Source organism: Pleurodeles waltl, chromosome 6 (genome assembly GCF_031143425.1).
Source record: "Pleurodeles waltl isolate 20211129_DDA chromosome 6, aPleWal1.hap1.20221129, whole genome shotgun sequence".
NCBI lineage: Eukaryota > Metazoa > Chordata > Amphibia > Caudata > Salamandridae > Pleurodeles > Pleurodeles waltl.
In genome coordinates this window covers 568,338,499-568,410,587 of record NC_090445.1, presented here as the reverse complement: position 1 = coordinate 568,410,587, position 72,089 = coordinate 568,338,499, and positions in this window count along the sequence as shown.

Here is a 72,089-nt window from a genome sequence, read left to right as displayed (position 1 = left end):
GGCTTGGCTGTGCACGAAGGATTTCCGCCGGAAGTGCACAGGGGCCGGAGTAGCTTGCAAAGTCGCGGTTCCCAGCAATGCAGCCCAGCGAGGTGAGGCAAGGACTTACCTCCACCAAACTTGGGCTGAAGAGTCACTGGACTGTGGGGGTCACTTGGACGGTGTCACTGGATTCGAGGGACCTCGCTCGTCGTGCTGAGAGGAGACCCAAGGGACCGGAAATGCAGCTTTTTGGTGCCTGTGGTTGCAGGGGGAAGATTCCGTCGACCCACGGGAGATTTCTTCGGAGCTTCTGGTGCAGAGAGGAGGCAGACTACCCCCACAGCATGCACAAGCAGGAAAACAGTCGAGAAGGCGGCAGGATCAGCGTTACAGAGTTGCAGTAGTCGTCTTTGCTACTATGTTGCAGGTTTGCAGGCTTCCAGCGCGGTCAGCGGTCGATTCCTTATCAGAAGGTGAAGAGGGAGATGCAGAGGAACTCGGCTGAGCTCATGCATTCGTTATCTAAAGTTTCCCCAGAGACAGAGACCCTAAATAGCCAGAAAAGAGGGTTTGGCTACCTAGGAGAGAGGAAAGGCTACTAACACCTGAAGGAGCCTATCACAAGGAGTCTCTGACGTCACCTGGTGGCACTGGCCACTCAGAGCAGTCCAGTGTGCCAGCAGCACCTCTGTTTCCAAGATGGCAGAGGTCTGGAGCACACTGGAGGAGCTCTGGACACCTCCCAGGGGAGGTGCAGGTCAGGGGAGTGGTCACTCCCCTTTCCTTTGTCCAGTTTCGCGCCAGAGCAGGGGCTAAGGGGTCCCTGAACCGGTGTAGACTGGCTTATGCAGAATTGGGCACATCTGTGCCCAACAAAGCATTTCCAGAGGCTGGGGGAGGCTACTCCTCCCCTGCCTTCACACCATTTTCCAAAGGGAGAGGGTGTCACACCCTCTCTCAGAGGAAGTTCTTTGTTCTGCCATCCTGGGCCAGGCCTGGCTGGACCCCAGGAGGGCAGCTGCCTGTCTGAGGGGTTGGCAGCAGCAGCAGCTGCAGAGAAACCCCAGGAAGGGCAGTCTGGCAGTACCAGGGTCTGTGCTACAGACCACTGGGATCATGGAATTGTACCAACAATGCCAGAATGGCATAGAGGGGGCAATTCCATGATCATAGACATGTTACATGGCCATATTCGGAGTTACCATGGTGAAGCTACATATAGGTAGTGACCTATATGTAGTGCACGCGTTTAATGGTGTCCCCGCACTCACAAAGTTCAGTGAATTGGCTCTGAACAATGTGGGGGCACCTTGGCTAGTGCCAGGGTGCCCTCACACTAAGTAACTTTGCACCTAACCTTTACCAGGTAAAGGTTAGACATATAGGTGACTTATAAGTTACTTAAGTGCAGTGTAAAATGGCTGTGAAATAACGTGGACGTTATTTCACTCAGGCTGCAGTGGCAGGCCTGTGTAAGATTTGTCAGAGCTCCCTATGGGTGGCAAAAGAAATGCTGCAGCCCATAGGGATCTCCTGGAACCCCAATACCCTGGGTACCTCAGTACCATATACTAGGGAATTATAAGGGTGTTCCAGTAAGCCCATGTAAATTGGTAAAAATGGTCACTAGCCTGTCAGTGACAATTTGAAAGTAATGAGAGAGCATAACCACTGAGGTTCTGGTTAGCAGAGCCTCAGTGAGACAGTTAGGCACCACACAGGGAACATACACATGCACACCTATGAGCACTGGGGCCCTGTGTGACAGGGTCCCAGTGACACATACATATAGGCCACAAACCTATGAGCACTGGGGTCCTGACCAGCAGGATCCCAGTGACACATAACAACCATACTGAAAACATGGTGTTTTCACTATGAGCACTGAGGCCTGGCTATCAGGATCCCAGTGAGACAGTGAAAACAGTGACAAACACCCTGACATACACTCACAAACAGGCCAAAAGTGGGGGTAACAAGGCTAGAAAGAGGCTACCTTCTCACACAACCCCCCCCCCAAACGAAGGACAATAAGGCTAACCTTGGCCAGTTGAGACTTTATTGTCTAAGTGGTGATAAGTAGAGAGTAGCTCTGCAATAGACTGGTTACTCCCTTTATCATCCACTATATGGTTACTTCCCTGTGGGGATGTAAACCACCCTGTTTGAAGTTTTTTAGCTAAGCAACAATGTGAAGATGTATTTTCAGAGTTTCTATCAGTAAGTTTTAGGTTAGAGCAGTGGGAATTGTCCACTGAACCTATTTGTAGTGATGGAAATGCCAGAAAGGGATGCTGTCTCAGAAAAGCCATAGGTGGGCAAAAACTTTGTCCATCTGGCTGGAAGAGAGAACAGGGATGCTGTTTCTCTTGAGTTGGAGCAGGGCAGGGATTCTGTACTATGAGCTCCACACTAGGGCAGGGATGCTGTCCTAAGTGTTGTGAGGTAGTGCAGGGTTTCTGCACTAAAGTTTCTCTGGGAGGGTTGGAGGGATGCTCCATGTTAACTAAAATGGTGCTGTTTTTCTCACCAATGTTAGTTATCCCACAGAGAGGTACTTCCACCTCAGGGAGTCCAGCTTTGCCAGCTGATGATTCCCTTGGAACAGGTGCCACCCCAGGAGAGGTTTCTCCCACCACAGGAATAGTATCCTGAATGGTAGGGTGGTTAGGGGATACTGTGATACCCTTTTTACCTGTTGATGGAGAGGGATCCTGAGTTTTCAGGCCTTCTCTCCTTTGCTTTTTCATTTCAGTAGAAATGAGAGGGAACAATTCCTCAGGGATGCCCAGCATGGCTGCATGGGCATAAAACTCTACATCAGCCCAACCTGAGGCCTCTAGGTCATTACCTAAGAGACAGTCTACAGGTAAGCTAGGTGATACCACCACCTGCTTAGGGCCAGTAACTCCACCCCAACTAAACTGAATTATAGCTAAGGGAAGAAACTTAGTGGAGTTATGGACATCAATAATCTTATACTGTTGTCCAATGATGTGTTGTTCAGGAGGCACTAGGTTTTCAGTCACCAAAGTGAAACTGGCACCTGTGTCCCTGTAGGCCAAGGCCTCAACACCATTTATTGAAACTGTCTGCCTGTACTTATCCATTGTAAGGGGACAAGCAGCCAGTGTGGCAAGGCCAATGCCACTAGGTGTGACAGAAACTGTCTTGGGACTGATTACATCAGTTTCCACTATGGACCCATAAGTGAACCCAACTACACCCTTTGCTTGACTGTTGCCAGCAGTCCCACCACTAGTACCACTACTGCTAGGGGCACTAGAGCTTGATGTATTAGTGGTGGTAGGCTCAGGGGGTTTACCTGGACAGGACTTATCCCCTGGCCTATGGCCTCTGTTTTTACACACAAAGCACCAAGGCTTTTTAATGTGTGCAGGTTGGGAAGAAGAGGAAGAATTTGTTTTATCCCCACCCTCTGAAGAGTGTTTAAGATTTGAAGTGGGATCTTTGGTTTTACCCTTATCCCCATGCTTATCTTGAGATTTTTCACCATCTTTCTTCTTATTGCCATCTTTGTCACCCCCTGTATGAACTTTTCTGTTCACCCTTGTTCTGACCCATTTGTCTGCCTTCTTTCCCAATTCTTGGGGAGAGGTCAGATCAGAGTCTACCAGGTACTGGTGCAACAAATCAGACACACAATTATTAAGTATATGCTCTCTCAGGATTGTGTTATACAGGCTTTCATAATCAGTAACTTTACTGCCATGTAACCACCCCTCCAAGGCCTTCACTGAATGGTCAATGAAATCAACCCAGTCTTGTGAAGACTCCTTTTTGGTCTCTCTGAACTTTATCCTGTACTGTTCAGTGGTTAAGCCATAACCATCCAGGAGTGCATTCTTAAGAACTGTAAAATTATTGGCATCACTTTCTTTCACAGTAAGGAGTCTATCCCTACCCTTTCCACTAAATGATAGCCATAGGATAGCAGCCCACTGCTTTTGATTGACATCCTGTACAGCACAGGCCCTCTCAAGTGCAGCAAACCACTTGTTAATGTCATCCCCCTCCTTATAAGGGGGAACTATCATGTGCAGATTCCTGGAATCATGCTCTTTTGCAGGATGACTATGGGGAATACTGCTGCTGCCACCATGGGTATCTAAACCCAACTTCTGTCTTTCCCTCTCTATTTCTAAAGACTGTCTATCCAAATCCAGCTGTTGCTTCTTGAGCTTCAGTCTGGTTTGTTCCACTCTCAATCTATTGAGCTCCCTTTCTAACAATCCGTCATCAGGGTGTGTGGGAGGGACATTTCTAGATACAGAGGTATGATGGGAATGAACAGAAGGAGACCTGTCCCTTACCAAGGGCACCCTAACAGCTTGGCTACCAGCATAATGTGAGAGCACATCATCAGTATGATGTGATTCAACCTCTGTACCAACTATGCTAGACTGTCTAGTAATGGGCAGGCTGAGAAGTTTCTTTCCTGAACCTTTTCCTGGGGGAGTCCCTGGATCAGATTGAGAACCATTAGCTACTTTTTCTACAGATTGGGCACTTATGGCCTTATCCTGTACTCTAAGCATATTAATTAACAGTTCTAAGGAAGGATTCTTCCCTACACTCAAACCTCTCTCTATGCAGAGACTCCTTGCTCCTTTCCAGCTAAGGTGATCATATGCAAGTTTGGACAGTTCAACATTTTTTCCTGTGCCAGACATTTTTTAGAGAGAGTTAAAGTGATAGAAAAAGAGAAAAAAGTTTTCAGAACCTTTTGGAAAGACAGAAAAAAACTTTTTAAACTTTTAAGAACTTTTTTGAAAGTTTAGAAGTACTTTTCAGCACTTAGAAAAGAGTGAAAAGAGGAAATGCAAAACTTTTTTTTCTATGTGTATATACACTGACCTTGTTTTGTATATTTTTCTCTTATGAAAAGTACAATGACAAGAGTGGTAAGTAGTCTCAAGCACTTATCCCACCACTGCACAACCAAAGTAGGAGGCTGGACTGGCTTGTAGTGAGTACCAAGGGGTACTTGCACCTTGCACCAGGCCCAGTTATCCCTTATTAGTGTATAGGGTGTCTAGCAGCTTAGGCTGATAGATAATGGTAGCTTAGCAGAGCAGCTTAGGCTGAACTAGGAGACGTGTGAAGCTACTACAGTACCACTTAGTGTCATATGCACAATATCATAAGAAAACACAATACACAGTTATACTAAAAATAAAGGTACTTTATTTTTATGACAATATGCCAAAGTATCTTAGAGTGTACCCTCAGTGAGAGGATAGGAAATATACACAAGATATATATACACAATAGCAAAAATATGCAGTATAGTCTTAGAAAACAGTGCAAACAATGTATAGTTACAATAGGATGCAATGGGGAAACATAGGGATAGGGGCAACACAAACCATATACTCCAAAAGTGGAATGTGAACCACGAATGGACCCCAAACCTATGTGACCTTGTAGAGGGTCGCTGGGACTATCAGAAAATAGTGAGAGTTAGAAAAATAACCCTCCCCAAGACCCTGAAAAGTGAGTGCAAAGTGCACCAAAGTTCCCCTAAGGACAAAATAGTTGTGTTAGAGGGAAAATGCAAGGAAAACACAAATCAGCAATGCAACAACGATGGATTCCTGACTGAGGGTACCTGTGGAACAAGGGGACCAAGTCCAAAAGTCACAAGCAGCTCGGAGATGGGCAGATGCCCAAGAAATGCCAGCGGTTGGTGCAAAGAAGCTCTTACTAGGCTGAAGAACTGTGAATACTGCAGGAACGACAAGGGCTAGAGACTTCCCCTTTGGAGGATGGATCCCCCACGCCTTGGAGAGTCGAGCAAAAGTGTTTTCCCGCCGGATGGACACCAACAAGCCTTGCTACACGCAAATCCTGCGTTTGGCGTTTTTTGGACGCTGCTGGGGACCAGGAGGGACCAGGAGGTCGCAAATTAGACCTGCAGAGAGAGGGGACATCGAGCAAGACAAAGAGCCCTCACTGAAGCAGGTAGCACCCGGAGAAGTGCCAGAAACAGGCACTACGAGGATGCGTGAAACGGTGCTCGCCGAAGTTGCACAAAGGAGTCCCACGTCGCCGGAGACCAACTTAGAAAGTCGTGCAATGCAGGTTAGAGTGCCGTGGACCCAGGCTTGGCTGTGCACGAAGGATTTCCGCCGGAAGTGCACAGGGGCCGGAGTAGCTTGCAAAGTCGCGGTTCCCAGCAATGCAGCCCAGCGAGGTGAGGCAAGGACTTACCTCCACCAAACTTGGGCTGAAGAGTCACTGGACTGTGGGGGTCACTTGGACGGTGTCACTGGATTCGAGGGACCTCGCTCGTCGTGCTGAGAGGAGACCCAAGGGACCGGAAATGCAGCTTTTTGGTGCCTGCGGTTGCAGGGGGAAGATTCCGTCGGCCCACGGGAGATTTCTTCGGAGCTTCTGGTGCAGAGAGGAGGCAGACTACCCCCACAGCATGCACAAGCAGGAAAACAGTCGAGAAGGCGGCAGGATCAGCGTTACAGAGTTGCAGTAGTCGTCTTTGCTACTATGTTGCAGGTTTGCAGGCTTCCAGCGCGGTCAGCGGTCGATTCCTTATCAGAAGGTGAAGAGGGAGATGCAGAGGAACTCGGCTGAGCTCATGCATTCGTTATCTAAAGTTTCCCCAGAGACAGAGACCCTAAATAGCCAGAAAAGAGGGTTTGGCTACCTAGGAGAGAGGAAAGGCTACTAACACCTGAAGGAGCCTATCACAAGGAGTCTCTGACGTCACCTGGTGGCACTGGCCACTCAGAGCAGTCCAGTGTGCCAGCAGCACCTCTGTTTCCAAGATGGCAGAGGTCTGGAGCACACTGGAGGAGCTCTGGACACCTCCCAGGGGAGGTGCAGGTCAGGGGAGTGGTCACTCCCCTTTCCTTTGTCCAGTTTCGCGCCAGAGCAGGGGCTAAGGGGTCCCTGAACCGGTGTAGACTGGCTTATGCAGAATTGGGCACATCTGTGCCCAACAAAGCATTTCCAGAGGCTGGGGGAGGCTACTCCTCCCCTGCCTTCACACCATTTTCCAAAGGGAGAGGGTGTCACACCCTCTCTCAGTGGAAGTTCTTTGTTCTGCCATCCTGGGCCAGGCCTGGCTGGACCCCAGGAGGGCAGCTGCCTGTCTGAGGGGTTGGCAGCAGCAGCAGCTGCAGAGAAACCCCAGGAAGGGCAGTCTGGCAGTACCAGGGTCTGTGCTACAGACCACTGGGATCATGGAATTGTACCAACAATGCCAGAATGGCATAGAGGGGGCAATTCCATGATCATAGACATGTTACATGGCCATATTCGGAGTTACCATGGTGAAGCTACATATAGGTAGTGACCTATATGTAGTGCACGCGTTTAATGGTGTCCCCGCACTCACAAAGTTCAGTGAATTGGCTCTGAACAATGTGGGGGCACCTTGGCTAGTGCCAGGGTGCCCTCACACTAAGTAACTTTGCACCTAACCTTTACCAGGTAAAGGTTAGACATATAGGTGACTTATAAGTTACTTAAGTGCAGTGTAAAATGGCTGTGAAATAACGTGGACGTTATTTCACTCAGGCTGCAGTGGCAGGCCTGTGTAAGATTTGTCAGAGCTCCCTATGGGTGGCAAAAGAAATGCTGCAGCCCATAGGGATCTCCTGGAACCCCAATACCCTGGGTACCTCAGTACCATATACTAGGGAATTATAAGGGTGTTCCAGTAAGCCCATGTAAATTGGTAAAAATGGTCACTAGCCTGTCAGTGACAATTTGAAAGTAATGAGAGAGCATAACCACTGAGGTTCTGGTTAGCAGAGCCTCAGTGAGACAGTTAGGCACCACACAGGGAACATACACATGCACACCTATGAGCACTGGGGCCCTGTGTGACAGGGTCCCAGTGACACATACATATAGGCCACAAACCTATGAGCACTGGGGTCCTGACCAGCAGGATCCCAGTGACACATAACAACCATACTGAAAACATGGTGTTTTCACTATGAGCACTGAGGCCTGGCTATCAGGATCCCAGTGAGACAGTGAAAACAGTGACAAACACCCTGACATACACTCACAAACAGGCCAAAAGTGGGGGTAACAAGGCTAGAAAGAGGCTACCTTCTCACACAGGATGACTATGGGGAATACTGCTGCTGCCACCATGGGTTTCTAAACCCAACTTCTGTCTTTACTTCTCTAATTCTAAAGACTGTCTATCCAAATCCAGCTGTTGCTTTTTAAGCTTCAGTCTGGTTTGTTCCACCCTCAACCTATTGAGTTCCCTCTCTAACAATCTGTCATCAGGGTTGGTGGGAGGGACATTCCTAGATACAGAGGTATGATGGGAATGAACAGAAGGAGACCTGTCCCTTACAAAGGGCACCCTAACAGCTTGGCTAACAGAAACATCAGTACCACTGTGGTGAGAATAAATGCTTTTGCTATGATGTGAGACAACACTATTTGTATGGTGTGGCTCTTCATCATTACCAACTATGCTAGACTGTCTAGTAATGGGCAGGCTAGGAAGTTTCTTTCCTGAACTTTTTCCTGGGGGAGTCCCTGGATCAGATTGGGAACCATTAGCTACTTTTTCAACAGATGGGGCACTTTTAGCCTTATCTTGTTCTCTAAGCATGTTAAGTAACAGTTCCAAGGAAGGATTCTTCCCTACACTCAAACCTTTCTCTACACAGAGACTCCTTGCTCCTTTCCAGCTAAGGTGGTCATATGCAAGTTGGACAGATCAACATTTTGGCCTGTGCCAGACATTTTTAGAGAGAGTTAAAGTGATAGAAAAAGAGAAAACAAAAGTTTTCAGAACTTTTTAGAAAGACAGAAAAAAACTTTTTAAACTTTTTAGAACTTTTTAGGAAGTTTAAGAGTACTTTTCAGCACTTAGAAAAGAGTGAAAAGAGGAAATGCAAAACGTTTTGGTTATGTGTATATACACTGAACTTGTTTTGTATATTTTTCTCTTATGAAAAGTACAATGACAAGAGTGGTAAGTAGTCTCAAAGCACTTATCCCACCGCTGCACAACCAATGTAGGAGGCTGGACTGGCTTGTAGTGAGTACCAAGGGGTACTTGCACCTTGCACCAGTCCTAGTTATCCCTTATTAGTGTATAGGGTGTCTAGCAGCTTAGGCTGATAGATAATGGTAGCTTAGCAGAGCAGCTTAGGCTGAACTAGGAGACGTGTGAAGCTACTACAGTACCACTTAGTGTCATATGCACAATATCATAAGAAAACACAATACACAGTTATACTAAAAATAAAGGTACTTTATTTTTATGACAATATGCCAAAGTATCTTAGAGTGTACCCTCAGTGAGAGGATAGGAAATATACACAAGATATATATACACAATACCAAAAATATGCAGTATAGTCTTAGAAAACAGTGCAAACAATGTATAGTTACAATAGGATGCAATGGGGACACATAGGGATAGGGGCAACACAAACCATATACTCCAAAAGTGGAATGCGAACCACGAATGGACCCCAAACCTATGTGACCTTGTAGAGGGTCGCTGGGACTATTAGAAAATAGTGAGAGTTAGAAAAATAACCCTCCCCAAGACCCTGAAAAGTGAGTGCAAAGTGCACTAAAGTTCCCCTAAGGACAAACAAGTCGTGTTAGAGGAATAATGCAGGAAAGACACAAACCAACAATGCAACAACGATGGATTTCCAATCTTGGGTACCTGTGGAACAAGGGGACCAAGTCCAAAAGTCACAAGCAAGTCGGAGATGGGCAGATGCCCAGGAAATGCCAGCTGTGGGTGCAAAGAAGCTTCTACTGGACAGAAGAAGCTGAGGTTTCTGCAGGAACGAAAAGGGCTAGAGACTTCCCCTTTGGTGGACGGATCCCTCTTGCCGTGGAGAGTCGTGCAGAAGTGTTTTCCCGCCGAAAGAATGCCAACAAGCCTTGCTAGCTGCAAATCATGCGGTTAACGTTTTTGGATGCTGCTGTAGCCCAGGAGGGACCAGGAGGTCGCAAATTGGACCAGGAGGTAGAGGGGACGTCGAGCAAGACAAGGAGCCCTCTTACCAGCAGGTAGCACCCGGAGAAGTGCCAGAAACAGGCACTACAAGGATGCATGAAATGGTGCTCACCCGCAGTCGCACAAAGGAGTCCCACGTCGCCGGAGACCAACTTAGAAAGTCGTGCAATGCAGGTTAGAGTGCTGTGGACGCAGGCTTGGCTGTGCACAAAGGATTTCCGCCGGAAGTGCACAGGGGCCGGAGTAGCTGCAAAAGTCACAGTTCCCAGCAATGCAGTCTAGCGAGGTGAGGCAAGGACTTACCTCCACCAAACTTGGACTGAAGAGTCACTGGACTGTGGGAGTCACTTGGACAGAGTTGCTGGATTCGAGGGACCTCACTCGTCGTGGTGAGAGGAGACCCAAGGGACTGGTAATGCAGCTTTTTGGTGCCTGCGGTTGCAGGGGGAAGATTCCGTCGACCCACGGGAGATTTCTTCGGAGCTTCTAGTGCAGAGAGGAGGCAGACTACCCCCACAGCATGCACCACCAGGAAAACAGTCGAGAAGGCGGCAGGATCAGCGTTACAGAGTTGCAGTAGTCGTCTTTGCTACTATGTTGCAGGTTTGCAGGCTTCCAGCGCGATCAGCAGTCGATTCCTTGGCAGAAGGTGAAGAGAGAGATGCAGAGGAACTCGGCTGAGCTCTTGCATTCGTTATCTAAAGTTTCCCCAGAGACCCTAAATAGCCAGAAAAGAGGGTTTGGCTACCTAGGAGAGAGGATAGGCTAGCAACACCTGAAGGAGCCTATCACAAGGAGTCTCTGACGTCACCTGGTGGCACTGGCCACTCAGAGCAGTCCAGTGTGCCAGCAGCACCTCTGTTTCCAAGATGGCAGAGGTCTGGAGCACACTGGAGGAGCTCTGGACACCTCCCTGGGGAGGTGCAGGTCAGGGGAGTGGTCACTCCCCTTTCCTTTGTCCAGTTTCGCGCCAGAGCAGAGCTAAGGGGTCCCCTGAACCGGTGTAAACTGGCTTATGCAGAATTGGGCACATCTGTGCCCAAGAAAGCATTTCCAGAGGCTGGGGGAGGCTACTCCTCCCCTGCCTTCACACCATTTTTCAAAGGGAGAGGGTGTAACACCCTCTCTCAGAGGAAGTCCTTTGTTCTGCCATCCTGGGCCAGGCCTGGCTGGACCCCAGGAGGGCAGATGCCTGTCTGAGGGGTTGGCAGCAGCAGCAGCTGCAGTGAAACCCCAGGAAGGGCAGTTTGGCAGTACCAGGGTCTGTGCTACAGACCACTGGGATCATGGGATTGTGCCAACTATGCCAGGATGGCATAGAGGGGGCAATTCCATGATCATAGACATGTTACATGGCCATGTTCGGAGTTACCATTGTGACGCTACACATAGGTAGTGACCTATGTGTATGGCACACGTGTAATGGTGTCCCCGCACTCACAAAGCCTGGGGAATTTGCCCTGAATGATGTGAGGGCACCTTGGGTAGTGCCAGGGTGCCCACACACTAAGTAACTTTGCACCCAACCTTCACCATGTGAAGGTTAGACATATAGGTGACTTATAAGTTACTTCAGTGCAGTGGTAAATGGCTGTGAATTAAAGTGGACGTTATTTCACTCAGGCTGCACTGGCAGGCCTGTGTAAGAATTGTCAGAGCTCCCTATGGGTGGCAAAAGAAGTGCTGCAGCCCATAGGGATCTCCTGGAACCCCAATACCCCGGGTACCTCAGTACCATATACTAGGGAATTATATGGGTGTACCAGTATGCCAATGTGAATTGGTAAATTTAGTGACTAGCCTGTTAGTGACAAATTTGGAAAGCAGAGAGAGCATAACCACTGAGGTTCTGGTTAGCAGAGCCTCAGTGAGACAGTTAGGCATCACACAGGGAACACATACAGGGCACATTCTTATGAGCACTGGGGCCCTGCCTGGCAGGGTCCCAGTGACACATAGATTAAAACAACATATATACAGTGAAATATGGGGGTAACATGCCTGGCAAGATGGTACTTTCCTATAGGCAGAACAAAGGATTTCCTCTGAGAGAGGGTGTTACACCCTCTCCCTTTGGAAATAGGTGTTAGGGGCCTGAGAGGAGTAGCCTCTCCTGGCCTCTGTGAATGCTTTGAAGGGCACAGATGGTCCCCTCCTTGCATAAAACAGTCTCCACCGGTTCAGGGATCCCCCAGCCCCTGCTCTGGCGCGAACCTGGACAAAGAAAAGGGGAGTGGCCACTCCCCTGTCCATCACCACCCCAGGGGTGGTGCCCAGAGCTCCTCCAGTATGTCCCAGACCTCTGTCTTCTTGAATGCAGAGGTGTGAGGGCACAATGGAGACCTCTGAGTGGCCAGTGCCAGCAGGTGACATCAGAGACCCCTCCTGATTGGTGCATACCTGACTAGGTAGCCAATCCTCCTCTTAGGGCTATTTAGGGTCTCTCCAGTGGGCATTTCCTCAGATTATGACTTGCAAGAATCCAGCAGGACTCCTCTGCACTTCCCTCTTCGACTTCTGCCAAGGATCGACCGCTGACTGCTCGTGGATGCCTGCAAAACTGCAACAAAGTAGCCGTAAGACCACCAGCGAAATTGTAGTGCCTAATCCTGCCGGCTTTCTCGACTGTTTCCTGGTGGTGCATGCTCTGGGGGCTGCCTGCCTTCACCCTGCACTGGAAGCCACAAAGAAATCTCCTGTGGGTCAACGTAATCTTCCTCCTGCTCCAGCAGGCACCAAACTTCAGCTTCATCGGTACTCTGGGTCCCCTCTCATCCCGACGAGCGTGGCCCCTGGAACACATGTGGTGGACACAAGTGACCCAGACAGTCCAAAGGTCCAATTGTCCGAATTTGGGGAAGGTAAGTCCTTGCCTCCTCTCCCCAGACAGTAATCCTGTGCACTGTGTGATCTGCAGCTATAAGGGCTTCTGTGCACATTTCCAAGAAATCCTGTATACACAGCCGAGCCTAGTTCCCCAGCACTCCGTCCTGTGATGCTCAGCGCCCTGAACTGACCTCTGGTGTCGTGTGACCTCTCTTTGCAGGGTTGAGACGACCACCGTGTTCAGTCTTCCTGAACCCATGTTCAAGGACTTCTGCGGGTGCTTCCTTCCTGTCTGTGGGCTCTCTATGTTGCTGAGGGCCCCCTCTGTCTCCTCTCCCAAGTGGCGACATCCTGGTCCTTCCTGGGCCCGGGCAGCTCCTGCCCCCCCTGGACACTTTAGCAACTCTTGGACTTGGTCCCCTTCCTTTGCAGGTCTTCAGGTCCTGGAATCGGTCTTCAGTGCTTTGCAGTCTGTTGTGGTCCTTGCTATATCCTTTATCACAACTTTATTGTGATTTGGGGGAAAAGGTAGTATTTTACTCCTACGTTCCAGGGTCTTGGGTTGGGGTCTCCTTTACACCCTTAGTGTTTTCTCACACTCCCAGCGACCCTCTACACACTACACTTGCCTAGGGGTGCATTAGTGGTCCCCATTCCACTTTCTTAGTACATGGTTTGAGTTGCCCCTAGGCTATTGCATCCTATTGTGTTTTACCGTGTTTGCACTACTTTCTGACTATTTTACTTACCTGATTTGGTTAGTGTAGGAGGCTGGCCTGGCTTATAGTGGGTACCTTGTGGTACTTACACCTTGCGCCAGGTCCAGTTATCCCTTATTAGTAGAATAGAGGTGTTTCTAACAGCTTAGGCTGGTAGAGGTAGCTATGGCAAAGCAGCTTAGGCTGAACTAGGAGACATGCAAAGCTCCTACTATACAACTTATATCATATAGCACAATATCATAAGAAAACACAATACTCAGAGTTACTAAAAATAAAGATACTTTATTTTAGTGACAATATGCAAACAGTATCTCAGAGGATACCCTCACTTAGGAGGTGAGTAATATACACAAATTATATGTACACAGACCAAAAACAGGTAAGTAACAGTAAGAAAAGTAGTGCAAACAATGTAGAATCACAATAGGATGCAATAGGTAGACATAGGTCTAGGGGCAACACAAACCATATACTAAACCCTATACTCCAAAAGTGGAATGCAAATCACGAATAGACCCCAGACCTATGGGAGCTTGTAGAGGGTCGCTGGGACTGTAGGAAAACAGTAAGGGTGTCCAAGATACCTGTAGGAAAGTACCATCTTGCCTAGCATGTTACCCCCATATTTCATATGTATATATGTTGTTTTAGTGTATGTGTCACTGGGACCCTGCCAGCCAGGGCCCCAGTGCTCATAAGTGGGCCCTGTATGTGTTCCTGTGTGATGACTAACTGTCTCACTGAGGCTCTGCTAACCAGAACCTCAGTGGTTATGCTCTCTCTGCTTTCTAAATTGTCACTAACAGGCTAGTGACCAATTTCACCAATTCACATTGGCGTACTGGAACACCCTTATAATTCCCTAGCATATGGTACTTAGGTACCCAGGGTATTGGGGTTCCAGGAGATCCCTATGGGCTGCAGCATTTCTTTTGCCACCCATAGGGAGCTCTGTGAATTCTTACACAGGCCTGCCACTGCAGCCTGAGTGAAATAATGCCCACATTCTTAAACAGCCATTTTACACTGCACATAAGTAACTTATAAGTCACCTATATGTCTAACCTTCACCTGGTGAAGGTTGGGTGCTAAGTTACTTAGTGTGTGGGCACCCTGGCACTAGACAAGGTGCCCCCACATCGTTCAGGGCAAATTTCCCGGACTTTGTGAGTGCGGGGACACCATTTCACGCGTGCACTATACATAGGTCACTACCTATGTATAGCGTCACAATGGTAACTCTGAACATGGCCATGTAACATGTCTAAGATCATGAAATTGTCACCCCAATGCCATTCTGGCATTGGGGAGACAATTCCATGATCACCTGAGTCTCTAGCACAGACCCGGGTACTGCCAAACTACCTTTCCCTGGGTTTCACTGCAGCTGCTGCCAACCCCTCAGACAGGTTTCTACCCTCCTGGGGTCCAGCCAGGCCTGGCCCAGGAAGGCAGAACAAAGGACTTCCTCAGAGAGAGGGTGTTACACCCTCTCCCTTTGGAAAAAGGTGTCAGGGCTGGGGAGGAGTAGCCTCCCCCAGCCTCTGGAAATGCTTTGATGGGCACATATGGTGCCCATCTCTGATTAAGCCAGTCTACACCGGTTCAGAGATCCCCCAGCCCTGCTCTGGCGCGAAACTGGACAAAGGAATGGGGAATGACCACTCCCCTGGCCTGCACCTCGCAGGGGAGGTGCCCAGAGCTCCTCCAGCGTTCCCCAGACCTCTGTCATCTTGGATTCAGAGGTGTGCTGGCACACTGGACTGCTCTGAGTGGCCAGGGCCAGCAGGTGACGACAGAGACTCCTTCTGATAGGCTCTTACCTGTGTTACTAGCCTATCCTCCTTCCTAGGTAGCCAAACCTCCTTTTATGGCTATTTAGGGTCTCTGCTTTGGGGAATTCTTAAGATACCGAATGCAAGAGCTCACCAGAGTTCCTCTGCACTTCTCTCTTCACCTTCTGCCAAAGGATCGACCGCTGACTGCTCAGGACACCTACAAAACCTCAACAAAGTACTGCAACCTTGTATCGCTTATCCTTCCGCTTTCTCGACTGTTTGGTGGTGGTGGATGCTCTGGGGGTAGCCTGCCTTCTTCTTGCACCAGGAGCTCTGAAGAAATCTCCAGTGGGTCGAAGGAATCTTCCCCCTGCAACCGCAGGCAACAAAAGACTGCATCACCGGTCCTCTGGGTCCCCTCTCAGCATGACGAGCGTGGTCCCTGGAACTCAGCACCTCTGTCCAAGTGACTCCCACAGTCCAGTGACTCTTCAGACCAAGTTTGGTGGAGGTAAGTCCTTGCCTCCCCTCGCTAGACTGCATTGCTGGGTACCGCGTGATTTGCAGCTGCCCTGGCTCCTGTGCACTCTTCCAGGATTTCCTTCGTGCACAGCCAAGCATGGGTCCCCGACACTCTAACCTGCAGTGCACAACCTTCTGAGTTGTCCTCCGGCATCGTGGGACTCCCTTTTCTGACTTCAGGTGGACTCTGGTTCACTCCTCTTCTAAGTGCCTGTTCCGTTACTTCTGCTGGTGCTGCCTGCTTCTGTGAGGGCTCCCTGACTTGCTGGAGTGCAGCTTCTGGTGCAGGGTGAAGGCAGGCTACCTCCAGAGCATGCACCACCTGGAAACAGTCGAGAAAGCCGGCAGGATGAGGCGCTACAATGTTGCTGGTATTCGTCTTGCTACATTGTTGCGGTTTTGCAGGCGTCCTGGAGCAGTCATCGGTCGATCCTTGGTAGAAGGCGAAGAGGGAGATGCATTCGTTATCTGAAGAATTCCCGAAAGCAGAGACCCTAAATAGCCAGAAAAGGAGGTTTGGCTACCAAGGAAGGAGGATTGGCTACTAAGAGAAGTAAGAGCCTATCAGAAGGAGCCTCTGACGTCACCTGCTGGCACTGGCCACTCAGAGCAGTCCAGTGTGCCCCCAACACCTCTGTTTCCAAGATGGCAGAGGTCTGGGACACAGTGGAGGAGCTCTGAGCACCTCCCCTGGGAGGTACTGGTCAGGGGAGTGGTCACTCCCCTTTCCTTTGTCCAGTTTTGCACCACAGCAGGGCTGGGGGATCCCTGAACTGGTGTAGACTGGCTTATGCAGAGATGGGCACCATCTGTGCCCATCAAAGCATTTCCAGAGGCTGGGGGAGGCTACTCCTCCCCAGCCCTGACACCTTTTTCCAAAGGGAGAGGGTGTAACACCCTCTCTCTGAGGAAGTCCTTTGTTTTGCATTCCTGGACCAGGCCTGCCTGGACCCCAGGAGGGCAGAAACCTGTCTGAGGGGTTGGCAGCAGCAGCAGCTGCAGTGAAGCCCCGAGAAAGGCAGTTTGGCAGTACCCAGGTCTGTGCTAGAGACTCAGGGGATCATGGAATTGTCTCCCCAATGCCAGAATGGCATTGGGGTGACAATTCCATGATCTTAGACATGTTACATGGCCATTTTCAGAGTTACCATTGTGACGCTATACATAGGTAGTGACCTATGTATAGTGCACACGTGAAATGGTGTCCCCGCACTCACAAAGTCCAGGGAATTTGCCCTGAATGATGTGGGGGTGCCTTGGCTAGTGCCAGGGTGCCCACACACTAAGTAACTTAGCACCCAACCTTCACCAGGTGAAGGTTAGGCATATAGGTGACTTATAAGTTACTTATGTGCAGTGTAAAATGGCTGTGAAATAATGTGGGTATTATTTCACTCAGGCTGCAGTGGCAGGCCTGTGTAAGAATTGTCAGAGCTCCCTATGGGTGGCAAAAGAAATGCTGCAGCCCATACGGATCTCCTGGAACCCCAATAACCTGGGTACCTCAGTACCATATACTAGGGAATTATAAGGGTGTTCCAGTATGCCAATGTGAATTGGTAAAATTGGTCACTAGCCTGTTAGTTACAATTTGTAAAGCAGAGAGAGCATAACCACTGAGGTTCTGGTTAGCACAGCCTCAGTGAGACAGTTAGGCATCACACAGGGAACACATACATATAGCCCACAAACATATGAGCACTGGGGTCCAGGCTAGCAGGGTCCCAGTGACACATAACAAACATACTGAAAACATAGGGTTTTCACTATGAGCACTGGGACCTGGCTAGCAGGATCCCAGTGAGACAGTGAAAATACCGTGATATATACTCACAAATAGGCCAAAAGTGGGGGTAACAAGGCTAGAAAGAGGCTACTTTCTCACACAACCCCCCCCCCCCAAATAAAGGACAATAAGGCTAACCTTGGCCAGTTGAGACTTTATTGTCTAAGTGCTGATAAGTGGAGAGTAGCTCTGCAATAGACTGGTTACTCACTTTATCATCCACTATATGGTTACTTCCCTGTGGGTATGTAAACCACCTTGTTTGAAGTTTTTTAGCTAACCAACAATGTGAAGATATATTTTCAGAGTTTCTATCAATAAGTTTTAGTTTAGAACAGTGGGAATTCTCCACTGGACCTATTTCTAGTGATGAGAATGCCAGACAGGGATGCTGTCTCAGTAAAGCCATAGCTGGGCAAACACTTTGTCCATATGGTTGTAACAGAGAACAGGGATGCTGTTTCTCTTGAGTTGGAGCAGGGCAGGGATGCTGTCCTATGAGCTCCACACTAGGGCAGGGCTGCTGTCCTAAGTGTTGTGAGGCAGTGCAGGGTTTCTGCACTAAAGTTTCTCTGGGAGGGTTGGAGGGATGCTCCATATTAACTAAAATGGTGCTCTTTTTCTCACCAATGTTAGTTATCCCACAGAGAGGTACTTCCACCTCAGGGAGTACAGCTATGCCAGCTGATGATTCCCTTGGTACAGGTGCCAACCCAGGAGAGGTTTCTCCCACCACAGGAATGGTATCCTGAATGGCAGGGTGGTTGGGGGATTCTGTGATACCCTTTTTACCTGTTGTTGGAGAGGGATCCTGAGTTTTCCCGCCTTTTTCTCCCCTTTGCTTTTTCATTTCAGTAGAAATGAGAGGGAACAATTCCTCCGGGATACCCAGCATGGATGCATCGCTATTAAACTCTTCCTCAGCCCAACCTGAGGTCTCTAGGTCATTACCTAAGAGACATTCTTACAGGTAAGCTAGGTGATACTACCACCTGCTTAGGGCCAGTAACTCCACCCCAACTAAGCTGAACTATAGCTAAGGGAAGAAACTCAGTGGAGTTATGGACATCAATAATCTTGTATTGTTGCCCAATGATGTGTTGTTCAGGAGGCACTAGGTTTTCAGTCACCAAAGTGATACTGGCACCTGTGTCCCTGTAGGCCTGGGCCTCAACACCATTTATTGAAACTGTCTGCCTGTACTTATCCATTGTAAGGGGATAAGCAGCCAGTGTGGCAAGGCCAATGCCACTAGGTGTGACAGAAACTGTCTTGGGACTGACTACCCCAGTTTCTATGATGGACCCACAAGTGAACCCAACTACACCCTTAGTTTGACTGTTGCCAGCAGTCCCACCACTATTACCACTACTGCCAGGGGCACTAGAGTTTGATGTATTAGGGGTGGTTGGCTCAGGGGCTTTACCTGGACAGGACTTATCCCCTGGCCAATGGCCTTTATTTTTACACACATAGCACCAATGTTTTTAATGTGTGTATGTTGTGAAGAAGAGGAAGAATTTGATTTATTCCCACCCCCTGAAGAGTGTTTAGGATGTGAAGAAGGATCTTTGGTTTTACCCTTATCCCCATGCTTATCCTGAGATTTCTCACCATCTTTCTGCTTGCCATCCTTGTCACCCCCTGTATGAACTTTTCTGTTCACTTTTATTCTGACCCATTTGTCTGCCTTCTTTCCCAATTCTTGGGGGGAGGTCAGATCTGAGTCCACTAGATATTGGTGTAATAAATCAGACACACAGTTATTCAGAATATGCTCTCTCAGGATTAGATTGTGCAGGCTTTCATAGTCAGAAACGTTACTGCCATGTAACCACCCCTCCAAGGCCTTCACTGAATAGTCAACAAAGTCTACCCAGTCTTGTGAGGACTCTTTTCTGGTTTCTCTGAACTTAATTCTGTATTGTTCAGTGGTTAAGCCAAATCCATCCAAGAGTGCATCCTTCAAAACTGTAAAATTATTGGCATCACTTTCTCTAACAGTAAGGGACCTATCCCTACCCTTTCCACTGAAAGATAGCCATAGGATAGCAGCCCACTGCCTTTGAGGGACCCCCTGTACAATACAGGCCCTCTCAAGTGCATCAAACCACTTGTTAATGTCATCCCCCTCCTTGTAAGGGGGAACTATCTTGTGCAGATTCCAGAATCATGCTCTCTCACACGATTGCTATCAGGAATACTGCTGCTGCCACCATGGGGTCCAAACCCCAACCTCTGTCTTTCCTTCTCCAGATCTAGAGATTCCCTGTCTAGAGCCAGCTGTTGCTGTTTAAGCTTCAGCTGGTCTCTTCCACTCTCAACTTACTGAGTTACCTTTCTAACAATTTGTCTTGAGGGTGGGTGGGTTGGGAATGCTTGGACACAGAAGAAATATTGGATTCAACAGAGGGAGACCTGCCTCTAATAGCTTGCACTCTAACAACCTGGCCTTCAGGAACAAAAACATCCCTACTATGATGGGAGCTTCTATTACTACCAGGAAAGCTAGGTGGTCTGATAAGGGGCAGGATAGGAAGAGAACCCTGTACCACTCCCTCAAGGGGCTCCTTGGAGTCTGAATGTGAGCTATCTATCAACTTCTCAGATGAGGTGCCACCCTGGGCCTTATCATTCTCAATAAGCATGTTAGACAGAAATTCTCTATAGGGATTCTTTCCTACCACTAAACCTCTATCAATGCAGAGACTCCTTAGGCTCTTAAAGTTAAGATTGTCATATGTTGTATTGACCATTTTAAGAGAAGTTCCTTCATCAGACATGATAGAAAAAGGTTTAGGGACAGAGAGAAGAGAGAAAAAGTTTCAGGACTTTTTAAAGAACAGAAAAAAATACTTTTTCAAACTTTTAGAAAGTTTAGGAGTACTTTTCAGCACTTAGCAGAAAGTGTAAGAGAAGAAAAGCAAAACTTTTTGGTTAGGTGTACATACACTGAACTTGTTTTGTATATTATTCTCTCATGAAAAGTACACAATGACAAAGTGGTAAGTAGTTGCAAGTACTTATCCCACCACTGCACAACCAATATAGGAGGCTGGCCTGGCATGTAGTGGGTACCAAAGGTACTTACACCTTGTGCCAGGTCCAGTTATCCCTTATTAGTGTAGAAGAGGTGTTTCTGGCAGCTTAGGCTGTTAGAAGGTAGCCATAGCAGAGCAGCTTAGGCTGAACTAGGAGACATGCAAAGCTCCTACTATACCAGTGGTGTCATATGCACAATATCATAAGAAAACACAATACACAGATATACTAAAAATAAAGGTACTTTATTTTTATGACAATATGCCGAAAGTATCTCAGTGAGTACCCTCAGTATGAGGATGCCAAATATACACAAGATATATGTACACAATACCAAAAATATGCAGTAATAGCAAAAGGAAGTAATACAAGCAGTGTAAAGTTACAATAGATTGCAATAGGAGCACATAGGTATAGGGGCAACGCAAACCATATACTCCAAAAGTGGAATGTGAACCACGAATGGACCCCCAAACCTATGTGAGCTTGTAGAGGGTCGCTGGGACTGTAAGAAAACAGTGAGGGGTAGAAAAATAGCCCACCCCAAGACCCTGAAAAGTAGGTGTGAAGTGCACCTACAACCCCCAGAGAGCACAGAAGTAGTGATAGGGGGATTCTGCAAGGAAGACAAACACCAGCAATGCAACAACAGTGGATTTCCGGACCTGAGTACCTGTAAGACAAGGGGACCAAGTCCAAGAGTCGCAACAGTGTCGAGAGTGGGCAGATGCCCAGGAAATGCCAGCTGAGGGTGCAAGGAACCTGCCACCGGATGGAAGAAGCTTTGTGTTCTGCAAGTACGAAGAGGACTAGGAACTTCCCCTTTGGAGGATGGATGTCCAACGTCGTGAAGAAGCTTGCAGAGGTGTTCCCATGCAGAAAGACCACAAACAAGCCTTGCTAGCTGCAAGGGTCGCGGTTAGGGTTTTTGAATGCTGCTGTGGCCCAGGAGGGACCAGGATGTCGCCACTTGGAGTAGGAGACAGAGGGGGCGCCCAGCAAGTCAGGGAGCCCTCACAAAAGCAGGCAGCACCCGCAGAAGTACCAGAACAGGCACTTAGAAGAGGAGTGAACCGGAGTCTACCCGAAGTCAGAAAAGGGAGTCCCACGATGCCGGAGGACAACTGAGAAGGTTGTACACTGCAGGTTAGAGTGTCGGGGACCCAGGCTTGGCTGTGCACAAATGAAATCCTGGAAGAGTGCACAGGAGCCAGAGCAGCTGCAAATCACGCAACAGCAAAGCAGTCTAGCGTGGGGAGGCAAGGACTTACCTCCACCAAACTTGGACTGAAGAGTCACTGGACTGTTGGAGTCACTTGGACAGAGTTGCTGAGTTCCAGGGACCACGCTCGTTGTGCTGAGAGGGGACCCAGAGGACCGGTGATGCAGTCTTTTATTGCCTGCGGTTGCAGGGGGGGGGATTCCGTTGACCCACAGGAGATTTCTTCAGAGCTCCTGGTGCAAGAAGGAGGCAGGCTACCCACAGAGCATGCACCACCAGGAAACAGGCGAGAAAGCCGGCAGGATGAAGCGATACAAGGTTGCAGTAGTCATCTTTGCTACTTTGTTGCGGTTTTGCAGGCGTCCTGAGCAGTCAGCGGTCGATCCTTTCGCAGAAGGTGAAGAGGGAGATGCAGAGGAACTCTGATGAGCACTTGCATTCGGTATCTGAAGAATTCCCCAAAGCAGAGACCCTAAATAGCCAGAAAAGGAAGTTTGGCTACCTAGGAAGGAGGATATGCTAGTAAGAAAGGTAAGAGCCTATCAGAAGGAGTCTCTGACGTCACCTGGTGGCACTGGCCACTCAGAGCAGTCCAGTGTGCCAGCAACACCTCTGTTTGCAAGATGGCAGAGGTCTGGGGCACAATGGAGGAGCTCTGTGCACCTCCCCTGGGAGGTGCAGGTCAGGGGAGTGGTCACTCCCCTTTCCTTTGTCCAGTTTCGCACCAGAGCAGGGCTGGGGAATCCCTGAACCGGTGTAGACTGGCTTGTGCAGAGATGGGCACCATCTGTGCCCATCAAAGCATTTCCAGAGGCTGGGGGAGGCTACTCCTCCCCAGCCATGACACCTTTTTCCAAAGGGAGAGGGTGTAACACCCTCTCTCTGAGGAATTCCTTTGTTCTGCCTTCCTGGGCCAGGCCTGGCTGGACCCCAGGAGGGCAGAAACCTGTCTGAGGGGTTGGCAGCAGCAGCAGCTGCAGTGAAACCCCGCGAAAGGCAGTTTGGCAGTACCCGGGTCTGTGCTAGAGACTCGGGGGATCATCGAAGTGTCTCCGCATTGGGGTGACAATTCCATGATCTTAGACATGTTACATGGCCATGTTCAGAGTTACCATTGTGACGCTATACATAGGTAGTGACCTATGTATGTGCACGCGTGAAATGGTGTCCCCGCACTCACAAAGCCCGGGGAATTTGCCCTGAACGATGTGGGGGCGCCTTGGCTAGTGCCAGGGTGCCCACACACTAAGTAACTTAGCACCCAACCTTCACCATGTGAAGGTTAGACATATAGGTGACTTATAAGTTACTTATGTGCAGTGTAAAATGGCTGTGAAATAATGTGGGCATTATTTCACTCAGGCTGCAGTGGCAGGCTTGTGTAAGAATTGTCAGAGCTCCCTATGGATGGCAAAAGAAATGCTGCAGCCCATAGGGCTCCCCTAGAACCCCAATACCCTGGGTACCTCAGTACCATATACTAGGGAATTATAAGGGTGTTCCAGTATGCCAATGTGAATTGGTAAAATTGGTCACTAGCCTGTTAGTGACAATTTGTAAAGCAAAGAGAGCAAAACCACTGAGGTTCTGGTTAGCAGAGCCTCAGTGAGACAGTTAGGCATCACACAGGGAACACATATATATAGGCCACAAACTTATGAGCACTGAGGTCCTGGCTAGCAGGGTCCCAGTGACACATAACAAACATACTGAAAACATACGGTTTTCACTATGAGCACTGGGCCCTGGCTAGCAGTATCCCAGTGAGACAGTGAAAACACCCTGACATATACGCACAAACAGGCCAAAAGTGGGTGTAACAAGGCTATTAAGAGGCTACTTTCTCACAGGGAGACAGAGCAGTTGGTGTCTCCGTCTTCTCTGCAGGTTTTTCAGCTCAGCAGTCCTTCTTCGTCTTAGGTTGCAGGAATCTATCTTGCTGTGTTCTGGGAGCCCCTAAATACTGAATTTAGGGGTGTGTTAAGGTCTGGGGGGGGGTTAGTAGCCGATGGCTACTAGCCCTGAGGGTGGCTACACCCTCTTTGTGCCTCCTCCCTGAGGGGAGGGGGGCACATTCCTAATCCATATGGGTGAATCCTCCATCTGCAAGATGGAGGATTTCTAAAAGTCAGAGTCACCTCAGCTCAGGACACCTTAGGGGCTGTCCTGATTGGCCAGTGACCCCTCCTTGTTTTTCTCATTATCTCCTCCGGCCTTGCCGCCAAAAGTGGGGCCGTGGCCGGAGGGGGCGGGCAACTCCACTAGCTGGAGTGCCCTGGGATGCTGTAATAAAGGGGGTGAGCCTTTGAGGCTCACCACCAGGTGTTACAGTTCCTGCAGGGGGAGGTGAGAAGCACCTCCACCCAGTACAGACTTTGTTACTAGCACAGAGTGACAAAAGCACTCTCCCCATGTGGCCAGCAACATGTCTGGTGTGTGGCAGGCTGCTAAAACTAGTCAGCCTACACTGGTAGTCGGTTACGGTTTCAAGGGGCACCTCTAAGGTGCCCTCTGGTGTGTATGTTACAATAAAATGTACACTGGCATCAGTGTGCATTTATTGTGCTGAGAAGTTTGATACCAAACTTCACAGTTTTCAGTGTAGCCATTATGGTGCTGTGGACTTTGTGCATGACAGACTCCCAGACCATATACTCTTATGGCTACCCCGCACTTACAATGTCTAAGGTTTTGCTTAGACACTGTAGGGGCATAGTGCTCATGCACTTATGCCCTCACTTATGGTATAGTGCACCCTGCCTTAGGGCTGTAAGGCCTGCTAGAGGGGTGACTGACCTATACCTATGGGCAGTGTGAGGTTGGCATGGCACCCTGAGGGGAGTGCAATGTCGACTTAGTCTTTTTATCCCCACTAGCTCACACAAGCTGGCAAGCAGTGTGTCTGTGCAGAGTGAGAGGTCCCCAGGGTGACATAAGATATGCTGCAGCCCTTAGAGACCTTTCCTGGCATCAGAGCCCTTGGTACCAGGGGTATCAGTTACAAGGGACTTACCTGGATGCCAGGGTGTGCCAATTGTGGAAACAAAAGTACAGGTTAGGGAAAGAATACTGGTGCTGGGGCCTGATTAGCAGGCCTCAGCACACTTTCAAATCATAAGTTGGCATCAGCAAAGGCAAAAAGTCAGGGGGTAACCATGCCAAGGAGGCATTTCCTTACACAACCCCCCACCCCCCCCCCCAAATGAAAGAGGATGAGACTAACCTTTCCCAAGAGAGTCTTCATTTTCTAAATGGAAGAACCTGGAAAGGCCTTCTGTGTTGGCATGGGCAGTCCCAGGTCTGTGTTCCACTATAAAGTCCATTCCCTGTAGGGAGATGGACCACCTCAACAGTTTTGGATTTTCACCTTCCATTTGTATTAGCCACCTGAGAGGTCTGTGGTCAGTCTGAACTACAAAGTGAGTACCAAAGAGGTATGGTCTCAGGTTCTTCAGGGACCAAACCACAGCAAAGGCCTCCCTCTCAATGGCACTCCAACGCTGCTCCCTGGGGAGTAACCTCCTCCTAATGAAAGCAACAGGCTGGTCAAGGCCATCATCATTTGTTTGAGACAAAACTGCCCCTATCCCATGTTCAGAGGCATCAGTCTGCACAATGAACTGCTTGGAGTAATCTGGAGCTTTGAGAACTGGTGCTGTGCACATTGCTTGTTTCAGGGTGTCAAAGGTCTGTTGGCATTCTACAGTCCAGTTTACTTTCTTGGGCATTTTCTTAGAGGTAAGTTCTGTGAGGGGTGTCACTATAGATTCATATCCCTTCACAAACCTCCTGTTGTACCCAGTCAAGCCAATGAATGCCCTGACTTGAGTCCGGGTTTTTTGAGCTGCCCAGTCCATAATAGTCTTGATCTTAGGCTGGAGTGGCTGAACTTGGCCTCCACCTACAAGGTGTCCCAAGTAAACCACAGTTCCCTGCCCTATCTGGCATTTGGATGCCTTGATAGAGATGCCTGCTGCTTGCAGAGCCTTCAAAACCTTCTTCAGGTGGACCAGGTGATCCTGCCAGCTGGAGCTAAAGACAGCAATATCGTCAAGATAAGCTGCGCTCAAGGACTCCGAGCCAGCAAGGACTTGACTCACCAACCTTTGGAAGGTGGCAGGGGCATTCTTTAAACCAAAAGGCATAACAGTGAACTGATAATGCCCATCAGGTGTGGAGAGTGCTGTCTTTTCTTTTGCTCCTGGTGCCATTTTTATTTGCCAGTACCCTGCTGTCAAGTCAAAGGTACTTAAGTATCTGGCAGCACCTAGTTTGTCTATCAATTCATCTGCCCTTGGAATGGGATGGGCATCTGTCTTGGTGACGGAATAAAGTCCTCTGTAGTCCACACAAAACCTCATCTCTCTCTTTCCATCTTTGGTGTGAGGTTTGGGGACTAAGACCACTGGGCTAGCCCAGGGGCTGTCAGAGTGCTCAATGACTCCCAATTCCAGCATCTTGTGGACTTCCACCTTGATGCTTTCCTTAACTTGGTCAGACTGTCTGAACATTTTGTTTTTGACAGGCATGCTGTCTCCTGTGTCCACATCATGGGTACACAGGTGTGTCTGACCAGGGGTTAGCGAAAAGAGCTCAGCAAACTGTTGCAGGACCTTCCTACAGTCAGATTGCTGTTGGCCAGAGAGGTTGTCTGAATAGATCACTCCATCATCTGAGCCATCTTTAGGGTCTGTGGTAAGGAGATCAGGGAGAGGTTCACTCTCGGCTTCCTGGTCCTCATCTGTTACCATCAACAGATTCACATCTACCCTGTCATGGAAGAGCTTGAGGTGGTTCACATGGATCACCCTTTTGGGGGCCCTGCTGGTGCCTAGGTCCACCAGGTAGGTGACCTGACTCTTCTTTTCTAGCACTGGGTAAGGGCCACTCCATCTGTCCTGAAGTGCCCTGGGAGCCACAGGTTCCAGAACCCAGACTTTCTGCCCTGGCTGAAATTCAACCATAGCAGCCTTTTGGTCATACCAAACCTTCTGGAGCTGTTGGCTGGCCTCAAGCTTTTTACTTGCCTTTTCCATATACTCTGCCATCCTTGAACGCAGGCCTAGTACATAGTCCACTATATCTTGCTTAGGCTCATGAAGATGTCTCTCCCAGCCTTCTTTCACAAGAGCTAGTGGGCCCCTTACAGGATGGCCAAACAGAAGTTCAAAGGGGGAAACCCTACTCCCTTCTGAGGCACCTCTCTGTAGGCGAAAAGCAGACATGGCAAGAGGACATCCCATCTCCTTTTGAGTTTTTCAGGGAGCCCCATGATCATGCCTTTCAATGTCTTGTTACATCTTTCTACAAGTCCATTGGTTTGTGGATGGTATGGTGTGGTGAATTTGTAAGTCACCCCAGACTCATTCCACATATGTTTCAGGTACGTTGACATAAAGTTGGTACCTCTGTCAGACACCACCTCCTTAGGAAAACCCACTCTGGTAAAAATACCTATGAGTGCTTTGGCTACTGCAGGGGCAGTAGTCGACCTAAGGGGAATTGCTTCAGGGTATCTAGTAGCATGATACACTACTACTAGTATGTATTGGTTCCCTGAGGCTGTGGGAGGTTCAAGTGGACCCACTATGTCCACACCCACTCTTTCAAAGGGGACCCCCACCACTGGAAGTGGAATGAGGGGGGTCTTTGGGTGTCCACCTGTCTTACCACTAGCTTGACAGGTGGCACAGGAGACACAAAACTCCTTGACCTTCTGGGACATGTTGGGCCAATAGAAGTGGTTGACTAATCTCTCCCACATCTTGGTCTGTCCCAAATGCCAAGCAAGAGGAATATCATGAGCTAAGGTCAGAATGAACTCCCTAAACTCCTGAGGCACTACCACTCTCCTAGTGGCACCAGGTTTGTGATCTCTTGCCTCAGTGTAAAGGAGTCCATCTTCCCAATAGACTCTATGTGTTCCTGTTATTTTTCCTTTGGACTCTTCAGCAGCTTGCTGCCTAAGGCCTTCAAGAGAGGGACAGGTTTCTTGCCCCTTACACAACTGCTCCCTTGAGGGTCCCCCTGGGCCTAGGAGCTCAACCTGATAAGGTTCTAACTCCATGGGCTCAATTCCCTCAGAGGGCAGAACTTCTTCCTGAGAAGAGAGGTTCTCTTTTTCTTGTTGTGTTGAAACTGGTTCCCCAGTTTTCTTTCCTTTTATCTTGGAGGGTTGGGCCCTTTTTCCAGGCTCCAACACCACTTTTTCACCCTGAGCCTTGCACTGTGCCCTTGTCTTGACACACACCAGTTCAAGGATACCCAGCATGGCTGCATGGGTTTTGAGTTCTACATCAGCCCATGCTGAGGACTCCAGGTCATTTCCAAGCAAACAGTCAACAGGGATATTTGAGGAGACCACCACCTGTTTAAGGCCATTGACCCCCTCCCCACTCTAAAGTTACCATAGCCATGGAATGTACTTTAGTCTGATTGTCAGCGTTGGTGACTGGATAAGTTTGTCCAGCCAGGTATTGACCAGGGGAAACCAGTTTCTCTGTCACCATGGTGACACTGGCACCTGTATGCCTCAGGCCTTCTACACTTGTCCCATTAAATAAGAGCTGCTGCCTGTATTTTTGCATATTAGGGGGCCAGGCAGCCAGTGTGGCTAAATCCACCCCACCCTCGGAGACTAATGTAGCTTCAGTGTGAACCCTGATTTGCTCTGGGCACAATGTTGATCGAACTTGGAGACTGGCCATTCCAGTGTTAGCTGGAGTAGAGTTGGAAGTGGAACCTTTCTTGGGACAGGCCTTGTCTCCAGTTTGGTGCCCTGGCTAATTACAGCTACGAAACCAGACCTTTTTGGGATCAAAGTTTTTACCCTTGTACCCAAAATTGGATTGTGAAGAGGCTCTGGGCTCTCCCTCCTGAGCAGGTTTTTGGGGCCCTACAGAAGACTCTTTACTTTTTCCATTGGATGTCTCAACACTCTTCCCCTGGGGAGTCTAAGTGACCCCTTTCTTTTGGTCACCCCCTGTGGAAGTCTTGGTCAACCTGGTCTTCACCCAATGGTCCGCCTTCTTTCCCAATTCTTGGGGAGAAATTGGTCCTAGGTCTACCAGATGCTGATGCAGTTTATCATTGAAACAATTACTTAACAAGTGTTCTTTCACAAATAGATTGTACAGCCCATCATAATCATTTACGCCACTGCCTTGAATCTAACCATCCAGTGTTTTCACTGAGTAGTCAACAAAATCAACCCAGGTCTGGCTCGAGGATTTTTGAGCCCCCCTGAACCTAATTCTATACCCTTCAGTGGAGAATCCAAAGCCCTCAATCAGGGTAGCCTTCATGAGGTCATAGGATTCTGCATCTTTTCCAGAGAGTGTGAGGAGTCTATCCCTACACTTTCCAGTGAACATTTCCCAGAGGAGAGCACCCCAGTGAGATCTGTTTACTTTTCTGGTTGCACAAGCCCTCTCAAAAGCTGTGAACCATTTGGTGATGTCATCACCATCTTCATATTTAGTTACAATCCCTTTAGGGATTTTCAACATGTCAGGAGAATCTCTGACCCTATTTATGTTGCTGCCACCGTTGATGGGACCAAAACCCATCTCTTGTCTTTCCCTTTCTATGGCTAGGAGCTGTCTCTCTAGAGCCAATCTTTTGACCATCCTGGCTAACAGTAGGTCATCTTCACTGAGGCTATCCTCAGTGATTCCAGAGGTGCTGGACTCTCCTTTGAGAGAAGCAGCATCTCTGACTATCACATTTGGAGTGAGGGTTTGAGGAGCCCTGGCATCCCTAACTAGGACTGGAGGTGGGAATTCCTCCACTTCACTAGCTTCTCCCTCTGGGAGGTCATCCTCAGAGGGGTTGTTCTTGGCAAACTCTGCCAAAAGCTCCTGGAGCTGTACTTTGGTAGGGTTTGAACCAGTTCCAATCTTTTTTGTTTTGCAGAGAGACCTTAACTCTGACATCTAAGATTCAGGTAAGGGGTGACGTCGAGTTCCATCACATTCTCTTCTGCACTAGACATTATGCGGGTCATTACAACCTCAGCGGTCTTTTCACAAGACCGCTGATGGACCGCCGTGCTGAAGACCGCCAGTGGTGGCAGTTTTCCGCTCGGCGTATTATGACTGTTGGCAGCTCTACATCATTTTTCCGATGGAGAGCCGCCAACAGCCATAGTGACGGGCGGTGGGGAAGTGGAGGTTGCGCCACCTCCACCGCCAGGCCAACAGAACACCGCCCAGCGAATCACGTCCTGTGATTCACCGTGGCGGTATTCTGTTGGTGGTGTGCTGTCGGCGGAGCTGCCCCCATGGCTCCCGTCCCCTCTCGGAGTATCGACGGAAAAGGTAAGTCAATCGTCCGTTAGGGGAGAGGGGTGAGGGGGTGTTGTGTGTTGTGTGGGTGCATGGGGGTATGCGTGGGTGTATGTGGAGGGTGTGTGTTAGTGCGTGTATGCTTGCGGGGTGTTGTGTGATTGGGAATGAGTGCGTGTATGTCTGTAGGTATGTCTGTATGGAAGTGCGCGTGTATGTTTCAATGTGGGTGTGTGTGTCTGACTGTGTGTGTGGATGTTGGCATGTATGTCGGGGTGTGTGCGTGTATGTGTGTTGGTGGTGCCTGCGTGCATGTCGGGTGTGTATGTGTAAGGTAATGTCGGGGGTCGGGGTGGGGAGGGGGGTCCTGCCACCTTTAGGGGGTGGCAGGAGTGGTGGGGGGTGTAGGGGAGGGAGTCGGGGTGGGGGTGGGGGAGACCCCTATCAGTGCCAGGGAAGGAATTCCCTGGCACTGATAGGGCTTACCGCCATGGATTTCATGGTGGTTCCTACCGCTGGAAATCCACGGCGGTAAGCCGGGTCAAAATACCGGTGGCGGTATTGTCACGGCCGCCGGGCTGGAGACCCAGGTCTCCAGCCCAGCTGGCGGAACGGAGAAGCGGCGGATGAACCACCATGGTCATAATCCTCAAAAAAAGACCGCCAGCCTGTTGGCGGTCTTACCGCCGCTTTAACACAGTCTGGCAGGGTTGTAATGACCCCCTATGTTTCTAAAAGTTGGAATACTTTTTAAGAATCTAAAACTATCTCTAGAACTTCAAACTTTTACAAAACTTTTAAACTCTAAAAGAAATGCTAACAGGGACTAACACAAGGCCCTAGCAGGACTTTTAAAAATTTAGAAAAATAGCTAAAATTTCAAAAATCTGTTTCTAATGACAATTTTTTGAATTTAGTCGTGTGATCAGGTATTGGCTGAGTAGTCCAGCAAATGCAAAGTCTTGTACCCCACCGCTGATCCACTAATGTAGGAAGTTGGCTCTGTATGTACTATTTCAAAGTAAGAAATAGCATGCACAGAGTCCAAGGGATCCCCTTAGAGGTAAGATAGTGGCAAAAAGAGATAATTCCAATGCTCTATTTTGTTGTAGTGTGGTCGAGCAGTAGGCTGATCAGAGGGTAGTGTTAAGCATTTGTTGTACACACACAGGCAATAAATGAGGAACACACACTCAGAGACAATTCCAGGCCAATAGGTTTTTGTATGGAAAAATATATTTTCTTAGTTTATTTTAAGAACCACAGGTTCAAGGTTTACAAACAATACTTTAAATGAAAGGTACTTCACTTAGGAACTTTAGGAACTTTGAATTAGCAGAATAGCATATACAGTTTTCACACAAATGGCAAATAGCTATTTTAAAACTAGACAGTGCAATTTTCAACAGTTCCTGGGGGAGGTAAGTGTTTGTTAGTTTTTGCAGGTAAGTAAACCACCTACGGGGTTCAAAGTTGGGTCCAAGGTAGCCCACCGTTGGGGGTTCAGGGCAACCCCAAAGTTACCACACCAGCAGCTCAGGGCCGGTCACATGCAGAGGTCAAAGTGGTGCCCAAAACGCATAGGCTTCAATGGAGAAGGGGGTTCCCCGGTTCCAGTCTGACAGCAGGTAAGTACCCGCGTCTTCGGAGGGCAGACCAGGGGGGTTTTGTAGGGCACCGGGGGGGGGGGGGGACACAAGTCAGCACAAAAAGTACACCCTCAACGGCACGGGGGCAGCCGGGTGCAGTGTGCAAACAAGCATCGGGTTCGCAATAGGTTTCAGTGGGAGACCAAGGGGTCTCTTCAGCGATGCGGGAAGGCAAGGGGGGGGGCTCCTCGGGGTAGCCACCACCTGGGCAAGGGAGAGGGCCACCTGGGGGTCGCTCCTGCTCTTGAGGTCGGATCCTTCAGGGCCTGGGGGCTGCGGGTGCAGTGTCTTTACCAGGTGTCGGGTCTTTGAAGCAGGCAGTCGCGGTCAGGGGGAGCCTCAGGATTCCCTCCGCAGGCGTCGCTGTGGGGGCTCAGGGGGGGGTCAACTCTGGCTACTCATGGTCTCGTAGTCGCCGGGGAGTCCTCCCTGTGGTGTTTGTTCTCCACAAGTCGAGCCGGGGGCGTCGGGTGCAGAGTGCAATGTCTCACGCTTCTGGCGGGAAACGTGTGTTGTTTCAAAGTTGCTTCTTTGTTGCAAAGTTGCAGTCTTTGTGGAACAGAGCCGCTGTCCTCGGGAGTTCTTGGTCCTTCTAGATGCAGGGCAGTCCTCTGAAGCTTCAGAGGTCGCTGGTCCCTGTGGAACGCGTCACTGGAGCAGTGTCTTTAGAAGTGGGGAGACAGGCCGGTAGAGCTGGGGCCAAAGCAGTTGGGGTCTCCTTCTTCTCTGCAGGTTTTTCAGCTCAGCAGTCCTTCTTCGTCTTAAGTTGCAGGAATCTATCTTGCTGTGTTCTGGGAGCCCCTAAATACTCAATTTAGGGGTGTCTTTAGGTCTGGGGGGTTAGTAGCCAATGGCTACTAGTCCTGAGGGTGGCTACACCCTCTTTGTGCCTCCTCCCTGAGGGTAGGGGGGCACATTCCTATCCCTATTGGGGGAATCCTCCATCTGCAAGATGGAGGATTTCTAAAAGTCAGAGTCACCTCAGCTCAGGACACCTAATGGGCTGTCCTGACTGGCCAGTGACTCCTCCTTGTTTTAATCATTATCTCCTCCTGCCTTTCCGCCAAAAGTGGGGCCGTGGCCGGATGGGGCGGGCAACTCCACTAGCTGGAGTGCCCTAGGGTGCTGTAACAACAGGGGTGAGCCTTTGAGGCTCACCGACAGGTGTTACAGTTCCTGCAGGGGGAGGTGAGAAGCACCTCCACCCAGTACAGGCTTTGTTACTAGCCACAGAGTGACAAAGGCACTCTCCCCATGTGGCCAGCAACATGTCTGGTGTGTGGCATCAGTGTGCATTTATTGTGCTGAGAAGTTTGATACCAAACTTCACAGTTTTCAGTCTAGCCATTATGGTGCTGTGGAGTTCATGCATGACAGACTCCCAGACCATATACTCTTATGGCTACCCTGCACTTACAATGTCTAAGGTTTTGCTTAGACACTGTAGGGGCATAGTGCTCATGCACTTATGCCCTCACCTATGGTATAGTGCACCCTGCCTTAGGGCTGTAAGGCATGCTAGAGGGGTGACTGACCTATACCTATAGGCAGTGCGAGGTTGGCATGGCACCCTGAGGGGAGTGCCATGTCGACTTAGGGGGTCATTCCAACCCTGGCGGTCGGTGTTAAAGCGGCGGCCAACCCGCCAACAGGCAGGCAGTCAAAAAAATTGAATTCTGACCCTGGCGGAAACCGCCAACAGAGACCGCCACTTTAACACTCCGACCGCCACGGCGGAACAAACAAACAGCGCGGCGGTCACCGCCAACAGACAGGCGGGAGACAATGTACCGCCCACCCTATCACAACTCACCAATCCGCCATCTTTTCCGGGGCGGGAGCCCCGCCGATGAAAACACAGCGGAAACAGACTACGAACGGGAAAACGCTCACCTCTACACACTCCACGAGGAATCTGGACAGTATGGAACCAGAACTACACATCCTACCAGCTATTGTCTACCTGCTCCTCTACCAGGAGCACGAACGCCGGCGCAGAAGACAACGGTGAGTACTGCACCTACGACACAAGGGAGGGGGGAGGCAAAAAATTACGGGGACACACATACGCGACACACCCACCATCACCCTCACCCACAGCTACCTACACATCAATGCAGAGCAACAACTCAGAGTGACACCCCCCCAAACCCCCCAGAAGAATGCAAAGACAAAATAAAATGATCATGAAATTTAAATATATTGTACGGCTATGTAAAAAATTATTTCGAACATCTATAACTATATACACATATGTAAATTGTCCTGTCCAAATTGGGTTTCAGTCATTGTACGTGGGCCAATGGGCCTAAACACATGGGCAAAGCCCACACAGGAGACCCGAATCCATTGGAGAGAACACTGCAGGGGCATCAGATAGCAAAACTACAGGCACCTCATGGGGAAGGAAAGGGGGGCCACCTCAGCCACATGAGTCCACGACGCCAGATCCATGAGGGGCCTCCATGGCCACTGTCCCATCCTGGGGAGTGCAAAGCCACAGTCTCTCAAGTCTCTACAGTGGGTGGCTTGCTCACTGCCATATCCTGGGGAGTGCAAAGCCACAGTCTCTCAAGTCTCTACAGTGGGTGGGTTGCCCACTGTTACATCCTGGGGAGTGCAAAGCCACAGTCTCTCAAGTCTCTATAGTGGGTGGGTTGCCCACTGACATATCCTGGGGAGTGCAAAGCCACAGTCTCTCAAGTCTCTACAGTGGGTGGGTTGCCCACTGTTACATCCTGGGGAGTGCAAAGCCACAGTCTCTCAAGTCTCTATAGTGGGTGGGTTGCCCACTGACATATCCTGGGGAGTGCAAAGCCACAGTCTCTCAAGTCTCTATAGTGGGTGGGTTGCCCACTGTTCAATCCTGGGGAGTGCAAAGCCACAGTCTCTCAAGTGGATTACAGACTCCACTGGTACTGGAGGAGGCATGGTGCCCAGAGTGCATCGTGCAGCCCTGCCCGACACAGATCCGGGCCTGCCCCTTCTGCCAATGGGCCAGCGGTGCTTGACTTGAAGGGCCCTGTTCAGCGGTGCAGAGACGGCGGGGCCCAGCGGAGCGGTGCTTGAGATGAAGGGCCCAGCGGAGCGGTGCTTGAGATGACGGGCCCAGCGGAGCGGTGCAGAGACGGCGGGGCCCAGCGGAGTGGTGCTTGAGATGAAGGGCCCAGCGGAGCGGTGCTTGAGATGAAGGGCCCAGCGGAGCGGTGCTTGAGATGAAGGGCCCAGCGGAGCGGTGCTTGAGATGAAGGGCCCAGCAGAGCGGTGCAGAGACGGCGGTGCCCAGCGTAGCGGTGCTTGAGATGAAGGGCCCAGCGGAGCGGTGCTTGAGATGAAGGGCCCAGCGGAGCGGTGCAGAGACGGCGGGGCCCAGCGGAGCGGTGCTTGAGATGAAGGGCCCAGCGGAGCGGTGCAGAGACGGCGGGGCCCAGCGGAGCGGTGCTTGAGATGAAGTGCCCAGCAGAGCGGTGCTTGAGATGAAGGGCCCAGCGGAGTGGTGCTTGACTTGAAGAGCCCAGTTCAGCGGTGCTTGAGACGGCGGTGCCTTCTTCAGCGGTTCTTGGCTTGAAGGGCCCTGTTCAGCGGTGCATGAGACGGCGGTGCCCTGTTCAGCGGTGCTTGGCTTGAAGGGCCCAGTTCAGCGGTGCTTGACTTGAAGGGCCCAATTCAGCGGTGCTTGAGACGGCGGTGCCCTGTTCAGCGGTGCTTGAGACGGCGGTGCCCAGTTCAGCGGTGCTTGAGACAGCGGTGCCCTGTTCAGCGGTGCTTGAGACGGCGGTGCCCTGTTCAGCGGTGCTTGACTTGAAGGGCCCAGTTCAGCGGTGCTTGAGACGGTGGTGCCCAGTTCAGAGGTGCTTGAGACGGGGGTGCCCTGTTCAGCGGTGCTTGAGACGGCAGTGCCCTGTTCAGCGGTGCTTGACTTGAAGGGCCCAGTTCAGCGGTGCTTGAGACGGCGGTGCCCTGTTCAGCGGTTCTTGGCTTGAAGGGCCCTGTTCAGCGGTGCATGAGACGGCGGTGCCCTGTTCAGCGGTGCTTGACTTGAAGGGCCCAGTTCAGCGGTGCTTGACTTGAAGGGCCCAATTCAGCGGTGCTTGAGACGGCAGTGCCCTGTTCAGCGGTGCTTTACTTGAAGGGCCCTGGTCAGCGGTTCTTGACATCTGTCTCCAGGGCACCAAATCCGGCCAATATATGGAGTTCACTCACCATCCGACTTCTCGCATGCGGGGCCCTCCTGTGCTGGAGTCCCGGGCCCATGGGTGTCCTCCTTCACACCCGGAATGGGGCTGGTGGGGCCCTCCTGGGCCGCTCGCCTTCTGCCGGACTTGTCGGCCGCGCTGCCCTTGCCATCCTTCCCTGATCCTCTGTGGCCCTTGCCTCCCTTTGTCGATGTGCCAGGTGGCACCCCACTTCCTGACGGTGCCAGGGTAGTGCCTTTGGAGGCTGCCGTCTCTGGCCTCTCGCACCAGGCCTTGCCTTTCTTTTATTTTTTCCCAGGGGTGGGCTGGCTGTCCCTTTACTACTAGCCGAAGTAGCTGCCCTTGAAGGTGGTGGACTCCAATATCCTTGGACTATTGTCCTTGTTGGTCCAGGGGTTGTGGTGGCTGAGGTGCTGATTGGACTCTTACGAGATGGAGGGGGTGGGTCAGGTGATGGAAAGAGGTTAATTTTGGAGAGGAAAAACTTTTTAGGAGCAGTGGGAAGGGTAGGTGCAGTGGCTATGGGAGTGGAGGAAGAGGATGTGGTTGTAGGAGAGTCAAGTCTGGTGTCTTTGGGTGCAGGTGCTTGTGCTGGAGGCTGTCGCGAGGTGGATGGCTGTTGGGTGGGTGGCTGCCTGCATTGTGTGGTTTGGAAGAGGGGGTGACAGACACACTGGGAGAGGACACAGGGGACGTGTAAATGGCAGTGGGGGTGGTGACTGCACGTGTGCGGAGTGTTCTGGTGGGTGTGCTGGTGATGGACGTAGTGGCTGATGATGTTGTGCATGCAAGTGTGAGTGGAGACGTCACAGGGAGGGAGGAGGGAGACGAGGAGGAGGGGGACACAGAGGAGGCAGTGGCTGTTGGCATGTCTGCATGTGGATGTTGCTTGGGTGAATGCTTGTGTGATGTGTGGTGCTTATGTCTGGATGAGCTGCCCTTGGGTGTTGAGGTGTGTGCAGGCTGGTCTGTAGGTGTGTCTGGGATAGGCAGAGGAACAGGGGAGTGGGACTGGGTTGAGGAAGTTGGAGGAGGGAGGCAGGAGACAGGGACAATGGCTGCCGTCAGTGCTGAGGCCAGAGCGTTGAACGATCGCTGATGGGCAGCCTGACCCGAATGAATGCCCTCCAGGTATGCCTTGCTCCGGTGCACCTCCCTTTCTACCCCCTGGATGGCATTCAAAAGGGTAGACTGCCCAACAATGAGCGTCCTGAGGAGGTCAATGTAGGAGGCTGGACTGGCTTGTAGTGAGTACCAAGGGGTACTTGCACCTTGCACCAGGCCCAGTTATCCCTTATTAGTGTATAGGGTGTCTAGCAGCTTAGGCTGATAGATAATGGTAGCTTAGCAGAGCAGCTTAGGCTGAACTAGGAGACGTGTGAAGCTACTACAGTACCACTTAGTGTCATATGCACAATATCATAAGAAAACACAATACACAGTTATACTAAAAATAAAGGTACTTTATTTTTATGACAATATGCCAAAGTATCTTAGAGAGTACCCTCAGTGAGAGGATAGGAAATATACACAAGATATATGTACACAATACCAAAAATATGCAGTATAGTCTTAGAAAACAGTGCAAACAATGTATAGTTACAATAGGATTCAATGGGGAAACATAGGGATAGGGGCAACACAAACCATATACTCCAAAAGTGGAATGCAAACCACGAATGGACCCCAAACCTATGTGACCTTGTAGAGGGTCGCTGGGACTATTAGAAAATAGTGAGAGTTAGAAAAATAACCCTCCCCAAGACCCTGAAAAGTGAGTGCAAAGTGCACTAAAGTTCCCCTAAGGACAAAGAAGTCGTGTTAGAGGAATAATGCAGGAAAGACACAAACCAACAATGCAACAACGATGGATTTCCAATCTTGGGTACCTGTGGAACAAGGGGACCAAGTCCAAAAGTCACAAGCAAGTCGGAGATGGGCAGATGCCCAGGAAATGCCAGCTGTGGGTGCAAAGAAGCTTCTACTGGACAGAAGAAGCTGAGGTTTCTGCAGGAACGAAAAGGGCTAGAGACTTCCCCTTTGGTGGACGGATTCCGCTCGCCGGGGAGAGTTGTGCAAAAGTGTTTTCCCGCTGAAAGAACGCCAACAAGCCTTGCTAGCTGCAAATCGTGCAGTTAGCGTTTTTGGATGCTGCTGTGGCCCAGGAGGAACCAGGAGGTCGCAAATTGGACCAGGAGGTAGAGGGGACGTCGAGCAAGACAAGGAGCCCTCTTAGCAGCAGGTAGCACCCAGAGAAGTGCCAGAAACAGGCACTACAAGGATGCGTGAAATGGTGCTCACACGAAGTCGCACAAAGGAGTCCCACGTCGCCGGAGACCAACTTAGAAAGTCGTGCAATGCAGGTTAGAGTGCCGTGGACCAAGGCTTGGCTGTGCACAAAGGATTTCCGCCGGAAGTGCACAGGGGCCGGAGTAGCTGCAAAAGTTGCGGTTCCCAGCAATGCAGTCTAGCGAGGAGAGGCAAGGACTTACCTCCACCAAACTTGGACTGAAGAGTCACTGGACTGTGGGAGTCACTTGGACAGAGTTGCTGGATTCGAGGGACCTCGCTCGTCGTGCTGAGAGGAGACCCAAGGGACCGGTAACGCAGCTTTTTGGTGCCTGCGGTTGCAGGGGGAAGATTCCGTCGACCCACGGGAGATTTCTTCGGAGCTTCTAGTGCAGAGAGGAGGCAGACTACCCCCACAGCATGCACCACCAGGAAAACAGTCGAGAAGGCGGCAGGATCAGCGTTACAGAGTTGCAGTAGTCGTCTTTGCTACTATGTTGCAGGTTTGCAGGCTTCCAGCGCTGTCAGCAGTCGATTCCTTGGCAGAAGGTGAAGAGAGAGATGCAGAGGAACTCTGATGAGCTCTTGCATTCGTTATCTAAAGTTTCCCCAGAGACAGAGACCCTAAATAGCCAGAAAAGAGGGTTTGGCTACCTAGGAGAGAGGATAGGCTAGCAACACCTGAAGGAGCCTATCACAAGGAGTCTCTGACGTCACCTGGTGGCACTGGCCACTCAGAGCAGTCCAGTGGGCCAGCAGCACCTCTGTTTCCAAGATGGCAGAGGTCTGGAGCACACTGGAGGAGCTCTGGACACCTCCCAGGGGAGGTGCAGGTCAGGGGAGTGGTCACTCCCCTTTCCTTTGTCCAGTTTCGCGCCAGAGCAGGGCTAAGGGGTCCCCTGAACCGGTGTAGACTGGCTTATGCAGAATTGGGCACATCTGTGCCCAACAAAGCATTTCCAGAGGCTGGGGGAGGCTACTCCTCCCCTGCCTTCACACCATTTTCCAAAGGGAGAAGGTGTAACACCCTCTCTCAGAGGAAGTCCTTTGTTCTGCCATCCTGGGCCAGGCCTGGCTGGACCCCAGGAGGGCAGATGCCTGTCTGAGGGTTTGGCAGCAGCAGCAGCTGCAGTGCAACCCCAGGAAGGGCAGTTTGGCAGTACCAGGGTCTGTGCTACAGACCACTGGGATCATGGGATTGTGCCAACTATGCCAGGATGACATAGATGGGGCAATTCCATGATCATAGACATGTTACATGGCCATATTCGGAGTTACCATTGTGAAGCTACATATAGGTAGTGACCTATATGTAGTGCACGCGTGTAATGGTGTCCCCGCACTCACAAAGTAAGGGGAATTGGCCCTGAACAATGTGGGGGCACCTTGGCTAGTGCCAGGGTGCCCTCACACTAAGTAACTTTGCACCTAACCTTTACCAGGTAAAGGTTAGACATATAGGTGACTTATAAGTTACTTAAGTGCAGTGTAAAATGGCTGTGAAATAACGTGGACGTTATTTCACTCAGGCTGCAGTGGCAGGCCTGTGTAAGAATTGTCAGAGCTCCCTATGGGTGGCAAAAGAAATGCTGCAGCCCATAGGGATCTCCTGGAACCCCAATACCCTGGGTACCTCAGTACCATATACTAGGGAATTATAAGGGTGTTCCAGTAAGCCAATGTAAATTGATAAAATTGGTCATGTGAAATAACGTGGACGTTATTTCACTCAGGCTGCAGTGGCAGGCCTGTGTAAGAATTGTCAGAGCTCCCTATGGGTGGCAAAAGAAATGCTGCAGCCCATAGGGATCTCCTGGAACCCCAATACCCTGGGTACCTCAGTACCATATACTAGGGAATTATAAGGGTGTTCCAGTAAGCCAATGTAAATTGGTAAAATTGGTCACTAGCCTGTCAGTGACAATTTGAAAGAAATGAGAGAGCATAACCACTGAGGTTCTGATTAGCAGAGCCTCAGTGAGACAGTTAGTCACTACACAGGTAACACATTCAGGCACACTTATGAGCACTGGGGCCCTGGAGAACAGGGTCCCAGTGACACATACAACTAAAACAACATATATACAGTGAAAAATGAGGGTAACATGCCAGGCAAGATGGTACTTTCCTACACAACCCCCCCCCCCCCCAAACGAAGGACAATAAGACTTGCCATGACCTGATGAGTCTTCATTGTCTAAGTGGAAATATCTGGAGAGTCCATATGCATTGGAGTGGCTACTCCCAGGTCTATGTTCCACTGTATAGTCCATTCCCTGTAGGGATATGGACCACCTCAACAATTTAGGATTTTCACCTTTCATTTGTTTTAGCCAAAGTAGAGGTTTGTGGTCTGTCTGAACAATGAAGTGAGTGCCAAACAGGTATGGCCTCAACTTCTTCAGTGCCCAGACCACAGCAAAGGCCTCCCTCTCAATGGCAGACCAACGCTTTTCTCTAGGGGTCAACCTCCTACTAATAAAAGCAACAGGTTGATCCTGGCCCTCAGAATTAAGTTGTGATAGGACTGCCCCTACTCCTAATTCAGATGCATCAGTTTGGACATAGACTTTTTTAGAGTAACAAGGGCTTTTCAGGACAGGTGCAGAGCACATGGCCTGCTTCAGCTCCTCAAAAGCTTTCTGACAGTTTGCTGTCCATAATACCTTTTTAGGCATTTTCTTGGATGTGAGGTCATTAAGAGGGGCTGCAATGGAGCCATAGTTCTTAATGAACCTCCTGTAAGACCCAGTGAGGCCTAGGAAGGCTCTCATCTGAGTCTGAGTGGTAGGGGGAACCCAATCAATAATTGTTTGGATTTTCCCCTGAAGTGGTGCAATCTGTTCCCCACCAACAAGGAGTCCCAGATAAACCATCTTTCCCTGCCCTATCTGGCACTTTGAAGCCTTGATAGTGAGGCCTGCCTTTTGCAGGGCCTCCAAAACTTTCCATAGGTGGACCAGGTGATCATCCCAGCTGGAGCTAAAGACAGCTATATCGTCCAAATATGCTGCACTGAAAGCTTCCAGCCCTTGCAGGACTGTGTTCACCAACCTTTGAAAAGTGGCAGGTGCATTTTTCAAACCAAAAGGCATTACAGTAAACTGGTAATGGCCTCCAATGGTTGAAAATGCAGTTTTAGGTTTAGCATCTTCTGACAATTTGATCTGCCAATACCCTGCAGTCAAATCAAAAGTGCTTAGATACTTGGCAGATGCCAGTGTATCTATGAGCTCATCTGCCCTGGGTATAGGGTGAGCATCAGTTTTGGTTACCAGATTGAGACCTCTATAGTCTACACAAAACCGCATTTCCTTCTTTCCATCTTTGGAATGGGGTTTTGGTACAAGTACCACAGGAGAAGCCCATGGACTTTCAGAGTGCTCAACCACTCCTAGTTCTAACATTTTCTGCACCTCTTGCTTTATGCAGTCCCTGACATGGTCAGGCTGCCTTTAGATCTTACTTTTGACAGGTAAACTGTCTCCAGTATCTATAGTGTGCTCACACCAAGAAGTGGTACCTGGCACAGTAGAGAAGAGTTCAGAAAACTGACCCAGGAGATTTATGCAATGGTCTTTCTGCTTAGCAGTAAGACAATCAGCCAAAACTACACCTTCCACAAGAGCATCTTGTTCTGTGGAAGAGAAGAGATCAGGTAGAGGATCACTGTCTTCTTCCTGTCCCTCATCAGTTGCCATGAGCAGGGTGAGATCAGCCCTGTCATAGTAGGGTTTCAGGCGGTTTACATGGAGTACCCTAAGAGGACTCCTTGCAGTGCCTAAGTCAACTAAATAGGTGACTTCACCCTTTTTCTCAACAATTGTGTGGGGACCACTCCATTTATCTTGGAGTGCTCTTGGTGCCACAGGCTCCAAGACCCACACTTTCTGCCCTGGTTGGTACTGAACCAAAACAGCCTTCTGATCATGCCATTGCTTCTGGAGCTCTTGGCTGGCCTGAAGGTTTTTGCTGGCCTTTTTCATGTACTCAGACATCCTTGATCTGAGGCCAAGTACATAATCCACAATATCCTGCTTAGGAGCTTTTAAAGGTTGTTCCCAACCCTCCATTACAAATGTGAGTGGACCCCTAACAGGGTGTCCAAAAAGAAGTTCAAAGGGGCTGAAGCCCACTCCTTTCTGGGGTACCTCCCTGTAGGCAAAAAAGAGGCATGGTAGAAGGATATCCCATCTCTTGCGGAGTTTTTCAGGGAGACCCATAATCATGCCTTTGAGAGTTTTATTAAATCTCTCCACCAGTCCATTTGTTTGTGGATGATAGGGTGTAGTGAACTTGTAAGTTACACCACACTCCTTCCACATGGCCTTTAAGAATGCAGACATGAAATTGCTTCCCCTGTCTGATACTACTTCCTTTGGGAAGCCCACCCTGGAAAATATTCCTAGGAGGGCCTTTGCCACTGCAGGTGCTGTAGTGGTCCTTAAAGGAATAGCTTCAGGATATCTTGTGGCATGGTCCACTACCACCAAGATAAACCTATTGCCTGAAGCAGTAGGAGGGTCAAGGGGGCTAACTATGTCAACTACCCTCTCAAAGGGAACCCCAACCACAGGCAGTGGAATAAGGGGTGCCTTTGGGGTGCCACCTGTCTTGCCACTGGCTTGACAGGTTTCACAGGACTTACAAAACTCTTTTGTGTCCTCAGACATCCTAGGCCAATGAAACAAGGGGACAAGTCTGTCCCAAGTTTTCATTTGTCCCAGGTGTCCAGCTAGGGGAATGTCGTGGGCTAGAGTTAGGAGGAACTTTCTGTACTCCTGAGGAATCACTAATCTCCTGGCAGCTCCAGGTTTAGGATCCCTATGCTCAGTGTACAAGAGGTTGTCCTCCCAGTAAACTCTGTGAGAGTCACTGACATCCCCATTAGCCTGTTTGACAGCTTGCTGTCTTAGACCCTCTAATGTGGGACAGGTTTGCTGTGCCACACTCAGCTGCTCCCTGGCAGGCCCCCCTTCACCCAAAAGCTCTCCAGTGTCTGCTTCAAGCTCCTCTGGTGTAGGTTCTGCACAGGGAGGGAATTCTTCTTCCTCAGAAGTTGAATCCACTGTAGAGGGAGGGATAGTAGTAAGTGGTTTGCTTCTACTAGCCCTAGCTTTAGGGAGCACTTGGTCCATTGTTCCAGGATCCAAGCTTCCCTGTCCTTTTTGCTTTTTGGCCTGAGCCCTGGTTAAAGCAAAAATATGCCCTGGGATGCCCAGCATTGCTGTATGGGCCTCCAACTCCACATCTGACCAAGCTGATGTCTCCAAATCATTTCCTAGTAGACAGTCTACAGGTAAATCTGTGGCTACCACAACTTTCTTTGGACCAGTAACCCCCCCCCCCCAGTTAAGATTAACAACAGCCATGGGGTGGCTAAGTGTGTTGTTGTGAGCATCGGTTACTTGGTACTGGTGACCAAGTAGGTGTTGTTCAGGGTGGACCAGTTTCTATATGACCATAGTCACACTGACTCCAGTGTCCTTGTAGGCCTGAACCTCAACACCATTTATTAGGGGTAGCTGCTTGTACTTATCCATATTAAGGGGACAAGCAACTAAGGTGGCTAAATCAATAGCCCCCTCAGAGACTAACACAGCCTCTGTGGCCTCCCTAACAAGGCCAACCCCAACTAAGTTACCAATAGTGAGCCCAGCTACTCCCTTGGATTGGCTATTAGTAGGTTTGCTCCCACCACCACTGCTATTAGTAGGGACACTAGGTGTAGCAGTAGGGGTTGTAGTGGTAGGAGGCTTGGTGCTTTTCTTTGGACAACTGGGATCTGTTGTCCAATGGCCTTTTATTTTACATAAATAGCACCATGTTTTCTTTTCCTTGTTTTGATTAGAAGAGGATTTGGGCCCACCACACCCACCAGAGTGTTTTTGTGGGCCTGATGAAGACTCATTTTTAGATTTGTCCCCACCCTTGTCAGAAGACTTACCATCCTTCTTCTTGCCATCTTTGTCACCCCCTGTATGAACTTTTCTGTTCACCCTTGTTCTGACCCATTTGTCTGCCTTCTTTCCCAATTCTTGGGGAGAGGTCAGATCAGAGTCCACCAAGTACTGGTGCAACAAATCAGACACACAATTATTAAGAATATGCTCTCTCAGGATCAAGTTATACAGGCTGTCATAATCAGTAACTTTACTGCCATGTAACCACCCCTCCAAGGCCTTCACTGAATGGTCAATGAAATCAACCCAGTCTTGTGAAGACTCCTTTTTGGTCTCTCTGAACTTTATCCTGTATTGTTCAGTGGTTAAGCCATAACCATCCAGGAGTGCATTCTTAAGAACTTTGTAATCATTAGCTTCATTTTCTTTTACAGTAAGGAGCCTATCCCTACCTTTTCCACTAAATGATAGTCATAGGATAGCAGCCCACTGCCTTTGAGGGACATCCTGTACAACACAGGCCCTCTCAAGTGCAGCAAACCACTTGTTAATGTCATCCCCCTCCTTATAAGGGGGAACTATCTTGTGCAGATTCCTGGAATCATGCTCTTTTGCAGGATGACTATGGGGAATACTGCTGCTGCCACCATGGGTTTCTAAACCCAGTTTCTGTCTCTCCTTCTCTACTTCTAAGGTCTGTCTATCCAAATCCAGCTGTTGCTTCTTGAGCTTCAGTCTGGTTTGTTCCACTCTCAATCTATTGAGCTCCCTTTCTAACAATCTGTCATCAGGGTGGGTGGGAGGGACATGTCTTGAAACAGAAGTATGGTGAGAATGGACAGAAGGAGACCTGTCCCTTACAGAGGGCACCCTAACAGCTTGGCTAACAGAAACATCAGTACCACTGTGGTGAGAATAAATGCTTTTGCTATGATGTGAGACAACACTATTTGTATGGTGTGGCTCTCCATCATTACCAACTATGCTAGACTGTCTAGTAATGGGCAGGCTAGGGAGTTTCTTTCCTGAATCTTTTCCTGGGGGAGTCCCTGGATCAGATTGGGAACCATTAGCTACTTTTTCAACAGATGGGGCACTTCTAGCCTTATCTTGTTCTCTAAGCATGTTAAGTAACAGTTCCAAGGAAGGATTCTTCCCTACACTCAAACCTCTCTCTACACAGAGACTCCTTTCTCCTTTCCAGCTAAGGTGGTCATATGCAAGTTTGGACACATCAACATTTTGGCCTGTGCCAGACATTTTTAGAGAGAGTTAAAGTGATAGTAAAAGATAAAAAGTTTGTCAGAGCTTTTTAGAAAGACAGAGAAAAAAACTTTTAAAACTTTTTAGAACTTTTTTAAAAGTTTAGAAGTACTTTTCAGCACTTTAGAAAAGAGTGAAAAGAGGAAATGCTAAACTTTTTAGCACTGTGTACACACACTGACCTTGTTTTGTATATTTTTCTCTTATGAAAAGTACAATGACAAGAGTGGTAAGTAGTCTCAAAGCACTTATCCCACCGCTGCACAACCAATGTAGGAGGCTGGACTGGCTTGTAGTGAGTACCAAGGGGTACTTGCACCTTGCACCAGGCCCAGTTATCCCTTATTAGTGTATAGGGTGTCTAGCAGCTTAGGCTGATAGATAATGGTAGCTTAGCAGAGCAGCTTAGGCTGAACTAGGAGACGTGTGAAGCTACTACAGTACCACTTAGTGTCACATGCACAATATCATAAGAACACACAATACACAGTTATACTAAAAATAAAGGTACTTTATTTTTATGACAATATGCCAAAGTATCTTACAGTGTACCCTCAGTGAGAGGATAGGAAATATACACAAGATATATGTACACAATACCAAAAATATGCAGTATAGTCTTAGAAAACAGTGCAAACAATGTATAGTTACAATAGGATGCAATGGGGAAACATAGGGATAGGGGCAACACAAACCATATACTCCAAAAGTGGAATGCGAACCACGAATGGACCCCAAACCTATGTGACCTTGTAGAGGGTCGCTGGGACTATTAGAAAATAGTGAGAGTTAGAAAAATAACCCTCCCCAAGACCCTGAAAAGTGAGTGCAAAGTGCACTAAAGTTCCCCTAAGGACAAAGAAGTCGTGTTAGAGGAATAATGCAGGAAAGACACAAACCAACAATGCAACAACGATGGATTTCCAATCTTGGGTACCTGTGGAACAAGGGGACCAAGTCCAAAAGTCACAAGCAAGTCGGAGATGGGCAGATGCCCAGGAAATGCCAGCTGTGGGTGCAAAGAAGCTTCTACTGGACTGAAGAAGCTGAGGTTTCTGCAGGAACGAAAAGGGCTAGAGACTTCCCCTTTGTAGGACGGATCCCTCACGCCGGGGAGAGTTGTGCAGAAGTGTTTTCCCGCTGAAAGAACGCCAACAAGCCTTGCTAGCGGCAAATCGTGCGGTTAGCGTTTTTGGATGCTGCTTTGGCCCAGGAGGGACCAGGAGGTCGCAAATTGGACCAGGAGGTAGAGGGGACGTCGAGCAAGACAAGGAGCCCTCTTAGCAGCAGGTAGCACCCGGAGAAGTGCCAGAAACAGGCACTACGAGGATGCGTGAAACAGTGCTTACCCGAAGTCGCACAAAGGAGTCCCACGTCGCCGGAGACCAACTTAGAAAGTCGTGCAATGCAGGTTAGAGTGCACAAAGGATTTCCGCCGGAAGTGCACAGTTGCTGGAGTAGCTGAACAAGTCACGGTTCCCAGCAATGCAGTCTAGCGAGGTGAGGCAAGGACTTACCTCCACCAAACTTGGACTGAAGAGTCACTGGACTGTGGGAGTCACTTGGACAGAGTTGCTGGATTCGAGGGACCTCGCTCGTCGTGCTGAGAGGAGACCCAAGGGACCGGTAATGCAGCTTTTTGGTGCCTGCGGTTGCAGGGGGAAGATTCCGTCAACCCACGGGAGATTTCTTCGGAGCTTCTAGTGCAGAGAGGAGGCAGACTACCCCCACAGTATGCACCACCAGCAAAACAGTCGAGAAGGCGGCAGGATCAGCGTTACAGAGTTGCAGTAGTCGTCTTTGCTACTATGTTGCAGGTTTGCAGGCTTCCAGCGCGGTCAGCAGTCGATTCCTTGGCAGAAGGTGAGTAGAGAGATGCAGAGGAACTCGGATGAGCTCTTGCATTCGTTATCTAAAGTTTCCCCAGAGACAGAGACCCTAAATAGCCAGAAAAGAGGGTTTGGCTACCTAGGAGAGAGGATAGGCTAGCAACACCTGAAGGAGCCTATCAGAAGGAGTCTCTGACGTCACCTGGTGGCACTGGCCACTCAGAGCAGTCCAGTGTGCCAGCAGCACCTCTGTTGCCAAGATGGCAGATGTCTGGAGCACACTGGAGGAGCTCTGGACACCTCCCAGGGGTGGTGCAGGTCAGGGGAGTGGTCACTCCCCTTTCCTTTGTCCAGTTTCGCGCCAGAGCAGGGCTAAGGGGTCCCCTGAACCGGTGTAGACTGGCTTATGCAGAATTGGGCACATCTGTGCCCAAGAAAGCATTTCCAGAGGCTGGGGGAGGCTACTCCTCCCCTGCCTTCACACCATTTTCCAAAGGGAGAGGGTGTAACACCCTCTCTCAGAGGAAGTCCTTTGTTCAGCCATCCTGGGCCAGGCCTGGCTGGACCCCAGGAGGGCAGATGCCTGTCTGAGGGTTTGGCAGCAGCAGCAGCTGCAGTGCAACCCCAGGAAGGGCAATTTGGCAGTACCAGGGTCTGTGCTACAGACCACTGGGATCATGGGATTGTGCCAACTATGCCAGGATGACATAGAGGGGGCAATTCCATGATCATAGACATGTTACATGGCCATATTCGGAGTTACCATTGTGAAGCTACGTATAGGTAGTGACCTATATGTAGTGCACGCGTGTAATGGGGTCCCCGCACTCACAAAGTCCGGGGAATTGGCCCTGAACAATGTGGGGGCACCTTGGCTAGTGCCAGGGTGCCCTCACACTAAGTAACTTTGCACCTAACCTTTACCAGGTAAAGGTTAGACATATAGGTGACTTATAAGTTACTTAAGTGCAGTGTAAAATGGCTGTGAAATAACGTGGACGTTATTTCACTCAGGCTGCAGTGGCAGGCCTGTGTAAGAATTGTCAGAGCTCCCTATGGGTGGCAAAAGAAATGCTGCAGCCCATAGGGATCTCCTGGAACCCTAATACCCTGGGTACCTCAGTACCATATACTAGGGAATTATAAGGGTGTTCCAGTAAGCCAATGTAAATTGGTAAAATTGGTCACTAGCCTGTCAGTGACAATTTGAAAGAAATGAGAGAGCATAACCACTGAGGTTCTGATTAGCAGAGCCTCAGTGAGACAGTTAGTCACTACACAGGTAACACATTCAGGCACACTTATGAGCACTGGGGCCCTGGAGAACAGGGTCCCAGTGACACATACAACTAAAACAACATATATACAGTGAAAAATGGGGGTAACATGCCAGGCAAGATGGTACTTTCCTACAGTCAATGACCTCCTCACTGAGGGCAGCAGGGGTAACTGGGGCAGGGCCTGAGGTGCCTGGGGCGAAGGAGATGCCCGCCTTCGTGTGTGAGCGGGCACGGGGCGAACGCTGAGGGGCTGCTTGGAGGGCGGAGCTGGTGCGCTGGGTGGCAGCTGTACCTGTTGTGCGGTGGGCACGGATGTTGCCGCCACCACAAGGGAGCTCCCTTCCGAGGACGTGTCTGTGTCGCTGGTGTCTCCACGTGTCCCTGTTGTGGAGCTCCCCTCGCCCTCCGTCTCACTGGTGAACTCCTCGTCGGTTGCATGGCCCTCCAGAGCCATGTGGGATGCAGCTCCCTCGTGCTCCGATGCCACTTCTCCTCCGCCTGATGATGCTAATGCACACATGAACAGGAAGAGCAACAAAAAGGGGGGGGGGGAATAAAGACATGTTGAGTGCATGCATTGGCAACACAGTTGGTGGAGAGGACAGACACAGAAGCCCCCTGCACTACGCTGCGCACTTGGGGTACACTACTCAATCATTGGGACTTGGCCTACAAGCCTATGGACGACAACTGCACACATGGGTGACACAGGGCCATGGATAGCTGTACTTGGCACCCTACAGAGGTAGGGGACGGGGGCACAGGGCCATGCCTTACGGAGGGGCCTAGCCTACAGAAATCGCCCTGGCCTAGGGATACCCACAGCCCTCCTCCCCCACCCAGACACCTCCACTGCGCGCTAAGATAGCAGAATGTGCTTGTACTCACCCCCTTGTGTCTGCTGTGATGTCCTCATGCGCCCATCCAAATCTGGGTAGGCCACCGCCAGGATCCGGGACATCACAGAGGGGTCAATTGACGAGTGGCACCCCTCCTACGTTGGGAGGCCATCCCCAGCAGAGCCTCCGCGGTCTTCCTGCTCCTGCGGCGGATGTCCTCCCACCTCTTGCAGCAGTGGGTGCCCCGTCTGTTGTGGGCCCCCAGGGTCTGGACGTCCTTGGCGATGGCACGCCAAATGTCAATTTTCTGATGGGCGCTGACCTATGTGACATGTACAGGGGGAGAAAATAAAATATCATCATTTTCTGCATGCTCTATGTGAGTGGCCCCCCTCCCCACCCTTGCCATGTGGCACATGCTCTCATCTGTCGTTTGATCCATGCCTCATTCGCTCCCCTCCCCACCATCGTTCATACACCCCACTCAACCCAGGCATTGGCCACAAAGCATGGTCCCAGTGTACTTACCTGTTGGTCTGGAGGACCGTAGAGTAGCGCATACTGGGGGAGGACCCCATCCACGAGTTTCTCCAATTCTTCTGAAGTGAAGTCAGGGGCCCTTGTCGCAGCAGCCATTGTCTCTTCCAGACCGAGGTCACAGCAGCACTTGCAGTATAGGTCCTCTCCTGTGGATGATCAGGTCTCGAGTGATTAAGCAGATAGAAAATGGCGGTCACGCCTGCGGCGGTGCGTACCGCGACCGCCGGCGCACATCGTCATTGGCTCCTGAAACCCATAGGGTTCAATGTTAACCAATGCGGCTTTGCACCGCGGTCTTCCACCGCCTACCGCAACGGTGTGCCACGCCAGCGCATTGACCTCACATCCCATTGTCGCACTTCACAGGTCAGGCAGCCGCCATTTCAAGGGCCCACATGGCTTAATTTCTACTGCGTCACACATGCCTAGGCCTTGCATCGACACTCATACAAGCCATTCACTGCATAGAGAATCGTGTACTGTGCAAGCTGTGGGAACGTACCTGTGGGTAGATTGACTCTGTGCTCCATGTTGTCCTTCCTAGGCACCGTCCGCTGGGACTTGCGAGGAGATAGAGGAATCTTCCTGTGTACAGACCGCTGGTGGACCTGTCGACAATGGAAGAAAGACATGTCATATTTGTAGGAAAGTACCATCTTGCCTGGCATGTTACCCCCATTTTTCACTGTATATATGTTGTTTTAGTTGTATGTGTCACTGGGACCCTGGTAACCCAGGGCCCCAGTGCTCATAAGTGTGCCTGAATGTGTTACCTGTGTAGTGACTAACTGTCTCACTGAGGCTCTGCTAATCAGAACCTCAGTGGTTATGCTCTCTCACTTCTTTCCAAATTGTCACTGACAGGCTAGTGACCATTTTTACCAATTTACATTGGCTTACTGGAACACCCTTATAATTCCCTAGTATATGGTACTGAGGTACCCAGGGTATTGGGGTTCCAGGAGATCCCTATGGGCTGCAGCAATTCTTCTGCCACCCATAGGGAGCTCTGACAATTCTTACACAGGCCTGCCACTGCAGCCTGAGTGAAATAACGTCCACGTTATTTCACAGCCATTTTACACTGCACTTAAGTAACTTATAAGTCACCTATATGTCTAACCTTTACCTGGTAAAGGTTAGGTGCAAAGTTACTTAGTGTGAGGGCACCCTGGCACTAGCCAAGGTGCCCCCACATTGTTCAGAGCCAATTCACTGAACTTTGTGAGTGCGGGGACACCATTACACGCGTGCACTACATATAGGTCACTACCTATATGTAGCTTCACCATGGTAACTCCGAATATGGCCATGTAACATGTCTATGATCATGGAATTGCCCCCTCTATGCCATCCTGGCATTGTTGGTACAATTCCATGATCCCAGTGGTCTGTAGCACAGACCCTGGTACTGCCAGACTGCCCTTCCTGGGGTTTCACTGCAGCTGCTGCCAACCCCTCAGACAGGCAGCTGCCCTCCTGGGGTCCAGCCAGGCCTGGCCCAGGATGGCAGAACAAAGAACTTCCTCTGAGAGAGGGTGTGACACCCTCTCCCTTTGGAAAATGGTGTGAAGGCAGGGGAGGAGTAGCCTCCCCCAGCCTCTGGAAATGCTTTGTTGGGCACAGATGTGCCCAATTCTGCATAAGCCAGTCTACACCGGTTCAGGGACCCCTTAGCCCCTGCTCTGGCGCGAAACTGGACAAAGGAAAGGGGAGTGACCATTCCCCTGACCTGCACCTCCCCTGGGAGGTGTCCAGAGCTCCTCCAGTGTGCTCCAGACCTCTGCCATCTTGGAAACAGAGGTGCTGCTTGCACACTGGACTGCTCTGAGTGGCCAGTGCCACCAGGTGACGTCAGAGACTCCTGCTGATAGGCTCCTTCAGGTGTTAGTAGCCTTTCCTCTCTCCTAGGTAGCCAAACCCTCTTTTCTGGCTATTTAGGGTCTCTGTCTCTGGGGAAACTTTAGATAACGAATGCATGAGCTCAGCCGAGTTCCTCCGCATCTCCCTCTTCACCTTCTGATAAGGAATCGACCGCTGACCGCGCTGGAAGCCTGCAAACCTGCAACATAGTAGCAAAGACGACTACTGCAACTCTGTAACGCTGATCCTGCCGCCTTCTCGACTGTTTTCCTGCTTGTGCATGCTGTGGGGGTAGTCTGCCTCCTCTCTGCACCAGAAGCTCCGAAGAAATCTCCTGTGGGTCGACGGAATCTTCCCCCTGCAACCGCAGGCACCAAAAAGCTGCATTACCGGTCCCTTGGGTCTCCTCTCAGCACGACGAGCGAGGTCCCTCGAATCCAGCGACGCTGTCCAAGTGACCCCCACAGTCCAGTGACTCTTCAGCCCAAGTTTGGTGGAGGTAAGTCCTTGCCTCACCTCGCTGGGCTGCATTGCTGGGAACCGCGACTTTGCAGATACTCCGGCCCCTGTGCACTTCCGGCGGAAATCCTTCGTGCACAGCCAAGCCTGGGTCCACGGCACTCTAACCTGCATTGCACGACTTTCTAATTTGGTCTCCGGCGACGTGGGACTCCTTTGTGCAACTTCGGCGAGCACCGTTTCACGCATCCTCGTAGTGCCTGTTTCTGGCACTTCTCCGGGTGCTACCTGCTTTAGTGAGGGCTCTTTGTCTTGCTCGACGTCCCCTCTCTCTTCAGGTCCAATTTGCGACCTCCTGGTCCCTCCTGGGCCCCAGCAGCGTCCAAAAACGCCAAACGTACGATTTGCGTGTAGCAAGGCTTGTTGGCGTCCTTTCGGCAGGAAAACACTTCTGCACGACTCTCAAAGGCGAGAGAGATCCGTCCACCAAAGGAGAAGTCTCTAGCCCTTTTCGTTCCTGCAGAAACCTCAGCTTCTTCTGTCCAGTTGAAGCTTCTTTGCACCCGCAGCTGGCATTTCCTGGGCATCTGCCCATCTCCGACTTGCTTGTGACTTTTGGACTTGGTCCCCTTGTTCCACAGGTACCCTAGATTGGAAATCCACAGTTGTTGCATTGCTGGTTTGTGTCTTTCCTGCATTTTTCCTCTAACACGACTACTTTGTCCTTAGGGGAACTTTAGTGCACTTTGCACTCACTTTTCAGGGTCTTGGGGAGGGTTATTTTTCTAACTCTCACTATTTTCTAATAGTCCCAGCGACCCTCTACAAGGTCACATAGGTTTGGGGTCCATTCGTGGTTCGCATTCCACTTTTGGAGTATATGGTTTGTGTTGCCCCTATCCCTATGTTTCTCCTTTGCATCCTATTGTAACTATACATTGTTTGCACTGTTTTCTAAGACTATACTGCATATTTTTGCTATTGTGTATATATATCTCGTGTATATTTCCTATCCTCTCACTGAGGGTACACTCTAAGATACTTTGGCATATTGTCATAAAAATAAAGTACCTTTATTTTTAGTATAACTGTGTATTGTGTTTTCTTATGATATTGTGCATATGACACTAGGTGGTACTGTAGTAGCTTCACACGTCTCCTAGTTCAGCCTAAGCTGCTCTGCTAAGCTACCATTATCTATCAGCCTAAGCTGCTAGACACCCTATACACTAATAAGGGATAACTGGGCCTGGTGCAAGGTGCAAGTACCCCTTGGTACTCACTACAAGCCAGTCCAGCCTCCTACATTGGTTGTGCAGTGGTGGGATAAGTGCTTGAGACTACTTACCACTCTTGTCATTGTACTTTTCATAAGAGAAAAATATACAAAACAAGGTCAGTGTATATACACATAGCCAAAAAGTTTTGCATTTCCTCTTTTCACTCTTTTCTAAGTGCTGAAAAGTACTTCTAAAACTTTCAAAAAGTTCTTAAAAGTTTAAAAAGTTTTTTTTTTTCTGTCTTTCCAAAACGTTCTGAAAACTTTTTTCTCTTTTTCTATCACTTTAACTCTCTCTAAAAAATGTCTGGCACAGGCAAAAATGTTGAACTGTCCAAACTTGCATATGATCACCTTAGCTGGAAAGGAGCAATGAGTCTCTGCATAGAGAGAGGTTTGAGTGTAGGGAAGAATCCTTCCTTAGAACTGTTAATTAATATGCTTAGAGTACAGGATAAGGCCATAAGTGCCCAATCTGGTGAAAAAGTAGCTAATGGTTCTCAATCTGATCCAGGGACTCCCCCAGGAAAAGGTTCAGGAAAGAAACTTCTCAGCCTGCCCATTACTAGACAGTCTAGCATAGTTGGTACAGAGGTTGAATCACACCATACTGATGGTGTGCTCTCACATTATGCTGGTAGCCAAGCTGTTAGGGTGCCCTCTGTAAGGGACAGGTCTCCTTCTGTTCATTCCCATCATACCTCTGTATCTAGAAATGTCCCTCCCACCCACCCTGATGACAGATTGTTTGAAAGGGAGCTCAATAAATTGAGAGTGGAACAAACCAGACTGAAGCTCAAGAAGCAACAGCTGGATTTGGATAGACAGTCTTTAGAATTAGAGAAGGAAAGACAGAAGTTGGGTTTAGATACCCATGGTGGCAGCAGCAGTATTCCCCATAGTCATCCTGCAAAAGAGCATGATTCCAGGAATCTGCACAAGATAGTTCCCCCTTATAAGGAGGGGGATGACATTAACAAGTGGTTTGCTGCACTTGAGAGGGCCTGTGCTGTACAGGATGTCCCTCAAAAGCAGTGGGCTGCTATCCTATGGCTATCATTTAGTGGAAAAGGTAGGGATAGGCTCCTTACAGTGAAAGAAAATGATGCCAATAATTTCCAAATTCTTAAGAATGCACTCCTGGATGGTTATGGCTTAACCACTGAACAGTACAGGATAAAGTTCAGAGAGACCAAAAAGGAGTCTTCACAAGACTGGGTTGATTTCATTGACCATTCAGTGAAGGCCTTGGAGGGGTGGTTACATGGCAGTAAAGTTACTGATTATGACAGCCTGTATAACTTGATCCTGATAGAGCATATTCTTAATAATTGTGTGTCTGATTTGTTGCACCAGTACTTGGTGGACTCTGATCTGACCTCTCCCCAAGAATTGGGAAAGAAGGCAGACAAATGGGTCAGAACAAGAGTGAACAGAAAAGTTCATACAGGGGGTGACAAAGATGGCAACAAAAAGAAGGATGGTAAGTCTTCTGACAAGGGTGGGGACAAATCTAAAAATGAGTCTTCATCAGGCCCACAAAAACACTCTGGTGGGGGTGGTGGGCCCAAATCCTCCTTTAATCAGAACAAGAAAAAGAAACCATGGTGCTATTTATGTAAAATAAAAGGCCATTGGACAACAGATCCCAGTTGTCCAAAGAAAGGCACCACAGCTCCTACCACTACAACCCCTACTGCTACACCTAGTGTCCCTACTAATAGCAGTGGTGGTGGGAGCAAACCTACTAATAGCCAATCCAAGGGAGTAGCTGGGCTCACTTTTGGTAATTTAGTTGGGGTTGGTCTGATTAGGGAGACCACAGAGGCTACTTTAGTCTCTGAAGGGGCTATTGATTTAGCCACTTTGGTTGCTTGCCCCCATAACTTGGAGAAGTACAAGCAACTAACCCTAATAAATGGTGTTGAGGTCCAGGCCTACAGGGACACAGGTGCCAGTGTCACAATGGTGATTGAGAAACTGGTGCACCCTGAACAACACATACTTGGACACCAGTACCAAGTAACCGATGCTCACAACATAACACAAAGCCACCCCATGGCTGTTGTAAATCTCAACTGGGGGGGGGTAACTGGTCCAAAGAAAGTTGTGGTAGCTTCAGATTTACCTGTAGACTGTCTATTAGGGAATGATTTGGAGACATCAGCTTGGTCAGATGTGGAGTTGGAGGCCCATGCAGCAATGCTGGGCATCACCGGGCATATTTTTGCTTTGACAAGGGCTCAGGCCAAAAAGCAAAAAGGACAGGGAAGCTTGGATCCTGGAACAATGGACCAAGTGCTCCCTAAAGCTAGGGCTAGTAGAAGCAAACCACTTCCTACTATCCCTCCCTCTACAGTGGATTCTACTTCTGAGGAAGAAGAATTCCCTCCCTGTGCAGAACCTACACCAGAGGAGCTGGAAGCAGACACTGCTGAGCTTTTGGGTGAAGGGGGGCCTGCCAGAGAGGAGCTGAGTGTGGCACAGCAAACCTGTCCCACATTAGAGGGTCTCAGACAGCAAGCTGTCAAACAGGCTAATGGGGATGTCAGTGACTCTCACAGAGTTTACTGGGAGGACAACCTCTTGTACACTGAGCATAGGGATCCTAAACCTGGAGCTGCCAGGAGATTAGTGATTCCTCAGGAGTACAGAAAGTTCCTCCTAACACTGGCACATGACATTCCCTTAGCTGGGCATCTAGGACAAATGAAAACTTGGGACAGGCTTGTTCCCCTGTTTCATTGGCCTAGGATGTGTGAGGACAAAAAATAATTTTGTAAGTCCTGTGAAACCTGTCAAGCCAGTGGCAAGACAGGTGGCACTCCAAAGGCACCCCTTATCCCACTGCCTGTGGTTGGGGTTCCCTTTGAAAGGGTAGGGGTTGACATAGTTGGCCCCCTTGACCCTCCTACTGCTTCAGGCAATAGGTTTATCTTAGTGGTAGTGGACCATGCCACAAGATATCCTGAAGCTATTCCTTTAAGGACCACTACAGCACCTGCAGTGGCAAAGGCCCTCCTGGGAATATTTTCCAGGGTGGGCTTCCCAAAGGAAGTAGTATCAGACAGAGGAAGCAATTTCATGTCTGCATACTTAAAGGCCATGTGGAAGGAGTGTGGTGTAACGTACAAGTTCACAACACCCTATCATCCACAAACAAATGGACTGGTGGAGAGATTTAATAAAACTCTCAAAGGCATGATTATGGGACTCCCTGAAAAACTCCGCAGGAGATGGGATATCCTTCTACCATGCCTCCTTTTTGCCTACAGGGAGGTACCCCAGAAAGGAGTGGGCTTCAGCCCCTTTGAACTTCTTTTTGGACACCCTGTTAGGGGTCCACTCACACTTGTAAAGGAGGGTTGGGAACAACCTTTAAAAGCTCCTAAGCAGGATATTGTGGACTATGTACTTGGCCTCAGATCAAGGATGGCTGAGTACATGAAAAAGGCCAGTAAAAACCTTCAGGCCAGCCAAGAGCTCCAGAAGCAATGGCATGATCAGAAGGCTGTTTTGGTTCAGTACCAACCAGGGCAGAAAGTGTGGGTCTTGGAGCCTGTGGCCCCAAGAGCACTCCAAGATAAATGGAGTGGTCCCCACACAATTGTTGAAAAGAAGGGAGAAGTCACCTACTTGGTTGACTTAGGCACTGCCAGGAGTCCCCTTAGGGTTCTCCATGTCAACCGCCTGAAACCCTACTATGACAGGGCTGATCTCACCCTGCTCATGGCAACAGATGAGGGACAGGAAGAAGACAGTGATCCTCTACCTGATCTCTTCTCTTCCACAGAACAAGATGCTCTTGTGGAAGGTGTAGTTTTGGCTGATTGTCTTACTGCTGAGCAGAAAGATAATTGCATAAATCTCCTAGGACAATTTTCAGAACTCTTCTCTACTGTGCCAGGCACCACTTCTTGGTGTGAGCACACTATAGATACTGGAGACAGTTTACCTGTCAAAAGTAAGATCTATAGGCAGCCTGACCATGTCAGGGACTGCATAAAGCAAGAAGTTCAGAAAATGTTGGAACTAGGAGTGGTTGAGCACTCTGACAGTCCATGGGCTTCTCCTGTGGTACTAGTACCAAAACCCAATTCTAAAGATGGAAAGAAGGAAATGAGGTTTTGTGTAGACTATAGAGGTCTCAACTTGGTAACCAAAACTGATGCTCACCCTATACCCAGGGCAGATGAGCTTATAGATACACTGGCGTCTGCCAAGTATCTAAGCACTTTTGATTTGACTGCAGGGTATTGGCAGATCAAATTGTCAGAAGATGCTAAACCTAAGACTGCATTTTCTACCATTGGAGGACATTACCAGTTTACTGTAATGCCTTTTGGTTTGAAAAATGCACCTGCCACTTTTCAGAGGTTGGTGAACACAGTCCTGCAAGGGCTGGAAGCTTTCAGTGCAGCATATTTGGACGATATAGCTGTCTTTAGCTCCAGCTGGGATGATCACCTGGTCCACCTATGGAAAGTTTTGGAGGCTCTGCAAAAGGCAGGCCTCACTATCAAGGCTTCAAAGTGCCAGATAGGGCAGGGTAAGGTGGTTTATCTGGGACACCTTGTTGGTGGAGAACAGATTGCACCACTTCAGGGGAAAATCCAAACTATTATTGATTGGGTTCCCCCTACCACTCAGACTCAGGTGAGAGCCTTCCTAGGCCTCACTGGGTATTACAGGAGGTTCATTAAGAACTATGGCTCCATTGCAGCCCCTCTTAATGACCTCACATCCAAGAAAATGCCTAAAAAGGTATTATGGACAGCAAGCTGTCAGAAAGCTTTTGAGGAGCTGAAGCAGGCCATGTGCTCTGCACCTGTCCTGAAAAGCCCTTGTTACTCTAAAAAATTCTATGTCCAGACTGATGCATCTGAATTAGGAGTAGGGGCAGTCCTATCACAACTTAATTCTGAGGGCCAGGATCAACCTGTTGCTTTTATTAGTAGAAGGTTGACCCCTAGAGAAAAGCGTTGGTCTGCCATTGAGAGGGAGGCCTTTGTTGTGGTCTGGGCTCTGAAGAAGTTGAGGCCATACCTGTTTGGCACTCACTTCATTGTTCAGACAGACCACAAACCTCTACTTTGGCTAAAACAAATGAAAGGTGAAAATCCTAAATTGTTGAGGTGGTCCATATCCCTACAGGGAATGGACTATACAGTGGAACATAGACCTGGGAGTAGCCTCTCCAATGCAGATGGACTCTCCAGATATTTCCACTTAGACAATGAAGACTCATCAGGTAATGGCTAGTCTTATTGTCCTTCGTTTGGGGGGGGGTTGTGTAGGAAAGTTCCATCTTGCCTGGCATGTTACCCCCATTTTTCACTGTATATATGTTGTTTTAGTTGTATGTGTCACTGGGACCCTGGTAACCCAGGGCCCCAGTGCTCATAAGTGTGCCTGAATGTGTTACCTGTGTAGTGACTAACTGTCTCACTGAGGCTCTGCTAATCAGAACCTCAGTGGTTATGCTCTCTCACTTCTTTCCAAATTGTCACTGACAGGCTAGTGACCATTTTTACCAATTTACATTGGCTTACTGGAACACCCTTATAATTCCCTAGTATATGGTACTGAGGTACCCAGGGTATTGGGGTTCCAGGAGATCCCTATGGGCTGCAGCAATTCTTTTGCCACCCATAGGGAGCTCTGACAATTCTTACACAGGCCTGCCACTGCAGCCTGAGTGAAATAACGTCCACGTTATTTCACAGCCATTTTACACTGCACTTAAGTAACTTATAAGTCACCTATATGTCTAACCTTTACCTGGTAAAGGTTAGGTGCAAAGTTACTCAGTGTGAGGGCACCCTGGCACTAGCCAAGGTGCCCCCACATTGTTCAGAGCCAATTCACTGAACTTTGTGAGTGCGGGGACACCATTACACGCGTGCACTACATATAGGTCACTACCTATATGTAGCTTCACCATTGGTAACTCCGAATATGGCCATGTAACATGTCTATGATCATGGAATTGCCCCCTCTATGCCATCCTGGCATTGTTGGTACAATTCCATGATCGCAGTGGTCTGTAGCACAGACCCTGGTACTGCCAGACTGCCCTTCCTGGGGTTTCACTGCAGCTGCTGCTGCTGCCAACCCCTCAGACAGGCAGCTGGCCTCCTGGGGTCCAGCCAGGCCTGGCCCAGGATGGCAGAACAAAGAACTTCCTCTGAGAGAGGGTGTGACACCCTCTCCCTTTGGAAAATGGTGTGAAGGCAGGGGAGGAGTAGCCTCCCCCAGCCTCTGGAAATGCTTTGTTGGGCACAGATGTGCCCAATTCTGCATAAGCCAGTCTACACCGGTTCAGGGACCCCTTAGCCCCTGCTCTGGCGCGAAACTGGACAAAGGAAAGGGGAGTGACCACTCCCCTGACCTGCACCTCCCCTGGGAGGTGTCCAGAGCTCCTCCAGTGTGCTCCAGACCTCTGCCATCTTGGAAACAGAGGTGCTGCTGGCACACTGGACTGCTCTGAGTGGCCAGTGCCACCAGGTGACGTCAGAGACTCCTGCTGATAGGCTCCTTCAGGTGTTAGTAGCCTTTCCTCTCTCCTAGGTAGCCAAACCCTCTTTTCTGGATATTTAGGGTCTCTGTCTCTGGGGAAACTTTAGATAACGAATGCATGAGCTCAGCCGAGTTCCTCTGCATCTCCCTCTTCACCTTCTGATAAGGAATCGACCGCTGACCGCGCTGGAAGCCTGCAAACCTGCAACATAGTAGCAAAGACGACTACTGCAACTCTGTAACGCTGATCCTGCCGCCTTCTCGACTGTTTTCCTGCTTGTGCATGCTGTGGGGGTAGTCTGCCTCCTCTCTGCACCAGAAGCTCCGAAGAAATCTCCCGTGGGTCGACGGAATCTTCCCCCTGCAACCGCAGGCACCAAAAAGCTGCATTACCGGTCCCTTGGGTCTCCTCTCAGCACGACGAGCGAGGTCCCTCGAATCCAGCGACGCTGTCCAAGTGACCCCCACAGTCCAGTGACTCTTCAGCCCAAGTTTGGTGGAGGTAAGTCCTTGCCTCACCTCGCTGGGCTGCATTGCTGGGAACCGCGACTTTGCAGCTACTCCGGCCCCTGTGCACTTCCGGCGGAAATCCTTCGTGCACAGCCAAGCCTGGGTCCACGGCACTCTAACCTGCATTGCACGACTTTCTAAGTTGGTCTCCGGCGACGTGGGACTCCTTTGTGCAACTTCGGTGAGCACTGTTTCACGCATCCTCGTAGTGCCTGTTTCTGGCACTTCTCTGGGTGCTACCTGCTTTAGTGAGGGCTCTTTGTCTTGCTCGACGTCCCCTCTCTCTTCAGGTCCAATTTGCGACCTCCTGGTCCCTCCTGGGCCCCAGCAGCGTCCAAAAACGCCAAACGTACGATTTGCGTGTAGCAAGGCTTGTTGGCGTCCTTCCGGCGGGAAAACACTTCTGCACGACTCACCAAGGCAAGAGGGATGCGTCCACCAAAGGGGAAGTCTCTAGCCTTTTTCGTTCCTGCAGAAACCTCAGCTTCTTCTGTCCAGTTCAAGCTTCTTTGCACCCGCAGCTGGCATTTCCTGGGCATCTGCCCATCTCCGACTTGCTTGTGACTTTTGGACTTGGTCCCCTTGTTCCACAGGTACCCTAGATTGGAAATCCACAGTTGTTGCATTGCTGGTTTGTGTCTTTCCTGCATTATTCCTCTAACACGACTACTTTGTCCTTAGGGGAACTTTAGTGCACTTTGCACTCACTTTTCAGGGTCTTGGGGAGGGTTATTTTTCTAACTCTCACTATTTTCTAATAGTCCCAGCGACCCTCTACAAGGTCACATAGGTTTGGGGTCCATTCGTGGTTCGCATTCCACTTTTGGAGTATATGGTTTGTGTTGCCCCTATCCCTATGTTTCCCCATTGCATCCTATTGTAACTATACATTGTTTGCACTGTTTTCTAAGACTATACTGCATATTTTTGCTATTGTGTATATATATCTCGTGTATATTTCCTATCCTCTCACTGAGGGTACACTCTAAGATACTTTGGCATATTGTCATAAAAATAAAGTACCTTTATTTTTAGTATAACTGTGTATTGTGTTTTCTTATGATATTGTGCATATGACACCAGGTGGTACTGTAGTAGCTTCACACGTCTCCTAGTTCAGCCTAAGCTGCTCTGCTAAGCTACTATTATCTATCAGCCTAAGCTGCTAGACACCCTATACACTAATAAGGGATAACTGGGCCTGGTGCAAGGTGCAAGTACCCCTTGGTACTCACTACAAGCCAGTCCAGCCTCCTACAATATTGACATACAGGCTTGACCGAGCCACTATACAGGAACTGTGTGCCCAGCTGGAGCCAGACCTGATGTCACCCATCCGCCAACCCACAGGGATTCCCCCTCTAGTGCAGGTTCTGTCAGTACTCCATTTTTTGGCAAGTGGGTCATTTCAATCAACAGTGGCCATTTCATCAGGGATGTCTCAGCCTATGTTTTCAAAGGTGTTGTCCAGAGTGTTGTCTGCCCTGATGAAATACATGCGGAGCTACATTGTTTTCCCTGAGGTGGGCGATTTGGCTACAGTGAAGGGTGATTTCTATGCCCTTGGACATATTCCCAACATCATTGGTGCCATTGATGAGACACATGTGGCTTTGGTCCCCCCCAGCAGGAGTGAACAGGTGTACAGGAACAGAAAAAGTTATCATTCGATGAATGTCCAGGTGGTCTGTTTGGCTGACCAGTACATCTCCCATGTAAATGCCAAGTTCCCTGGGTCAGTGCATGACGCGTACATCATGCGAAATAGCAGCATCCCTTATGTGATGGAACAACTACAGAGACACCGTGTGTGGCTAATTGGTGACTCTGGTTACCCCAACCTGTCCTGGCTACTGACCCCAGTGAGGAATCCCAGGACCAGGGCAGAGGAACGGTACAATGAGGCCCATGGGCGGACTAGGAGGGGGATCGAACGCACCTTCGGCCTCCTGAAGGCCAGGTTTAGGTGCCTGCATATGACAGGTGGATCCCTAATGTACTCACCAAAGAAGGTGTGTCATATCATCGTGGCCTGCTGTATGCTTCACAACCTGGCTTTGCGACGCCAGGTGCCTTTCCTGCAGGAGGATGCTCCAGATGGTGGTGTGGCAGCTGTGGAGCCTGCGGAGAGTGAAGAGGAGGAAGACGAAGAGGACGACACAGACAACAGGGACACAGTAATAGAGCAGTATTTTCAATAACATACAGGTAAGAATCAACACCGGCATTTTACATTTACTTACAGTCTCCTGCCTCTCTACTGTCTGTCCTTTTCACCCAGTGTATGGTAACTGAGTTGTGACTTTCCTTTCCAATTTCAGAGATGTGGGCCCCACTGCGTGACCTCTGCTTTGTTTGCCCATGGACTACAGCTGTGTGACAGTGGTATGTTGTCATCACAATGTAACTTGACATTTTGCAACGGTTATGTCTAATACATTTGTTCAAAATACAGGCAGACTCCTGATTATTTTTGTGCAATAAGTGTTTTTATTAAAGTGCTCAATTTAGGGACATGGTTGAAAAATCGGTGATTGGTGATGGTGGAGGAATGTCCATGGCAGAGTCCAGGTTTTCAGTCTCACAGGTGCATTGTCCATATGCCTGTGGAAGGTGGAGCAGGGGCAGTTTAAGGTTGGACAGGGTGACAATGTGGGACAGTGGGATGACATCAGGGGGTATCCTTTCCTGGCGGGGGTCTTGGCATCCTACTCTGTCTTCTTCCTAGATCTCAGGCCCCGCTTGCGGGGTGGTTCTCCTTCTGCAGAGGGTGGGGTTCTGGTGGCCTGTTGTTCTTCTGTGGGGGCCTCCTGTCCACTAGCGCCGGCGGAGGTGGTAGCCTGTTCTTGGTCCATGCTAGTGACAGGGGCCCTTTGTGGTGCCACATGGTCCCGCAATGTGGTGACAATCTGGTTGAGAGCCACGACGATGGTGCCCATTGCGGAAGTAATGTTTCTGAGTTCTTCCCTGAACCCCATAAACTGTTCCCCCTGCAGTACCTGGATCTCCTGGAACCTGGCCAGGACCGTCGCCATGGTCTCCTGGGAGTGGTGGTATGCTCCCATGATAGAGGAGAGGGCCTCGTGGAGAGTCGGTTCCCTGGGCCTGTCCCCCCCCCTGTCGCACAGCAGCCCTCCCAGTTCCCCTGTTTCCCTGGGCCTCTGTCCCCTGGAACGTGTGCCCACTACCACTGCCCCCAGGTCCCTGTTGTTGTTGGGATGGTGGGTTAACCTGGGTGCCCTGTAGTGGTGGTCACACCACTGATTGACGTGTCCTGGAGACAGAGGCATGGGCCTGCTGGGTGGGAGCTGTGCTGGTGTTCCCAGAGGGGGGTAGGTCTGCCGTGGGCTGTGGCTGTGTGAGGGGAACCGACTGTCCCGAGGTCCCCGATGGGCCGGGCTGGTCATCTGGGTCCAGGGAGACAGAGCTGCTGTCATCACTGGGTGCCTCTTCTGGGGGTGGGACGGACATTTCTGGACCCTCCTGGGCGGTATGGTGGCGTTCAGGTCCTGCAGAGGTATAAGAGTATGGTTATTGCTTCTGTGTGTGCCATATCGTGCAATGGGTGGCTGCCCGTGTATCCCAGTGCTGGCATTCCCGTGTGGGGGCTGTTGTGACAGTGGTTTGTGGGGGAGATGGGCATGTGCAGTGGGCATGCTTAGGTGATGGGTGTCCATGGTTTGTGGTGGCATGCAGGGTTTGGTGTTGGGATGGGTGGGTTGTGATGGTGAGACATTAGCAAGGAGGATATGTGATGGGGGTGGGGGTGAGGGTGGGGGTATGAGTTGGCATGCTGGTGGGGTGGGGGGATGAAGTAGTGAAGATGAGACTTACCAGAGTCCATTCCTCCAGCTCCTCCTGCAAGGCCCTCAGGATGCAGGATGTTCAAGACTTGCTCCTCCCATGCTGTAAATTCTGGGGGTTGAGGTGGGGATCCGCCGCCAGTCTTCTGCACCGCGATGTTGTGTCTGGATACCATAGAACGCACCTTCCCCCGTAGGTCGTTCCACCGCTTCCTGATGTCGTCCCGATTTCGTGGATGCTGACCCACAGCGTTGACCCTGTCCACTATTCTTTGCCATAGCTCCATCTTCCTGGCAATGCTGGTGTGCTGCACCTGTGTCCCGAAGAGCTGGGGCTCTACCCAAACTATTTCCTCCACCATGACCCTGAGTTCTGCGTCTGAAAACCTGGGGTGTCTTGGGGGTGCCATGGGGTGGTGTGGATGAGGTGTGGGGTGGTCTATGTGTTGATGAGTGTGAGAAAGTAGCCTCTTTCTAGCCTTGTTACCCCCACTTTAGGCCTGTTTGTGAGTGTATGTCAGGGTGTTTTCACTGTCTCACTGGGATCCTGCCAGCCAGGGCCCAGTGCTCATAGTGAAAACCCTATGTTTTCAGTATGTTTGTTATGTGTCACTGGGACCCTGCTAGTCAGGACCCCAGTGCTCATAAGTTTGTGACCTATAGGTATGTGTTCCCTGTGTGATGCCTAACTGTCTCACTGAGGCTCTGCTAACCAGAACCTCAGTGGTTATGCTCTCTCTTTACAATTTGTCACTAACAGGCTAGTGACCAATTTTACCAATTTACATTGGCTTACTGGAACACCCTTATAATTCCCTAGTATATGGTACTGAGGTACCCAGGGTATTGGGGTTCCAGGAGATCCCTATGGGCTGCACCATTTCTTTTGCCACCCATAGGGAGCTCTGACAATTCTTACACAGGCCTGCCACTGCAGCCTGAGTGAAATAACGTCCACGTTATTTCACAGCCATTTTACACTGCACTTAAGTAACTTATAAGTCACCTATATGTCTAACCTTTACCTGGTAAAGGTTAGGTGCAAAGTTACTTAGTGTGAGGGCACCCTGGCACTAGCCAAAGTGCCCCCACATTGTTCAGGGCCAATTCCTCGGACTTTGTGAGTGCGGGGACACCATTACACGCGTGCACTACATATAGGTCACTACCTATATGTAGCTTCACAATGGTAACTCCGAATATGGCCATGTAACATGTCTATGATCATGGAATTGCCCCCTCTATGCCATCCTGGCATAGTTGGCACAATCCCATGATCCCCGTGGTCTGTAGCACAGACCCTGGTACTGCCAAACTGCCTTTCCTGGGGTTTCACTGCAGCTGCTGCTGCTGCCAATCCCTCAGACAGGCACCTGCCCTCCTGGGGTCCAGCCAGGCCTGGCCCAGGATGGCAGAACAAAGAACTTCCTCTGAGAGAGGGTGTTACACCCTCTCCCTTTGGAAAATGGTGTGAAGGCAGGGGAGGAGTAGCCTCCCCCAGCCTCTGGAAATGCTTTCTTGGGCACAGATGTGCCCAATTCTGCATAAGCCAGTCTACACCGGTTCAGGGGACCCCTTAGCCCTGCTCTGGTGCGAAACTGGAGAAAGGAAAGGGGAGTGACCACTCCCCTGACCTGCACCTCCCCTGGGAGGTGTCCAGAGCTCCTCCAGTGTGCTCCAGACCTCTGCCATCTTGAAAACAGAGGTGCTGCTGGCACACTGGACTGCTCTGAGTGGCCAGTGCCACCAGGTGACGTCAGAGACTCCTTGTGATAGGCTCCTTCAGGTGTTGCTAGCCTATCCTCTCTCCTAAGTAGCCAAACCCTCTTTTCTGGCTATTTAGGGTCTCTGTCTCTGGGGAAACTTTAGATAACGAATGCAAGAGCTCATCAGAGTTCCTCTGCATCTCTCTCTTCACCTTCTGCCAAGGAATCGACTGCTGACCGCGCTGGAAGCCTGCAAAACTGCAACAAAGTTGCTAAGACGACTACTGCAACTCTGTAACGCTGATCCTGCCGCATACTCAACTGTTTTCCTGGTGGTGCATGCTGTGGGGGTAGTCTGCCTCCTCTCTGCACTAGAAGCTCCGAAGAAATCTCCCGTGGGTCGACGGAATCTTCCCCCTGCAACCGCAGGCACCAAAAAGCTGCATTACCGGTCCCTTGGGTCTCCTCTCAGCACGACGAGCGAGGTCCCTCGAATCCAGCAACTCTGTCCAAGTGACTCCCACAGTCCAGTGACTCTTCAGTCCAAGTTTGGTGGAGGTAAGTCCTTGCCTCACCTCGCTAGACTGCATTGCTGGGAACCGCGACTTTTGCAGCTACTCCGGCCCCTGTGCACTTCCGGCGGAAATCCTTTGTGCACAGCCAAGCCTGGGTCCACGGCACTCTAACCTGTATTGCACAACTTTCTAAGTTGGTCTCCGGCGACGTGGGACTCCTTTGTGTAACTTCGGGTGAGCACCATTTCACGCATCCTCGTAGTGCCTGTTTCTGGCACTTCTCCGGGTGCTACCTGCTGCTAAGAGGGCTCCTTGTCTTGCTCGACATCTCCTCTACCTCCTGGTCCAATTTGGGACCTCCTGGTCCCTCCTGGGCCACAGCAGCATCCAAAAACGCTAACCGCACGATTTGCAGCTAGCAAGGCTTGTTGGTGTTCTTTCGGTGGGAAAACACTTCTGCACGACTCTCCACGGTGAGAGGGATCCGTCCACCAAAGGGAAAGTCTCTAGCCCTTTTCGTTTCTGCAGAAACCTCAGCTTCTTCTGTCCAGTAGAAGCTTCTTTGCATCCACAACTGGCATTTCCTGGGCATATGCCCATCTCCGACTTGCTTGTGACTTTTGGACTTGGTCCCCTTGTTCCACAGGTACCCTAGATTGGAAATCCATGGCTGTTGCATTGTTGGTTTGTGTCTTTCCTGCATTATTCCTCTAACACAACTTCTTTGTCCTTAGGGGAACTTTAGTGCACTTTGCACTCACTTTTCAGGGTCTTGGGGAGGGTTATTTTTCTAACTCTCACCATTTTCTAATAGTCCCAGCGACCCTCTACAAGGTCACATAGGTTTGGGGTCCATTCGTGGTTCACATTCCACTTTTGGAGTATATGGATTGTGTTGCCCCTTTCCCTATGTGTCCCCATTGCATCCTATTGTAACTATACATTGTTTGCACTGTTTTCTAAGACTATACTGCATATTTTTGCTATTGTGTATATATATCTTGTGTATATTTCCTATCCTCTCACTGAGGGTACACTCTAAGATACTTTGGCATATTGTCATAAAAATAAAGTACCTTTATTTTTAGTATAACTGTGTATTGTGTTTTCTTATGATATTGTGCATATGACACTAAGGGGCATATTTATACTCTGTTTGCACCGAATTAGTGTCATTTTTTTTTACTCTAATTCGGTGCAAAACTAACTCCATATTTATACTTTGGTGCTAGACCCCTCTAGCACCAAATTTATGGAGTTAAAGTCATTTTTTGAAAGTGGAGACTTACTTTGCCTTAATGAGATGCAAGGTAGGCGTTCCCGTGCAAAAAATGACTCTATGGCCTTAACACCATATTTAGGGGCATATTTATACTCTGCGGCATATTTATACTCTGTTTGCACCGAATTAGTGTCATTTTTTTTTACTCTAATTCGGTGCAAAACTAACTCCATATTTATACTTCGGTGCTAGACCCATCTAGCACCAAGACCCTGATTTAAACTTTTTTTGCACCGCATTAACGTCATTTTATGATGCAAAAGTGGCGCAAACTTACAAAATATTGGCCCTTATTTATACTTTTTGCTGCAAAACTGCACTAACTCAGTTTTGCACCAAAAAGTTTAGCACCGGCTTGCACCATTTCTGTGCACCAGCCGGGCACCATATTTATGGAATGGTGCAAGCCGGTGCAAAGGGTAGGCTAGAGTTTTAGAAAATGACATTAGTCGGGTGGGGCTGGCAGTATAGAAGGAGAGGCTTTAGCAGCAAAAAATGGCTTTAGGCAGGTTAGAGTTAAAAAAAAAATGACTCTAACCAGATTAACGTCATTTTATGGGCACATGGGCATTGCACCATGTGCCATGTATGGGGGCCCATTTCAGGGCCCCCTATGGCACTTTCAAAAATAAAATGCACTTACCTGTACTTACCTGGGATGGGGTCCCCCATCCTCGCAGTCCCTCTAGTGTGGGTGGGGGTGCCCCTAGGGCCTAGGGAGGGCACCTCTGGGCTTATTCCATGGTGTTCCACCATGGAAATAGGGCCACAGGTCCCCTAACGCCTGCCCTGACCCTGGTCTTAAAAAATGGGGCAAAGCAAGCTTTGCTCCATTTTTTGACCCCTCCTCCCTCCCTTGCACCATTTTTACATGGGAGTATAAATATGGTGTTAAGGCCATAGAGTCATTTTTTTGCACGGGAACGCCTACCTTGCATCTCATTAAGGCAAGGTAGGTTTCCACTTCCAAAAAATGACTTTAACTCCATAAATTTGGTTCTAGACGGGTCTAGCACCAAAGTATAAATATGGAGTTAGTTTTGCACTGAATTAGAGTAAAAAACAAATTATGCTAATTCAGTGCAAACAGAGTATAAATATGCCCCTTAGCGTCAAAAAATGATGCTAATCTGGTCAGAGTCATTTATTTTGACTCAAAACTGCCTAACGTCATTTTTTTTTAAGCTAGCCTACCCTTTGCACCGGCTTGCACCATTCCATAAATATGGTGCCCAGATGGTGCTAAAAAATGGTGCAAGCCGGTGCAAAACTTTTTGGGGCAAAACTGCCTTAGTGCAGTTTTGCACCAAAAAGTATAAATAAGGCCCTAAGTGGTACTGTAGTAGCATCACTCATCTCCTAGTTCAGCCTAAGCTGCTCTGCTAAGCTACCATTATCTATCAGCCTAAGCTGCTAGACACCCTATACACTAATAAGGGATAACTGGGCCTGGTGCAAGGTGCAAGTACCCCTTGGTACTCACTACAAGCCAGTCCAGCCTCCTACATTGGTTGTGCAGCGGTGGGATAAGTGCTTTGAGACTACTTACCACTCTTGTCATTGTACTTTTCATGAGAGAAAAATATACAAAACAAGTTCAGTGTATATACACATAACCAAAAAGTTTTGCATTTCCTCTTTTCACCCTTTTCTAAGTGCTGAAAAGTACTTCTAACTTTCTAAAAAGTTCTAAAAAGTTTTAAAAGTTTTTTTCTCTGTCTTTCTAAAAGCTCTGACAAACTTTTTTCTCTTTTTCTATCACTTTAACTCTCTCTAAAAATGTCTGGCACAGGCCAAAATGTTGATCTGTCCAAACTTGCATATGATCACCTTAGCTGGAAAGGAGCAAGGAGTCTCTGCATAGAGAGAGGTTTGAGTGTAGGGAAGAATCCTTCCTTGGAACTGTTACTTAACATGCTTAGAGAACAGGATAAGGCTAGAAGTGCCCCATCTGTAGAAAAAGTAGCTAATGGTTCCCAATCTGATCCAGGGACTCCCCCAGGAAAAGATTCAGGAAAGAAACTCCCTAGCCTGCCCATTACTAGACAGTCTAGCATAGTTGGTAATGATGGAGAGCCACACCATACAAATAGTGTTGTCTCACATCATAGCAAAAGCATTTATTCTCACCACAGTGGTACTGATGTTTCTGTTAGCCAAGCTGTTAGGGTGCCCTCTGTAAGGGACAGGTCTCCTTCTGTCCATTCTCACCATACTTCTGTTTCAAGGCATGTCCCTCCCACCCACCCTGATGACAGATTGTTAGAAAGGGAGCTCAATAGATTGAGAGTGGAACAAACCAGACTGAAGCTGAAGAAGCAACAGCTGGATTTGGATAGACAGACTTTAAAAGTAGAGAAGGAGAGACAGAAACTGGGTTTAGAAACCCATGGTGGCAGCAGCAGTTTTCCCCATAGTCATCCTGCAAAAGAGCATGATTCCAGGAATCTGCATAAGATAGTTCCCCCTTATAAGGAGGGGGATGACATTAACAAGTGGTTTGCTGCACTTGAGAGGGCCTGTGCTGTACAGGATGTCCCTCAAAGGCAGTGGGCTGCTATCCTATGGCTATCATTTAGTGGAAAAGGTAGGGATAGGCTCCTTACTGTGAAAGAAAATGAAGCTAATGATTACAAAGTTCTTAAGAATGCACTCCTGGATGGTTATGGCTTAACCACTGAACAATACAGGATAAAGTTCAGAGAGACCAAAAAGGAGTCTTCACAAGACTGGGTTGATTTCATTGACCATTCAGTGAAGGCCTTGGAGGGGTGGTTACATGGCAGTAAAGTTACTGATTATAACAGCCTGTATAACACAATCCTGAGAGAGCATATACTTAATAATTGTGTGTCTGATTTGTTGCACCAGTACTTGGTGGACTCTGATCTGACCTCTCCCCAAGAATTGGGAAAGAAGGCAGACAAATGGGTCAGAACAAGGGTGAACAGAAAAGTTCATACAGGGGGTGACAAAGAGAACAATAAGAAGAAAGATGGTGAAAAATCTCAAGATAAGCATGGGGATAAGGGTAAAACCAAAGATCCCACTTCAAATCTTAAACAATCTTCAGGGGGTGCGGATAAAACAAATTCTTCTTCTTCTCAACCTACACAATTCAAAAAGCCTTGGTGCTTTGTGTGTAAAAACAGAGGCCATAGGCCAGGGGATAAGTCCTGTCCAGGTAAACCCCCTGAGCCTACCACCACTAATACATCAAGCTCTAGTGCCCCTAGCAGTAGTGGTACTAGTGGTGGGACTGATGGCAACAGTCAAGTTAAGGGTGTAGTTGGGTTCACTTATGGGTCCATAGTAGAAACTGGGGTAGTCAGTCCCAAGACAGTTTCTGTCACACCTAGTAGCATTGGCCTTGCCACACTGGCTGCTTGTCCCCTTACAATGGATAAGTACAGGCAGACAGTTTCAATAAATGGTGTTGAAGCCTTGGCCTACAGGGACACAGGTGCCAGTATCACTTTGGTGACTGAAAACCTAGTGCACCGTGATCAACACATCATTGGACAACAGTATAAGATTATTGATGTCCATAACTCCACTAAGTTTCTTCCCTTAGCTATAATTCAGTTTAGTTGGGGTGGAGTTACTGGCCCTAAGCAGGTGGTGGTATCACCTAGCTTACCTGTAGACTGTCTCTTAGGTAATGACCTAGAGGCCTCAGGTTGGGCTGATGTAGAGTTTTATGCCCATGCAGCCATGCTGGGCATCCCTGAGGAATTGTTCCCTCTCATTTCTACTGAAATGAAAAAGCAAAGGAGAGAAGGCCTGAAAACTCAGGATCCCTCTCCATCAACAGGTAAAAAGGGTATCACAGTATCCCCTAACCACCCTACCATTCAGGATACCATTCCTGTGGTGGGAGAAACCTCTCCTGGGGTGGCACCTGTTCCAAGGGAAGCATCAGCTAGCAAAGCTGTACTCCCTGAGGTAGAAGTACCTCTCTGTGGGATAACTAACATTGGTGAGAAAAAGAGCACCATTTTAGTTAACATGGAGCATCCCTCCAACCCTCCCAGAGAAACTTTAGTGCAGAAGCTCTGCACTGCCTCACAACACTTAGGACAGCATGCCTGTGTAGGAGGCTGGACTGGCTTGTAGTGAGTACCAAGGGGTACTTGCACCTTGCACCAGGCCCAGTTATCCCTTATTAGTGTATAGGGTGTCTAGCAGTTTAGGCTGACAGAT